General features: G+C 38.4%; 1 protein-coding gene across 1 annotated transcript; it reads right to left on the bottom strand.

Annotated features, from left to right (window-relative positions):
• Positions 1 to 29,165: 29,165 nt before the first annotated feature.
• Positions 29,166 to 50,155, bottom strand: TRA2B (transformer 2 beta homolog). Its single transcript, XM_069475230.1, is given in 10 exon segments — positions 29,166 to 30,141; positions 30,633 to 30,671; positions 30,673 to 30,706; positions 31,624 to 31,683; positions 32,883 to 32,966; positions 34,081 to 34,196; positions 36,289 to 36,477; positions 37,639 to 37,801; positions 38,827 to 38,960; positions 49,945 to 50,155. Coding segments are annotated over 10 exon segments (873 nt in total). The 5' UTR covers positions 49,981 to 50,155; the 3' UTR covers positions 29,166 to 30,123.
• Between the last annotated feature and the right edge of the window lie 21,934 nt (positions 50,156 to 72,089).

Genomic DNA, 72,089 nt, shown 5'->3' with positions numbered 1-72,089 from the left:
ATCCTAGCACTTTGGGAGGCCGAGGTGGGAGGATTGCTTGAGGCCAGGAGTTTGAGACTAGCCTGAGCAATATAAGGAAACCCCATCTCTACAAAAAACAGAAAAATTAGCCAGGCATGGTGGTACACACTCATAATCCCAGCTTTCTGGGAGACTGAGGCAGGAGGATTGCCGGGTCCAGGAGTTTGAGGTTGCAGCAAGTTGTGATGATGCCAATGCACTCTATCTCGGGCAACAGAGTGAAAACCTGTCTCAAAAAAAAAAGTAGTAATATCATTGTTTATTTTAGTCAGATATACCCTAAGGACAAGAATAACTATTAAAAGAATTTAAACTAGTTATGACAATCATATGGCTGGTGATAGTGTTGATATTGTTATTCTGAGACTGTTGAATGTGTATTGTAGGGTGCAGAAAGAATAATTACATGATATTCTACTAGTGTCACTGAGAGCCAGAATTCTCAGCACAAGAAAAAGAAGATACAGATGTAAGACAGAAGAGGTTAAGTATAAACCCTGAATTTGAATTGGAAGTATCATTATAAACTTATGATGAAGTTATCTTAGAAAAATAAGTATTTTATTTAAAATAAGTCCATTTCAAAGGCCTAAAACTGAAGACCAACCAGTAAAAATGAGCACACTGGTACCCAGATTGTGATCTTAAAATATCATTTCCCACGAAAAGGATCTAGGATTCCTTAGAGAAATGGCTGACCCACGTCTGGGGCAGCCTGGACCCAAATAGCAAGACAGTTATCAGAAACCTCTACGGTCTTGTCAAAAGGGCTTAGCAGCCAACTTTAAGAGCCTTCCACTGGCCAAAGATGGGACAATTTGTACATTATATACATTATTCATAATAATAGTAAAAATTAATTGATCATTGTTGGGAGGTGCTAATGAACAATTTGTTATTTTGAGAACTGCCAAAGGATAGAATTAAACATTTATTCTGTTTTCTCTTGATGAACTGTACCCTTGGGTAACCAAAGAGAAGATTAGAGAAAGTTTCTTTATAAAAGTTTTTCAGCTAATAAATGAAGAAAGTATGACAGAGTTTGAATATTACCATTTAGAAGTCCTAATGAATTAATGGATCTATTAATAGATATTGATGTTCATCATCACAAAAAGAGTCATCAGCTGCTAACATCACAAAAAGAAGCAACTGGATATCATGTGCATCCTGAATTTTGAAGAATAAAATACTGGCCGGGTGCAGTGGCTCACACCTATAATCCCAACACACTCTGGGAGGCCAAGGCAGGAAGATTGCTTGAGCTCAGGAGTTCGAGACCAGCCTGAGCAAGAGCAAGACCCCATCTTTACTAAAAATAGAAAAACTAGCTAGGTGTGGTGGTGTGGACCTGTAGTCCCAGCTACTTGGGAGGCTGAGGCGGGAGGATTGCTTGAGCCCAGGAGTCTAAGGTTGCAATGAGCTATGATGAGGCCACTCCACTCTACCCAGGGCAACAGAGCAAGACTCTGCCTCAGGGAAAAAAAAAAAAAAAAGAATAAAATACCATTTATGACACTCTGAAAAAAAAATTGAACCTGAACATCACCAAGCCTTTACATCTAATTACCAATTTATAGGGGAAACAAATCAGAGGGTAGAGAACCATGTTAAATAGCACCATGGGATTACAGTCAGCAAAATCCAGATTTGGGGAAATTTTGGAGGACAAATGAACCATTTTCTTCAAAAAATAAATTTCAAGGACTAAAAGAGAGATAGTGGTAGAATCTAAGGTAAAAGAGAAGATATATATCAACCAGTCACAATGTATAGACTTTTTTCCATCTTGATTCAAGTGAACTGTGAAACATACACACACACACACACACACACACACACACACACAAGCATTTATAACATTTGAGGGAATTACAAACTGAAGACTAAATATTTGATGTTATTAAGAAATTATTATTCATTTTTCTAGGTATTACATTTTTTACTTTTAAAAACATAGCATTGTGGGGGTTTTTTAAAAAAAAAAAAAACAGCAAGACCTCAACATTTAGTAATACATGCTAAATACTTATAAATAAAATATTTGAGATTTTTGTCAAAATAATATGGGAAGGAGGCAAGTAGCTATAAGAATAGATGTCATAGCTTGGCTATGAGTTGAGTATTATTAGAGATGATGATGAACACTTGGGAGTTAATCATACTATTGTGTCTACATTTATATAGCTTTTAAATTCCCCATAATAAAAAGTTAAAAAAAATTAAAATTTTACACAAAATTCCACAGAAAAGTTACTTAAGATATGAATTAAGAAGATTCTAGTCATTATGGTAATTGGTGTCATTGGTGGCTTTTTCAGCAGTGTAGAACCCATAAAAACCTTGCATATTTGCATAAGGAAACAAGTACGAGAATGTCTATTGTATATGTTCTGGTGACTGTGACCAAAAAAAAAAAAAAAAGAAAAAAAAAGAATGTCTATTGTAGGATTGTTTGCAACAGAAACAAAAATGAGAACAACCTAATGTCCAGCAATAGGAGGATAATTAAATCATGCTTTATTCATAAAATGGAATACAAAATACAAGCTAAACTATGTGTCGACCTCAAAAAACATGTTGAATGAAGAACACAAAATACAGGGAAAACATAAAGTATCATATTTTACTTAAAATTTGGACATTGTAAAATACTGGTATATGTTGTTTATAAACTATACACATAATAGTGCATAAACGTGTGTGGGAATGATTGATGCCAATCTCAGGGTACCAGTTACCTCCATGAAAAGAAGTGAACACAAGGGGCTTAAACTATGTCTGTAATATTTTTTTTTTTTAATTTAAGAGTAAGATCCAAAAAGGATCGAAAAGATTAAGAATTAACTGTCACATGGATGTTTGTATTTTTTCTCTATACATTTCTATATGCTGGAAATGTTGCTAAGAAGGAAAAAAAGTGAGTAGAGAGGTGGGGGAGTAGAAACAGCGAGGGGCTTGGCTCTGGAGTCCAAGGGAGAGGGCAGTAGCTAGAAAGGGGAGAAGAGCCAAAACTCCTAAATGGAGCCACAAGCTTTGAAATGCTGGCCGGTCAAAGGCTGGATCATGCCTTTTCATTTTTTATTATCTCCTTCCAGTTTGACAAGTAATACTTGGCAAATAAGTAAGCACTCTATGACTTTTGTTGAATGGATGAGTAGAGTTAGCAGCCAGAATTACTTCCAAAGAAACAGTTGGCATCAATGAGACGTATAGTTGAACATTCCTCTTTAACAGGGTTGCTCAGACTTTCCTGAATAGATTCCTCTGGGGACAATTGCTTCCCTGTCTAAAAAGCCATATCCTCTGACTAAATGGATATTTCTGCCAGACTTCCCAGCACTGATTACAATTCAGCATCCTTTCTTTTCTTTTCTTTTTTCTTTCTTTCTTTCTTTCTTTTTTTTTTTTTTTTTGAGACAGGGTCTTGTTCTGTCGCCTGGGCTAGAGTACAGTGGTGTCATCATAGCTCACAGCAACCTCAAATGCCTGGGCTTGAGTGATCCTCCTGCCTCAGCCTCCCAAGTAGCCGGGACTATAGGCTTACACCACCATGCTTGGCTAATTTTTCTATTTTGTTTTGTAGAGAAGGGGTTTCACTCTTGCTCAGGCTGGTCTTGAACTCCTGGCCTCAAGCGATCCTCCCGCCTCGGCCTGCCAGAGTGCTAGGATTACAGGTGTGAGCCACCTCACCCAGCCTCAGCATCCTTTCTTGATTTAAAACCCTAACAAAATTAGGTATCTGGGGTTTTTTTAAAGACAGCTTTATTGAGGTATAATGTACATACCATAAAATTCAGCTGGGGGTGGGAGGAGAGCATAACTGCATGAGGTTACTTTTTGGAGTAGGGGAAATGTTCTAAGACTGGATTGTGATGACCTTTAAGAAAAGTATAAAGTTATACAACTATCATCACAATTTGTCTTAGGACATTCCCAGTACCCTAAAAAGTAACCTCATGGAGTTACTCTCTCCTCTAACCTCCAGCCCCATGCTATGACTGATTTGCCTTCTGTTTCTATAAATTTGCCTCTTCTGGCCAATTCATATAAATGGAATCATATAAAATGTGTTTGTGTCTGGCTTCTTTCACTTAGCATAATGTTTCTGAGGGTCATCCATAGTGAAGCATGTATTAGAATTATGTTACTTTTAATGCCAAATAGTATTCCATTGTTTAGATATACCACATTTTGTTTATCCATTCATCAATTGATGGACATTTAGGTCGTTTCCAGTTTGGGGCCATTATGAACGATGCTGCCATGAACATTTGATTACATGTTTTTTGTGTGTGGATATGTGTTTTTATTTCTCTTAGGTAGATTCCTGGACGTAGAATGGCTGAGTTGTAGAACAAGTTTATCTTTTTAAAAAACTGCCCAACTGATTTCCAAAGTGGCTGTACCATTTTACATTCCCACCAGCAATGCATGATGGTTCTAGTTTCTCTACTTCTTCACCAATACTTGTTATTTTCTGTCTTTATAATTATAGCCATTCTAGTGGGTGTTAAGCAGTATCTTATTGTGGTTTTAATTTGCGTTTCCCTAATGACTACTGATATTGAGCATATTTCATGTGCTCAGTCATTTGTGTGTCTTTTCTGGTGGAATGTTTATGTATATATTTTGCCTATTTTTCAACTTGAGTATTGTTTCTCTTACTATTGTTGAAGGTTAAGAGCTCTATATATTCTGGATACAAATCCTTTATCAGATATATGATTTATAACTATTTTCTCCCAGTTGATAGCTTATTTTTTCTTTTCTTTTCTTTTTTTTTCTTAGAGATGGGGTCTTTCTGTGTTGCCTAGATAGGCCTCGAACTCCTGGGATCAAGTGATCCTCCCACCTCAACCTCCCAAGTATAGCTGGGATTACAGGTAGCCACCACCATGCCCAGCATGTTTTTTAATTTTTTTAGTGGCTTTGATACCACAGATGTCAACCTAAAACTGAAGTATTTAAAATTTAAATTGAAGCAAAATTTTACAGTATAAAAGTTCATTATATTTTTCTATTCTGTTTTTATACAGCAAAAATGCAATATAAACAGCTTCTTTTTACAATAGTAATAAAAATTTTATTGACTTAGAACCAAAGAGATTTATTAAAAGAAAACAATAAAACTCTAATAAGGTAAATAAAGGAGTTCATGAATATAGACTAGATAAACCTTGCTTGAGAAGGACCAATATAGTAAAGATGACACACTTTCACAGTGAATATATAGATTTTAACTCAACAAGCATTTTTTAGTACCTGTTATGTGTTAATCATTATATTAAATGCTGGACCAAGCTATGAATAAAACATAATATTCTGTCCTAAACAATTTACAGGTACTGAGACACTAGAGTCACTGTACAGAAAAGAATTAACTTGGATTTCTACCTTACATCATATAATGTAATAAGTCCCAGGTGAATCTTTCATTTGTTTACTCTATTCTGGTTATCTATTATTGCATAACACATCACCCCAAAACTTAGTGGTGTAGAACAATAATTTATTTTGCTTACTAATATATGATTTGGTGCTGGGCAAAGTGGCACACACCTGTAGTCCCTGCTACTTGGGAGGCTGAGGCAGGAGGATCACTTGAATCCAGGAGTTCAGGGCTGTAGCATGCCGATAGGGTGTCCATACTGAGTTTGGCATCAATGTAGTGACCTCCCCAGAGCAAGGGACACCAGGTTGCCCAAGGAGAGTTGAACTGGCCCAGGTCGGAAATGGAGCAGGTTAAAACTCTCATGTTTATCAGTAGTGGGATGGTGCCCATTAAAAGCCACTGCACTCTGGCATGGGCAACCTAGTGAGACCCCATCTAAAACAAATAAATAAATAAAATAAAAGGATGTGCAATTTTCTTGAGGGGAGCTTGAGACAGGGATAACTCTACTGTGTTCTGCAGCTGGTGCCTGAGCTTGGGAAACTCAAATGGATGGTGGTGACTCAAATGGCTGGAGGCTGGAATCCCAAAAGGTATCTTTGCTCACATGACTAGTCCCTGGACTGGGCAAGGCCTTTAGAATAAATACCTCTGAAGGGATCAATGGATGCGAATAGGAGAATGGAAATATTCAGGAAGAGCTGTAGCTGAATCCCACAAATTTTGATACAGTGTGTCTTCACTATCATTCAGTTTGAGATATTGTCTAACTTCCCTTCTAACAATTTCTTTGATTCATTAATCAAGTATGTTGTTTAATTTCCAAATACTTGGGGATTCTATTATTGAATTCAATTTTAGTTAAATTGCAGTCAGAGAACATGATGAATGTTGCACATGCACTTGAAAAGAGTATGTGTTCTGCAGTTTCTCATGTATTGTTCTGTAAATGTCAAAAGATTGAGTTGATTGATAGTGTTCAAGTCTTCCGTAGCCTTACTGATATTCTATTTGTTCTATTAATTATAGGGAGAAAAGTGTTGAAATCTCCAACTATAATTGTGGATTCCTCTTTCTCTTCTCAGTTGTGTCACTTTTGTGTATGTTGAAGCTCTGTGATTAAGTACATACATACTTATGATTATGTGTCTTCTCGATGAACTGACCCTTTTATCATAATAAAACTATCATAATAAAACCCTCTTTAACTATAATAATCTCATTGTCCTGAAGTATGTTGTTTGATATTAAGATTGTATTGTTTGATATTAAGATTATGAAAGATTCCAGCTTTTACAAAAATTAATGTTTGCATAGTTTTCATTATGTGATATATTTTTTCCATCCTTATACTTTCAACCTCTTTGTATTTACTTAATGGGCATCTCTTAAACAGCATATAATTGGGTCTTGCTTTTTAAAAGATCTACAGGTTTTACAGCCTCTGTATTTTACAATCTCTGAATTTTAATTGGAATACTAATAAATTTACATTTATTATTTTTTTATGGCTAGTTTTAGAGTTTACTATCTTGCTATTTGTTTTCTATTTCTTTTATATGTTCTTTGTTCTTGTCTTCTTCCTTTCCTGCCTTCTTTTGGATTATTTGAGTATTTTCTAGTACTCAAGTTGGCTCATTAGCTATTCTTTGTTTTATATTGTTAGCAGTTGCTCTAGGATTTACAAGGCTCACCTTTAACTTATCATACTCTGCCTTTAAACAATACAAATTCAATATAATTTAAGAAACTGAAATGATAATATATTTTCATTCTGTCCATTTTTTGTGCTATTGTTTACATACATTTTCCTTCTACATTCATCATAAACCCTGTAATATAAATTGTTTTTTTTTTAAAGAATTATCTTGTAAAGAAATTTTAAATGAGGAAAATAGCTTTTACATTTATCTTCATATTTATCTTTTTTTTTTTTTTCTTTTTTTGAAACAGAGTCTCGCTCTTTTGCCCTGGCTAGAGTACCATGGCGTCAGCCTAGCTCACAGCAACCTCAAACTCCTGGGCTCAAGCAATCTTCCTGCCTCAGCCTCCCGAGTAGCTAGGACTACAGACATGCGCCACCATGCCCAGCTAATTTTTTTCTATATATATTTTTAGTTGTCCAGCTAATTTCTTTCTATTTTTAGTAGAGACGGGGTCTCGCTGTTGCTCAGGCTGGTCTTGAACTCCTGAGCTCAAACGATCCGCCCGCCTCAGCCTCCCAGAGTGCTAAGATTACAGGCATGAGCCACCGCGCCCAGCCCATATTTATCTTTTCTAGTATTTTATTCCTTATTCTTCCATGTATTCATTCATTTTCCCACCTGGCATACATAGTTTTCTTTCAGCCTGAAAAAAATAACATTTTCTACTTATAGAGCACATGTATTGGCAATGAATTCTCTGAGTCTTGATTGTTGGAAAAGTCTTTATTTCACCTTCATTATTGAAGGATATTTTTTCTTGATATAGATTCTCATTTGACAGGTTTTACTATTCTTTCATCACTTCAAATGGTTGTTACATTGTAGGTTTTTGTTTTGTTTTGTTTTGTTTTTTTGGTTTTTTTTTGAGACAGGGTCTTGCTCTGTCACCCAGGCTGGAGTGTAATGGCTTGATCATAGCTCACTGCAGCCTCAAACTCCTGGGTTCAAGTGACCCTCCCACCTCAGCCTCCCGAGTAGTTAGGACTACAGGCTTGAGCCACTACACCTGGCTAATTTTTTATTTTTATTTTTTTGTTCATGGGATCTTGCTATGTTGCCCAGGCTGGTCTCCAACTTCTGGCCTGAAGTGATCCTCCCACCTCAGCCTCCAAAATCACTGAGATTATAGGTGTGAGCCACCATGCCTGGCCAGTTGTTATGTTTTGTTCTGACTTGCATTATTTCTGATGAGAAGTCAGAGGTTATTCTTATTGTTTTCCTGTGTAATGCACAATTTTTCCTCTGGGTGCTTTTAATATTTTTCATTGGTTTTCAGAAATTTGATTATGATGTTTCTTGCATATTTCCTTTATTTTTATTTATTTTTCTCAGGGTTTTTAGGGCTTTTTGGATCTGTGCATTTATATTTTGGAAATTCTGAAAAAATATTCAAATACTATATGGTCAGCATTAGTCAGATATTTTTCTTTTTCCTTCCTTCCTTCCTTCCTTCCTCCCTCCCTTTCTTCCTTCCTTCCTCCCTTTCTTCCTTCATTCCTTCCTAGTACAAACAGCTGCTGACAGACAGGTATTTTTCTACTTTAATCTCTCTCACCTCTCCTCCTGATACTTGAATTTTTCATATAGTAGATGGCCTGATACTGTCCGACAGATTACTGAGACTTTGTTCACAATGTTTTAGGCTTTTATTTTCCTCCTCTATGTGCTTCAGTTTGGATAGTTTCTATTGCTGTGTGTTCAAGTTCATTCATCTTTCTTCTGTGTGTCTAGTCTGTTGTTAAACCTATCCAATGAAATTTTCAATTCCTTTATTTTATTTTTGGATTCCAGAATTTTCATTTGATTATTTCTTACATTTCTATTTTTCTATTGAGATGTCCCAGTTTTTCCCTCATTGTGTTCTTTTCCTTAAAATAGTTTATAATACTGTTTTAAAGTCCTTGTTGATATAACAACATTTCCATCCTTATGGGGTATATTTCTAATGACTAATTTTTCTCCTGGTTAAGCAGCTACTTACCTGCTTTTTCCCATATCTAATAATTTTTATTATATGCTAGACATTATGGATACTACGTTGTTGAGTGTCTAGATTTTTTTTAAACTTCCTTAATAGAGTTTATTATTCTGTTGGGGAATTAATTTACTTGGAATTTAGCTCAACCCTTTTGAAACTTATTTTTAAGCTTTATTTGGGTGGGTCTAGAGAAACCTTTAACTCTAGGGCTAGATTAGTCTTTCTTCTAAGATGGGATCTTTCTAGGTATTTACTGAGGTCTCATTTTTTGCAAAGTATTTCCATTCTGGCTGGTTGAAACTTGAACATCTCCCAGACCTGTATGAGATTCAGTAGTTATTTAGCCCACAGCTAACTCATAGTTGTTCTTTTGTGGGTAATCGTTCTTTGTCCAGCCTCTTGGAGTCTTATCCTGTGCATGAGCAGTTTAGCATTTAACCAAAGACTCAAGGGTCCCTATGCAGATTTCTGGAGTTCCTCCTTGACATTGCTCCTTTCTCTTTTGCACTCTGCCCTCAAAATTCTAGACAGCTAAGTAGCATTGACCTCTGATTTATGTCTTTTTAAGTCAGAGCCACTGCTCTGCTCTGGTTAGGCTACTCCTCCAAACACCACAGTCCAGAAATTGGCCCTGGATAGAGAGTCAGGGCAGATGGGCTCACCTCGTTTGTTCCCTTCTCTCAAGGATTACAGTCCTGTGTTGCCTGTTGTTCAACAGTTATTTCATGAATTTTGTTCAATTTTATAGTTGTATACAGTGAGAGAACTGGTGGAGTATCAGTTTCTGTCATGGTTAGAAGTATGAATATTTGCCTCTCAGCTGATTTTATATTTTGAATTTTAGAGTGTGATGGAAATGTGCTAAATCATGAATTTTAGGGGTGGTTACATGATTACGTATTTGTCACAATTCATTGAAATGTGTACTAAAAATGGGTACATTTTATTGAATGTAAGTTCTACTCCAGTAAATCTCATAAAGGAGTAAAAATAAAGACTTTTTGAGACAAAGCAATATTATTAAATATTTCAGGTACACAAAAGAGTGTAGAGACTAATACAGGAAATGCCCTTATCATTGTCACTCAGACTGCAAAATAAAACAATACAAATTCAACCAGAACCTCCCTGCGTATATCTTCCTCCCCTGAGGAGGTAGCCAATATCCTGAACTTGCGCTTTTTATCCTCATGGTTGTTTTTTATCATCTCACTTCATATATATGTATCATCTTACTTACTATGTATGTGTTTCAACAAATATGGTATTGTTTTCCTGTCTTTAAGCTTTATATTAATGTTTCATACATCAAGCTGTTTTAAATGATATTATAATAAATAATAGGCAAACCCACAAATATATTTATACAATTCCTAGCCTTGGGCCTGTACAGAAATTCAGTTTACCAGATTCTGTACATTCAAACTAACTATCTCCTTTTCCACAGGAGAGAATGCCAAGGAAGTCACTGTCATTTGTTCCTCTGCCCAGGGGAAAAAAATTAGTGAGCACTTACTCTTGGTAAATGGCATGAAAGGCCATTTGCAAACCTGGCCATACTCCAACAGCTGCAATGAAGAAGACTCATGCACTGAGGGTGACTAGGGTTTAGATGCTCGCCTTGGCCTGAATCAGTGGGCCCACTGGTACCTAGTGTCAGCAGTTTCCTGTCAGAGAATGACTTGCTGGATACACTCATACATTCTGCTGGATGGAAGTGAGTGTCTCAGGGACATTGCTTCCAGCCTTCAGATCCAGGCTGGGCCATTAACTCTGTAAATATTATTAATCACCTGGTTCTGTAACTCCTTTCCTACGGGACTCTTTTTTATGATGTCCAGCCCACATGCCCTGTCTGTCCTCCAAGGCACAGGCTCATAAGGCATGTCCTTCCTGATGCCAGCCCTGATTCTCCCAATCAAAATGATGGTGCTGCTTTGGGTTTTATCTGTGCCTCTTTTTGTCATTTTCTTCACTGTGATATCTTTATTGCAGTGCCTGTCTTGTTTCCTCTATTAGATAGAATAAGTGTCTTAAAAGTTAGGGACTTGCATGTGCCAATTTCTCTTCTTCTGGCCCAACCTCTTACCCTCACTCTCAGTGCCTCATAAAATGTCTAACACAATAACTGTTTATTGAATAAATGACTTTAAAAGATATTTTTTGTTTCACATGATCTTAACAAATTTAAAACAACAGAAACACTTTGTTCATAGGACTATTCTGTATACAGGATACAATTTGTATTCTCTACTTAAATCTACAATTTCACACTTTAGGTTTGCAACTTTTAGTCATGTAAATCCTCGAAAACAAGCCAACCACTGCAATCACTAGCAAGACCACAGCGCATAAACATAGGTGTATCCTTCAGAATGAGTTCTGTTTTCCCACATCCTTTGCTTATTCTAAGTAGAATGTCATTTTTTCTTCCATTGTTCTTTTGGAAGGCAGCTATGCTCACCACTATACCACCAATGCACTTTCTTCTGTTGTTCTTTTGAGTTATAACAAGCCCCTTCTCTGCATTTCTTGATTTCCCAACACATCAGTTTTGATCGGTAGAAGCCAGTTAAATTTTCTGAAATTTGGCAGCTGAGCCAAAAGGTATGTAAAGTTCTCAGCAGAAACAAGGGGGACATCAAACAGAAGAGACTGTTTTCAAAGTTCCCAGACCACATGAAATTCAGAAGCATTAACTAACCTTTTTGAAGGTTAGAAAAAAATTTAATGCAGAAAAAGTATGAAAAGCTTGCCTACATTAACACACATGCACACAAGACCACACACACCCTATTTTGCACGTTTATTTTTCGTTTTGCTTCAAGCAAGCATAATAAATTTCTGTATCTTTCAATGAAATAAATTCCTTCAGTTAAAACATGTGGCATTCCCATTAATAAGCAAAGAAGAAAGGAACTGGATTGTTTATTTTATAAAAGATGTTTTTATCAAAGTAATTTTAAATGCATATGAAACAAAAAAACTTTTTTTTTTTTTTTTTTTTTTTTTTTTTTTTTTTTTTGAGACAGAGTCTCACTTTGTTGCCCGGGCTAGAGTGAGTGCCATGGCGTCAGCCTAGCTCACAGCAACCTCAAACTCCTGGGCTCAAGCGATCCTGCTGCCTCAGCCTCCCGAGTAGCTGGGACTACAGGCATGCGCCACCATGCCCGGCTAATTTTTTCTATATATTTTAGTTGTCCATATAATTTCTTTCTATTTTTAGTAGAGACAGGGTCTCGCTCTTGCTCAGGCTGGGCAAAAAAACTTTTATAAATAAAAACACAGGAGAGTTCTCCTTCCCTCTTCCCCTCTAGTTCTTTTCCTCAGAGACAACCACCGACACCTACTCCAGTTTTTCATCTACTCTTTACCTCTTCTTCTAAATACTGTGTTTATACTGTCATATTTTACTTTCTTAGTTTTAGACATTATCCATTTCTTGTTATAGAAGTTGAGGACAGAACATCCTTTTCTTGTACAACCACCCTTTTCCTCCTCCTGTCCTCACGCTATAGGGATATGACAATTTTCAGAGTTAACAGAAAGTGTTTAGCTTATTATGGCCATCTAAGTATGGTTCACTTCTGAGTCAAGTATTATAACAAGAATGGCTTTCTTATCACATACAAATTTTGCTTTTTATCCTAGAGTTGAAAATTGTTTTATCTATTTTCTAAATTTTTTCATGTGCATATATCTAATTTTCCCCAACTACTTTAAACCTGTTAATGCCTCTCAATATTATTCCCACAAAACACAGTTCTTTTGCCTCATGGAGACTTCCTTCCAAAGTGGACTTGGGCATCTTTAGGTTGGGCTCACATCAGGCATCCCAGTCTTCCCTCTGCTGCTCTCCTGGCTGGATCCTCAATCTCTTAGATCCCATGCCTCTTTCCTGGGTTATGCCCTTATTTTGCCAAAGCACATCATCTAGGAGATTTCTTAAGGCTGAGTGTGGTGGCTCATGCCTGTAATCCCCACACTCTCGGAGACCTAGGCAGGAGGATCGCTTGAGCCGAGGAGTTTGAGACCAGCCTGGCAATAGTGAGACCCCATCTCTACAAAATAAAAAATAAATTAGCCAAGAGTGGTAGCGCATGCCTGTAGTCCCAGGTACTCAGGAGGCTGAAGCGGGAGGATCTCTTCAGCTCAGGAATTTGAGGTTGCAGTAGCTATGATGATGCCACTGCACTCTAGTCCAGGTGACAGAGTGAGACCCTGTCCAAAAAAAAAAAAAAAAAAAAAAAGGCATACAAGTAAATTTTTTTTTGAAAGAAAGAAGTCTTTGTATGTCTGAAAATATATTTATTCAACCCTTATACTTAAGTTAGGATAAGTATAGAATTTTAGGTTGAAAATAATTTTTCCTTTGAATTTTGTAGGCATTTCTCCACTATTTTTTAACATCTAGTGTTGCTCTTGAAAAGTTTCTATGCCATTTCGATTCTATTTCTTTGATTAAGACCTGTGTTCTCCCTCTCTCTGTCTCCTTTCTGAATGTCTCCTTCCCTGCCCTATCCCTGATCTTAGGATCTTTCCTCTCTAGTATTCTTAACTTTCATGACATGGCTTTGTGTGCTGGGTACACGGTAGGACTTTTCAATATGGTGACATTCCTTTCATCAATATGGCAACTCTCAGTAAAGTGACATTCCTTTAGTTCTGGGAAGTCTACTTATACTATATCTTAAATAATTTTCTTCCCTCCATATTCTCTGGTCTCTCTGCAATTTCTATTATACCCAATCTCCTGGAATACTCTTCTAATTTTTTCTTATCACCCATATTTTCCATCTCTTTGGTTTTTGTATTCTATTATACTTTCTGGGAGTTTTCCTCAACTTTACCTTTCAACCTTTTACTGTACTAAAATTCCATCTATCATCTTTTTAATTTTGAAGAGCTCTTCTATCTTGTCCTCTGGGTGTTCCTGGTTTTATACACAATATTTCTGGCTCATAGATGCAATATTTTATCTTATCATTCTGATGATATTAATAATTTTAAAAACTTTTCTTCTGTTCCCTATATTCTTTTATACGAATCCTACCATTTTAGTTTAATTCTTTAATTGCAGTATACTTTATAAACTGAAAAGTATACATATTTTGATTATAGAGCTTTATGAGTTTTACATATGATAACACCCATATAACCACACACAGATCAAGATACAAAGTATTTCTAGTACCAAAAAAGGCTCCCTTTTGCACATTCCTAGGCATTACAACCCGCTAAAAGTAATCACTCTTCGGATTTCTATCAACAGTTTGTTTTGCTTGTTCTTGAACTTCCTATCAATGGAATTATACAGTATGTACTGTTCTGTGTCTGGTTTATTTCAGTTAACATTATGTCTGTGAGATTCATCCATGCAATCAAGTGTGGCAGTTATTCATTCATTATTTTTATTTCTGCATAGCATTTCCTTATATGCCACTACATTTCCTGTTGAAGGACATTTGAGTTGTTTTCAGTTTGAATATATTGTGACTAAAGCCACTATGAACATCCTTGTACATGTTTATGGTAGAAGTAAACACTCGTTTCTGTGGAGTGACTTCTTTGACTTAAAGTGTACTGAACGTTCATCCATATTAACGTTTATCAGTACTTCATTCCTTTTTACTGCTGAATAATATTCCATTGTTTGGAGGGACACGGGCTCTTCCTGTGGCTGGGAAGTTGCCTGGAGTATTTGGTGCTCTGGAAAGCCCCTTCTACACCTTTTGGCCTTAGCTGAGATCCCCAAAGACTTCGGGCGGGGCAGTTTGCGTTCTCTGGGACACCCCTCGGTGAGGGGGCGAGTGTGGGGCTTGGTAAGTGAGCCGGGATCAGGTGCTCGGAGCTCTCTTCCCCGGAGAGGCCATGACAAGTTTGCGTCCCTGGTTTCTGTTCCCTCTGCTTAGCAGGCGCCGTGTTTCCGACCACAGTCGCATTTTTCTCAGGCAGTGGGACAGGGAAGCCCCGCAGCTGCAGACCGTGCGTTGACCCACTCCTGGCCAAGCAAGCCCCGCCTGGCCGCGGGACAGGAGTCCGGCAGTGCTGCTGACGGCCGCGCTCCGTTTCTACTAGAGACAAGGCCTCGCTCTCGCTCAGGGCTCAGGCCGGTCTCCTGAGCTCAAGCAGTTCTCCCGCCTGGGCCTCCCAGAGCGCTAGGATTTGCAGGCGTGAGCCCGATATTTTCTGGTTTTATGTTTGTTGTTTCATTACTGTCATCCTAGTGGGTGTGAAGATGTGATTAATTGTGGTTTTGATTTGAATTTCCTTAAAGCCTAGTGATGTTGAGCACCTTTTCATGTACCTGTTGACCATTTGTAAATCTTCTTTGGAGAAATGTCTATTCAGAGTTGTCCATTTTTTAAGTTATATTTTTGAGTTGTCAGAGTTCTTTATATATATATTTTTGGTTAAGTCCCTTATCAGATATATGATTTGAAATATTTTTTCCTACATTGTGGGTTGTCTGTTCATATTCTTGATGGTGTCATTTGCACCACAAAAATGTTTTAATTTTAATGACGTCCAATTTATCAGTATTATTTGTGAATAGTGTTTTTTGGTTCTTCTTTAACCTCCTAAGTCCCTTTTCCAATTGTTTGTTTAGGTTCCTTTCTTCTTAGAGGTTTTAAAGCCTGGTGATCCTTGATTATCTGTTTATACTTAAGAAAGAAACAGTAGGATTCTGGATGGAAGCCCCATGTGCCGGGGGGAAGCTCATCAGCTGATGGACCTCACTTCACTGGAGGGCAGAACTTCCCAATTGTTCCCACATCGAGGCACACACAGAAAACAACAATAGATGTGCTGGGAGCACGCTGGTGGAGATTTGGGGTATCTATAATGGGCTTGGTTAAAAAAATTACATTTTCTTTACATGAAATAATTAAGATAAATATAAACTGCTAGTTAGGGTATTAAACATTTAATTCAAATAAGTTCTTTGAATTCTTCCCAATGAAATCTTTTCAAAAATTTTCATGAGAAACTTGAGCTTGACTCCCCTAACTTAACAAGTTTAATGTTTAAACTAGTTCCATGCAATTCTTGATTATTTTTTAAAGATGATCTCAAAATTCTTTTAAGCTTTGTTTGCCTAAGCAGGAAGAAAAAAACAACAGAAGAGACTTACCACTTTTTCTCTGATTGACAGAAACTTCTCTTTTTATCAGAATTCAGATAATTTGATCTATTTAACTTGTATTTCAAGTATGAAATCACTTTTTTTTAAAAAAAAGAGATGGAAAAAATAAAAATAAAAAAATAAAAAAGAGATGGGGTTTTGCTCTGTCACGGAGGCTGGAGTGCAGTGGAGCGAGCGTAGCTCACTGCAACTCGAATTCCTGGACTCAACTGATCCTCCTGCCTCAGCCTTTCAAGTAGCTAGGACTACAGGTGTGTGCCACCATGCCCAGCTAATTTTTTTTTTTAATGTTTTGTAGAGATGAGGTCTTGCTATGTTGCCCAGGCTGCTCTTGAACTCTTGGCCTCAAGTGATCCTCCTGCCTTAGCCTCCCAAAGTGCTGGGATTTACAGATGTGAGCCACTGTGCTCAGCACTGGAATCACTCTTTGAATTTAACAGCTCTTCTTTTCATTTACTGACATATCTAATGACGACTTTTCTTGTGATAATACAAATGGATTTGAATCCAATTAAACATTTTCATGTCAAGTATTTCAAAATACTTATAAAGAGAGCTTTTCCTAACATATTCACAAACGTTGCTCAAAAAAATCTTCATTAGGATCCAAATTACAACACTGACTAAACATCCCATTAAAACATTATAACTTCACTTTGTCATAGTTTAATTTTAATTTGAATTCATAGCCAGTCAGTAAGCATTCATATATTTTCAGTGTGTCTTTACAGTTTTCAACTTAGTTCATTCTAGTGCTCAAAAATGTTAGTTAACCAAGCCATTTTTTTTTTTTTGAGGCCAAAAACTATCCTTCAACAAATCTGCAAAGTGAAGACTCTCTCTCTCTCTCTTTCACACATACAAACACACACACAAATTTCAGTTAATCTTTAAGCAAGCTCATCAACATTTGACAAAACTCATTTTTTATTCTGGAAAGAACTTCTATTTTTATAAATAGAACAGTATAAAACAGTAGAGAATGGTGTTCTTATCCCCTTTCTTTGCATAAAACTGAAACAGGACTATAGTGTCTTGGATTTTGATGACATAACATGGAATTTAAATTTATAGGCCAAATTTATAGGCAAGATACACAACAGTGGGTACAGGCAAACTTTTATGTACAGGAGTTTCTCCATGATTCAAACAATGTAATACTTGAATCTCAGGGTTTTCAGAATGAACTCTGATGTCATCAGAGCTTTTACTCCATTCTGTTGTAGTCCCAAAATCATCAATACATAAGTTTACAGAGTTTCCATAATATCTCATTTGTTTCACAATATTCATCTACCACTTCAAGTATTTCATTGTAAGTTACTTGTTATGATAATTTTTCAGAAGAAAGGTTCTTTCTAGTTTTCTCTTCAGGGATACTAAAAGTATTAAACTGAGCCAAGATTCCATCAGTCTGCAAAGAAAAATTTTTGAATTTAAAAATCCTCTGTGTTTATACTACCTCTCCATTATTTGGCAGTTCAAAGCATGACTTTACTACTTGTACCACAGCAGAATGTTTCCTATTGCTTTTGTTTCACTGGCCAAAACACTGAGTGGCCAGTTTCCATAAGGGCTTGTAAAATGAGCAATTCTGCAATTGTGTAAAGCATTTGAGCTTTAGTAATTATTAGCCCTTGACCAACATAGGTTTGAACTTTTTTTTTTTTTTTTTTTGAGACAGAGTCTCACTCTGTTGCCCAGGCTAGAGTGAGTGCCGTGGCGTCAGCCTAGCTCACAGCAACCTCAAACTCCTGAGCTCAAGCGATCCTCCTGTCTCAGCCTCCCGAGTAGCTGGGACTACAGGCATGCACCACCATGCCCGGCTAATTTTTTCTATATATATTTTTAGCTGTCCATATAATTTCTTTCTATTTTTAGTAGAGGTGGGGTCTCGCTCTTGCTCAGGCTGGTCTCGAACTCCTGAGCTCAAACGATCCGCCCACCTCGGCCTCCCAGAGTGCTAGGATTACAGGCGTGAGCCACCACGCCCGGCCAGGTTTGAACTTTTAACTGGGTCCGCTTACATTTGGATTTTTTTCAACCAAAGGTGGATGAAAATAGTATTTGCGGGATGTGAAACCCTCCTATATGCAGGGCCGACTTTTTGTATAAGAGGGTTCCACACAGCTGGCTGCAGGACTTCAGTATGCATGGATTTTGTACACATGGGGATCCCCTGAGTATACCAAGAGATGGCTGTAATTGCAAGACACTGTAACCATATTCTTGAGCTCAATCTGATATTATTCTAAACCATAAAATAACTCTGAAGGGGTGCTTGCAACAGCAACAGTGGTATGGGCAAACAAATAGACAAATAGATCAATCAAATATAATAGAAAGTCCAGAAATAAAACTATGCTTGCATGGTCAAATTATTTTTAACAAGGGGTCCAAAGCAATTCAGTGGATAAAGGAAGTCTCTTCAACAACCGATATTGGACCAATGAGATATCCATATGGATGACAAAAGAATCTTGATTTTTTTTCCTTTTTCTTTCTTTTAGACATGGGGGTCTCTCTATGTTGCTCAGGCTGGAGTGCAGTGGCTACTAAGAATCTTGACTTCTGGGCCGGGCGCGGTGGCTCACACTTGTAATCCTAGCACTCTGGGAGGCCGAGGAGGGAGGATCGCTCGAGGTCAGGAGTTCAAGACCAGCCTGAACAAGAGCGAGACCCCCCATCTCTACTAAAAACAGAAAGAAATTAACCGGACAACTAAAAATATATATAGAAAATTTAGCCAGGCATGGTGGCGCATGCCTGTAGTCCCAGCTGCTCGGGAGGCTGAGGCAGTAGGATTGCTTGAGCCCAAGAGTTTGAGGTTGCTGTGAGCTGGGCTCACACCACGGCACTCTAGCCTGGGCAATAGAGTGAGACTCTGTCTCAAAAAAAAAAAAAAAGAATCTTGATTTCTATCTTATGTTGTACATATAAATTCAACATGGATCATAGACCTAAACATAAAAGCTAAAATGATAAAGCTTCTAAATAAAAAAAAAAAAAGCATAGAATATTTTTGCAACCTTATGGTAGGTAAAGGTGTCTTAGAACCCAGAAAGCACTAACCATAAAATTGAAAGGTTGGCAAATTGAATTTTGTCAAAATTTTAAAAGTCTCCTGTTTGGAATGTGACAATAAGAAAATCAAAAGCCAACCTACAGACTGGGAGAAAATATTTGCAATACATACATCTGACAAAGAAGTTATGTGCAGAACTCCTGTAACTCAATAATGAAAAGAAAAACAACCAACTTGTGATGGTTAATTTTATGTGTCAACTTGATTGGGCCACAGGGTGCCCGGATATCTGGTTAAACACTATTTCTGTGTGTGCTTGTGGCAATGTTTGCAGAAGAGATTAGCATTTGAATTAGTGACCTGAGTAAAGCAGATGGCCCTTCCCAATGTGGGTGGGCATCGTCCAACCCATGGAGTTCTTGAGTAGAACAGAAAGGTAGAGGAAGGTTGAATTTGCTCTGTGCCTGACAGATTGAGCTAGGACATCAATCTGCACTCAGTGCTCCTGGTTCTCAGGCCTTCAGACTGAAAGTGGAATCTACACTATCAGCACTCTGGCTCTCAGGCCTTTAAACTATACCACCAGTTTTCCTGGGTCTCCAGCTTGCAGAAAGCAGATTATGGGAATCCTCAGCTTGCATAATTGAGTCAATATCTTTTCTATCTCTTTCTAGAAATATTAATATATACCCTATTGGTTCTGTTTCTATGGAAAATTCTGTCTAATATACTAATTTTTAAAATGAGCAAAAGACTTGGGCACTTCAATAAAGATATGTGAATGGCCAATAAGCACATGAAAAAAATATGCAACATCAATAGTCATCAGCAAAGTGCAAATTAAAAACATGAGATGCCACTAAAAAACCAGCAGATGGCTAAAATTTAAAAGACTGATACCTCTAATATTGGCAAAATGAGGAGCAACTGGAGTTCTTATACACTGGAGGTGAGAATATAAAATGGTCCAACAATGACTTTTGAAAACTGGAAGTTTCTTCAACAGTTAAACACACTTCTACTTTATGACTCAGCAATCCTACTCCTAGGTGTTTATTAAAAAGAAATGAAAACATGTCCACAGAAAGACCTGTAAAAGAATATTTATAGCAGCTTCATTCATAATAACTAAAAACTGTAAACAGCCAGGTGTTCATCAACAGAATGGATAAAAACGTCACAACATATTCATAAGATGGCATATCATTTGGCAATAAAAAGGAACCACTGATATATGCAACTCTGTAAGCAAATTACAAAAACATGCTGAGTAAGAGGCCAGACACGAGAGTACACAGAGAATGATTTTGTTTACATGAAGATCTAGAATAGGCAAAACTAATCTTTTTGTATAATTTATATAATAAACAACTTGTGGAGAAAAAAATTGCTTGCAATTAATTACTTAAGATCAAACCTTTTCTTTCTTTTTTATACAGACGGATGTTGGTTATAAGATGCCAGTGGTTTGATTGCTATCACTATTTCACTTGACAACTTTTTCATTCAAATAACAGACTGATGCAGAGAATTATAATATACAAATACAGTTATAAGATAATCATCTTTATATTGACTCATGAGAATCTTTTTGGGAGGAGAGAAGAAATATAGCAAGGTACCCAGTTCCAAGTTTTGTCTCCATCTTGTCTCCTCCTCTTTTTCCTCCTTCTCTTCCCCAAGTGGCTTCTTGCTGAAGCTCCTACTCTAGGTTACTAAAGCCCAGGAAGCTCCTGCTTCCAGTAGTCAAAGAAAAAGAAAATTGCAAGATGAGGTTGGAGAGAGAGGTGAGTGGTTGGGAGGCAGGCTAGACAATGAAGGTCCTTGCAGCCCACTAAAAAAAAGTTTAGGTTTATATCTAAATGGGAGAGGAAGCCATCGAAGGCTTTTAAAGCAAAGGATGTTATGTTCTGATTTACCTTTTTAAAATATTCATTTCCACTTTCTAGTGGAGAATGGATTGGAGGGAACATGTATGAAGACTAGAGAGATGGCTACCAATTAGGCATCATAACAGGGGAGGAGTGTTGTATCAGTTAGAATTCCTGGGTGTAAACAATAATTACAATAGCTGGTTTGAGCAGAAAAAGTTTTTTAGAATAACATTAGGTAGTTTAAAGACTTTCTAGAGGTGGGGCACGGTGGCTCACACCTATAAATCCTAGCACTCTGGCAGAGACAAGAGGACTGCTTGAGGTCAGACCAGGCTGAGCAAGTGCAGGACCCCCATATCTCTACTAAGAATAGAAGAAATTAGCCGGGCATGGTGGTGCACACCTGTAGTCCCAGCTACTCAGGAGGCTGAGGCAGGAGGATCACTGGAGCCTAGGAGTTTGAGGTTGCAGTGAGCTATGATGACACCACTGCACTCTCGCCTGAGTAACAAAGCGAGACTGTCTCAGTGAGGTCATTGACGCTGCCAGACCCTGGACAACACAGCTTACCTCACAGCCGCCACTGGTACCAGACAGGGAGGTTGGTCACTAGAGCTAGAAGCAGCCCCCATCTCCTCCCTGACCCATAGTTGCTGCCTTCTCTGAGGTACCCTTATCATTCACACTACCCAAACAGATTTTCCAGTCTCTACTTCTTGGGATCACTGGTCACTAATTTAAAGTTTGGATGCATATGACTGGCTGAGCCTAGGTCACACACATATGCTCTAGAAGCAAAGGAGGTTGGGTACACAAGTATATGACATTTTCAGCATTTGTGGTGTTAGGTAGGCTCTGCCTCCCAGCAAGACTCATTCAGTGGGGAATTTCCTAAACAAAGGCAGGTGGTTTTGATGCCAGGCAGCTGAGCAGCTGAAAAAAGGACACATGTCCAATACCAGCGTATAAAACTTGGTGTGGTAGATTGATATTGATCCCTCTACCTATGCTCTTTGCCATTAACTTTGCAATCTCCCCCACTGCAAGCAGATGCTTGAAATGCATGTGGGTGGTTGGACCAAATTGTTTCTGCCCTCACCACCAGGAACATGTGGTGGCCAGCCCACTTGTCCATGGAGGCCAAGAGACATGTGGAGCAGTCCCACCCACCTGCAGTATGAGGCAGACCTCTCTGCCACTGCAGCCTAACCAGCCAACCCTGCAAGTGTCCTGTCGATATGTGAGCAACTGGCTCATAGCAGGGTCACCCCAGCTGACCCCTCAGTCTCATGAGCAACATAAATGCTTACTGTTGTACACCTGAGATTTACGGATGGTTAATATGCACCAATACCTGACTAGATACACTTGGAGAATATTCTGAGGAGCTTCACAAGGGTGATGCTGCCCAGGCCCCCCCACCCTGTGGTCTCACAGCACCCACCCCATGGCTACTAGATCTTACCATTATGAGAATGAAAGCACCTCCGTATGTGGCCATTCTTCCCACTAGACTTAGAGGTCATTCTGGTATCCATTACACATTGGCATCACATTCAGTAGTAGTGCCTTCTATAAATCAGGTTCAGAACCTCCATCGGTTTCTCCCATCTCACCATGAAAGCCAAATTTTCCTTAACAATTGTCCATAAATGATGTGGTTCCCGATCTTACCTCCTACTCGCTGGCATCCCTTAAATTTGAATAGGGCAAGGAGCTCCCTATTCCTTCTGTCTAGAAAATCCTTCCCCTAAACATCCATGTCTTACTCCACATCTTACAGTCTCTGCTCAAGTGTCACATTAAATGCAGCCTTCCATGACTAACCTACTGAACAAACTAATATATTCTTATTTTCCTCCATTGCACTCGTCAATATCTGACATACTTCGTATTTTACTTATCTGACAAAAGGAGGAAAAAGGTTTGTCCATTGCTGTATCCCCAGGACCTAGAACAGTTTCTGTAAGGGCAGCTCATCATTGTTGAGAGCACAAATGAATGTTAAACTGCACATTAAGACATGATATCTTTATCAACTACTTAGAGGTTCAGATAAACTCTCATTCCAATCAAATAATTTGGTTTTCCTATGAAATGCCAAGTGTATGGATTCCATCATCCCATCTTGTAGTGGGTAGTTAAGCAGAAATGAATAGGATGGAGAATGGAACAGAGTTGTGTTCTTTTCCAGTGTGTTAGGTGTCTTCGCATGCACCGAAAGAATGAAAGTAAACTTTAAGGGCAGAGCCAGTCAAGAGCATATGACCTCTCTTACCAGATAATCCAGATTTCCTCAAACTTGAGCAAAGTGCTTTTATTTATTTACCAACTTTGAAAAGATTCTATACTTAATTGTGGTGAGACTAAGGATTTAGGTAGGCACTTTCATACATTTTCTGGTGGAGGGCAAATTAGTAGAGTCCTTCTGGAAAATAATTTAGTGGTATGTATTGGTGCATTCAAGAATCTTAATTCCATGTTAGGATTTAAAAATGGAGAACCTAAATTAACATGTAAAGGGTACATTTAATAATAAACTAGAACCAAAGGTTAAATAGTTAATTTCTATTTTAAAGCCATAAGAAATTCTCATTCTAAAACTTTAGAAGCATAGGAAAATGTTCATAATATAAACATGACTCTAAGTGTATGTAACATCAACTATATAAAAATGTTTTAGGCCAGGCGCGGTGGCTCACGCCTGTAATCCTAGCATTCTGGGAGGCTCAGGCAGGAGCATCACTTGAACTCAGGAGGTCGAGACCAGCCTGAGCAAGGACAAGACCCCATCTCTACTTAAAATAGAAAAAATTAGCCAGTCAACTAAAAATAGAAACAAAAAATTAGCCAGGTGTGGTAGCTCTCACCTGTAGTCCCAGCCACTTGGGAGGCTGAGGCAGGAGGATCGCTTCAGCCCAGGAGTTTGAGGTTGCTGTGAGCTAGGTTGACTCCACAGCACTCACTCTAGCCTGGGCAACAAAGCAAGACTGTCTCAAAAAATGAATAAAAATCAATGTCTTTAAAATTATGTATCCATACCCTATTGGTTCTGTTTCTCTGGAGAACCTTGACTGATAAGAGAAGCCAAGTTATGTAGTTCACGTATGTGCAGGTCATATACAGGTATGACAAAGAAAGCAGATCCAGAATGTTATTTCCAGTGAGAACAAATTACTGCCTCCTTCAGAAAGGAAACAACATATTAACTATTGTATTGTTATTCTCATCAGACTATATTTCACATTGGAGTTTGGGGTGGGCCATTATTACTGGCAAAACCAGCTCTCAGTTGTGATAGTAATATTTAAGCCCAGGTGAGTGGGTATCCATACTGAGGATGTACGTTCATTGCCTCTGGTTTCTTGTTACCGCTACTATCCTGCTACTCCTAGCGTTTAATCACATAATGAGATAAGACACTGTCCAGGAGATACCCAAGAACCCTTGGGCTACCTTTCAGATCAGGACAATGAGTTACATTGCTATTAGTTCTCACTGGGAAGATTTCTTTTCTGTTATTTGATTCTGGCTGATGCTGGCATATTGGGTAAAGAGCCAGCTATAAATATAAACCAGGCTCAGGTGGAATTGGTGGTTCAGGTACCTGTGGACTAGATTAAGCAAATTTTTCCATAAAATGTCAGATAATTAGTATTTCTAGTTTTGTGGGCTACATGGTCTATCACAACTACTCAATATTGCTGTTGTAGTGTGAAAGCAGACATACACAATACATACGTGAACAGGCATAGCTGTGTTCCAAAAAACAAACAGGAAACATGCCTGATTTTGTTGATAGGGTGTAGCTTGCAAACCTCTGCAACCTGAAAATTCTTGAGACAAGTGGTAAACTTATCCTTTCCAGAGAAATGCATATTGTCTCTGACATTATTCTGTTTATCAGAATAAGAACATATTTTTAGATTATCAAGCAAATACCAAGTGCCAGAGAACATATTTGTCATAATAATGTAACTTGATCTGAATTAGCATCCATGTTTAAAATCACCACTTAAGATATTCATCAGTTTTATGCACTGGCCAAACCGGAGAAGTAAATGGACAGTAAAATCATGCCTTCATCTTTCAAGTTTTGCTGGAATTCCTAATCTTTATAATCCACGATGTAATACTGACTTTTATGTACTATTTTAATAGGAGGGGGAGTCCTAATAACTTCCATTTTGGCCTTTATTCCAAGGTTATGAGGATTCTTCTAGTTGTTGAGTGGAATTAGTAAAGCCACAACAGGTTGTATCAGGTTCCAAGCCTGCCTGGTGTCAGAATCCCATTTATCACCTAGTTTCCTTGAACCCCGTTCTAACTCTTGATCTACAATGGTGTTCCTTGGCTCCCATAATTCATTTAATTGCAAGCCAATACCCAATAGCTGACCCTTGAATACAGGGGTTAGGGGCGCTCACCTTCTAGAGTCAAAAATCTGCATGTCACTTTTGACACCCCCAAAACTATAAATAGCCTGTTAACTGTAAATCTTACCGAAGATAGACTAATACATTTCATGTCATATGTAATATATGCTGTATTTTTACAATTAAGCTAGAAAAAAGAAAATCAAAATTTACTATTAAGTGGATCATTATAAAGGTCTTTATCCTTGCCCTCACATTGAGTAGGCTGAGGAAGAGGCTGGTCTTGCTGTCTCAGTGGTGGCAGAAATGAAAGAAAATCCTGTAAAAGGCCTCACTCAAGTAATCAAAACCAGTGACGTTTAGCTACTTCTGGGTTAAGTTTAGCTACCTGCCTTTATTCAAAACCTAAATAGGTAAATGGTTGCAGAATGCTTTGGTAAAGCTAGGAAGATTCGTATCACCTGGTCTTTACTTTGGGTTTCTGCCCTTTCAGTCAAAGGGTTCATGTGTATGATCCTGTGCGCCAGGCCTGTGTTCACAAGACCCAGAGGCCTTTTAGTTATACAATCAGACAGCAGTCTGTTGACTTTATTCCTGTGAATGAGTATTTACTTAAACCATGGCTTGAAATTCCTGTGGCAAATGATTTGACACACTAATTATAATTAACACACCTATCCTGCTGCTGCTGATTATCCCTGCTTACTTCAGCTTCTAGAGGTTAATGACTAGTCATCACTGGGTCTCTGCTAACCCAGTATCCCATTTCATCTCCTCTTACCAGGCCAAGTAAAGTGCTCTTGAATACAGTAACCTTGATTTCATCAATTGGTTTTACTCTTGTAGAAAGGGGTACATTTTGGATCCTATTAGAAAACATACTAAGAAAAGAGTGGGACAGAGATTGAACCAATTCAGCAGTCATCACTTCTTCGTCTTTGAATCTTTTTATCCCCAGAGCATTCTGGCCTTTTGATACCACCTAGTGTAAGCCAACATTAAGTACAAGCTTAAAATAGCCAAGCAAATCACAAGAAATAAAACTCTCGGGTGGCAAGATGAAGCAAAATGCTGTTGTACACTAATAAATCTATTATAACCCATCCTCAAAATTCATTCCTACCAAATCTGAATGGCCATGTTCCAACTGTTGGGACCATACTTATTTCCTCAATGTGTTTTCATGAGACTCTAGCATGATTATGAACTATTTTAACTCAGCAATCCTGCAAATATATGTTGCAGCTATAAGCAATATTGGCATATAAAAACCCAGAATTCCTGTGCCTTGAGGCAAGAATTTCAAGACTTAAACTTACCCTCTTCCCATGGTTCTGACACTTTGCCCAATTAAATTGGCCTATGGCAGCAGCTACACCCAGGGGTCCCCAACAAAGCTTTCCTTTCATGAAAGCTAGCAATGACCACCACAGCACACCAGACCACTCCTTACTTTATCCCAGATGTGAAAGGTGTGTTTCACTTCTCTTCAGCCTGTCTCAAGCTGGTAATATTCCAGATTTTCTCCACGGTCTGTTGCCTTTAACACACTCCTTGGTAGCAGTCTCTGAATTAGTCAAAATTCTTTAAAGGCCAGGCGTGGTGGCTCACGCCTGTAATCCTAACACTCTGGGAGGCTGAGGCGGGTGGATCACTCGAGGTCAGGAGTTCGAGACCAGCCTGACCAAGAGCGAGACCCCGTCTCTACTAAAAATAGAAAGAAATTATCTGGCCAACTAAAATATATATAGAAAAAAGTAGCCGGGCATGGTGGTGCATGCCTGTAGTCCCAGCTACTCTGGAGGCTGAGGCAGGAGGATTACTTAAGCCCAGGAGTTTGAGGTTGCTGTGAGCTAGGCTGACGCCACGGCACTCACTCTAGCCCAGGCAACAAAGCGAGACTCTGTCTCCAAAAAAAAAAAAAAAAAAAAAAAAAGTCTTTTAAGATCTAAAAGCCAGATCATTCAACTCAAACTAGCTTTAAAAAACAACTTATTGGCAGGATCAAGGGAGGCTACAGGATTAAAGAGCTAAAAATTAGATTTTAAGACAGGAACCCAAGGTTATGTCAGGGATTATCAATACCTAGAACTCACACACCATTACTGTTATTTTGCTTCCAACCTTTCTGTCCCAGTCTCTATTCAATATAAATTCCCAGGACAAACTTTGGGTTGGGTATTGGTCAGGGAGGGGAGGAAACAGGGTAGGAGTGCTGATTGTCAGATGCGGAAGGATGCTGTTCCAGAACTGTAAATTACAGGGCAGGTAGTTAAAAGGGCAAGTAGTCCCCTGTTTCTCTGTATGGGATATCTTTTAAGACCCCCAGTGGATGCCTAAAACTGAGGATAGTACTGAACTGTCCATATACCATTAAGAGACAGTTGATCTGATAACCTACATACCACCTACCCAAGCAACTAACGGGGCAGGCAGTGTACAACTTGGATATATTGAGCAAAGGGACACTCCGTGTACAGGGCTCAAGGATGGCCCAAGATTTCATTACACTACTCAGAATTATGTGCTTTCTGGAGTTTCCCATTTAATATTTTTTTTTTTACTTTATTAAATATCCACTTAAATAGTTGACCGTGGGTAAGTATTGTAGCCACAAATTATGGCACTATGGAGAACTAAATATTTAAGCATCCTCACCTAAACATGTCACTTCCCTAGTAAATTCACATTCATCGTATACCCATGTATTCTGGGTGTAAAGGTCACCATCTTTAATCCTTTGAGGAATATGAAAACTAATATAACTCTTAGTAAACAGCTACAAGCATACCATGTTCCTTCATGTACACCAGCACTAAGAACAGACTTCTCAGCCTTTAAGCTATCCCTCTGTAACCCAACTCCTTCTAGACCACATTCTAAAACTCAACTTATGCAAATATTTGAGTAGCCACTTATTACTGGTTGAGGACTTGAAATAATGCAGCAGACATATAGTATTTAAATTCCACATGCTTACTGGAAATACACATAGGGGTACAACAACATGTATACCAAGTTATCAGAAGTTGGCAGACATTTAAAACACCCTGCCCAGTGAGTTTTATAAATTAAGATCTGCAAATACTGCCTATACTCCATTACCAATATTTTCAATCATCTGGCTACTCAGATTAGAGGCAGAATGGCGTCATGATTAAGAGCAGATTGAGACTGCCTAGGTTCAGATACTGGCATTGCCACTTAAATGGCTACTTGTAAATCACTTTACATCGTAGGATTGCTGGTATATAAAGTGCTTTACAAAGTACCTGGGGCATACTAAATGACATGTAAAGGTCAGCAGGCTTAACAAAATTACCTGCCTATAGCAATGTCCTTAGAACTGATCATGAAAATTACCCAAATGAAAAAGAACTAATACTAAAAAACATGCATTTCAGGTACCATCATGGTATGTGTAGAGGTGAGTTATTTAATTTCATCCCCAAATGGAGATGATCACTAATACCTAGTTACCCACTCTCTGTATTTTCCAAGAATATGCAAATTTACCTCTTTAGCAACACATTGCATTAGGGACTACATTATAGAAAGACTGTAACTACAGGTAACAAAGTTAGAACAAAAATACTTCTTTGTAAACTGAGTTGCACCACCAATTTTTTTCATTTGCATTTATTTAAACACAGTTCTCAAAACATTTGAGTGAAATTGGGCTTCCTTTGGTAAGCAAAGGACCTGAAAATAATATTTAAAAAATGAACAGGCAAAGTCTTCAGTTCATCCATGACACAGGTGTAGTGTTCCCTTCTCTTATCCCGTATTTTGAAGCACCCAGTTTTTTCATATAGTCTAAAAGCTAGAAGAACAAGAGTACATTTGTGGTGGAATGTATTGTCACTTGCTGATAACTAGTTGAAATACCATTATCCCCTTGTAACAACTTTAAGGAATAGCCTTTTAAGGCATACATTGTGTAACTCTTCTTATTCCCTGCTATATATATTACAGATTACATAAAGGCTGACAAATCCACGTTTATATAAGCATTAAGCATTTGCTGTATTGAAAGATTTTTAGTTCTAATACTAGCAGTATAGAGTTACAGAGCATAATTTTTAACACTTAATTGTAGGTATTAAGTATGGTACGTTTCATGGACTGGAGGAAAACGGGCGTTTTGTCTTTAAATTTACTACTGACAATGTAATCTGAACAGTTCTGCTAAGCATTGATATGTTAGAAAGAAAAGTAAAAATCAAACTGTTTATTGTTGCTTTTTGCCATTTGGTAGCATTTTACACACAGGCTTCGATCTTCAGAATACCCTGGATTCAGTAGAAAACCCTTTAAATGAAGTTTTGTACAATAGAAACTTCTCAGCAGTCAAAATTTAGACTGTAAAAAAATACATGCAAAACATACTTTCCTGAAAACACTTAACTTTGAACAAAGCACCGAACTACACAAATGCAGAATGAAAACAGCATTTCAACTCCACCAAAAGTAGTCATCATAAAAGGTGTAAAAGTCACCTAACTTCACTAGGCACTGTTCACTTTTTAAACGAGACAATAAAAAATATTGTCCACAAACAATATCCCAGCTCTAGGGCAGGTTTCAGAAAGTCTTCAACTTCATGCTTTAATAGCGACCTAGGAAGAAAAGAAATCATCAGGCTTTAATACTAAGGGAACTGGTTATCAACTGTACTTTCATGCTGAAAATTTTAGACCACACTGCCAGTAAAAAATTCTTATGTACCAGATTCTTTCCTGGGAAACAGGGGAAGACCTCTACACAAGTGTTACACTAGAAATGAGATACCTAAAGTTAAGTAATACAAATAGCTGGGAAACATAACTCAATCTAACAGCTAAGGTTTTAAATCACTAATTTTTCAAAGTAGACTAAAATTTAATAGTCTGTACATTTACTATTTTAATTAAAAGCAAAAATAGGATTCTAACGGTTGTTTTTGTGAACTTTCTTGAATCCCCAGAACATTTAGAGTGTGTGTGAATATAACAGATAAAACTACATGAATTAACACATTATCTGCAAAAGGAATAGGTGCCTGTATTTTGGCAGGTCAGAGCAAGCGGTACTATTAAAAATAAAAAATCGGACCAAGACAAAAACTTACGAGGTGAATATGATCGAGATCTGGAACGTGATCTGTATCCTCCACGACTGTAGTAAGGAGAAGGTGATCGCCTTCTGTAAACAAATGTCAAGAGTGTCTAAGTCTCCATAGATCACAATTAGACTAAATAACTTGATTATACACTACCCTTTATTAGTTCCCCCCCCAAACCTTCGTGAACCTTCAAAAATCTTGCATTAGTCATGGGGTTTCTAGGTCCGAGTCTTGAGTGAGTGAAGCACATTGTAAGGCACAAATAACAAATAAGCACTCTCCTAAGCTATCAGAGGCTGAATACTCCTTGCTGTATTTTAACCTGCTTTCTTTTTTTTGGAGTCAGAGTCTCGCTCTGTTGCCCAGGATAGAGTGCCATGGCATCAGCCTAGCTCACAGCAACCTCAAACTCCTGGGCTCAAGCAATCCTCCTGCCTCAGCCTCCCGAGTAGCTGGGACTACAGGCATGCGCCACCATGACCGGCTAATTTTTCTATATATATTTTTAGCAGTCCATGTAATTTCTTTCTATTTTTAGTAGAGGTGGGGTCTTGCTCTTGCTCAGGCCGGTCTCAAACTCCTGAGCTCAAACAATCCGCCCGCCTCGGCCTCCTAGAGTGCTAGGATTACAGGCGTGAGCCACCAAGCCCGGCCTGCTTTCCTTTTAAATTTTGTGAAGTCTAATATGAAATAAAATTCCCTTACCATTAATTAACTTCAGCTACATTCTCATGGAATAACATCCAAATCAAATTTCACCAATACTTCAAGTAGGGTTAGTTTTATGTAAGGAAGATTAGCTTGAAAAATTATTTTTTGTAAACACACAAAGCTTTTTATAGTCATTTAGCTTCAATAAGAATATTTTTATGAACTCCAAGAATTCCAATTTTATGTGAATCCACTTATAACTTAACTACCAAAATATTAGTAGGTCAGTATCTTTTATGTGAGGCTTTCTATTGCTGTGCAAACGTTAAATCCTCCCCTGGCATACCTATAAATCTGATCCCTGTCTTGAGCAGCTCTCCATCCTCCTCCTCCACCTCCTCCTCCCCTGTGAAGACAGAAAGGCAACAAATTCAGTTTTTGAAAAAATTTTATCTTTTATTAAGTAAAATAAAAACTCCCCCAAAGCATGAGTAATACCTACTTTCCTGTGGGTAAAGAGATCAAGAGCCATTTTTTGCCACTCTTTTCACAAACTGGCATAGAGCTCTCTCTGGTGGCTAAAATGAGTATCATTAGAAAACAGTACGTTTTTAACTAAATGCTCTTGAATGAATTATTTCAAAAAAATCAGCATAAGACCTTAATTTTTCTCAGCCTCCACAAATCAATCCCTTAAGTTCCACTCAATAAAATAATGCTTAAAACAAAAAACAAACAAACAAAAAAAAAGATTTTTGTGAGAGTGATAAAATGCTAATGTTGAGAACACATTTAAGGACTCACTTCCAAATAGTGAGTAACAACTATCAAAATTCTTAAATATTATCAGATTATGTCGAAAAAACACCAACACCTCCACACCACACTAAGTTTTCAAGGATAATTGTGGCCAAGACTCAATAACTATATAAATTAATATTTTGACAAGGGAGACAGGGTCTAAATTACCCACCACTGCTAAAAGAGAGGCTTTTAGTTCATTTTTACCTTTGGAAGTACTCTCAAAGATATCTTTGTTTTTCAAGTATGATGGGCATCTCCCTACTAAAGCCCCTGAATACCAACTTTTGGCAATAAAAACCTACTTACCATCGCACTAAACTGATGTCTTTAAATCAATTAATTCTCTGGAATCTTTCAAAAACTATTAGTTTTTCCCTTGCCCTCCAGTGCATGACACCTTAGAAAAATTTGCTTTTATATAGGGCTGACTTTCCAATTCAATATGGCTTATGAAACCTCTTTTTAAAACAGACTGAGATTTAAGTTACAGCTTTTCCGCCCGCTGTCACTTTAGACCAGAGAGTTCAGTTGGTCTACAATGTTTGAAAAGAAAATGTATTAATCTCTTTATTAACATATCCCAAGATATCACTTAAGTCTCCCTATTTGTATTTTAGAATAATTTTTGAACAGAAACTTAGTACATATACCAAATTAATTAAAAAGACATATAACCTTCAAATTGGCTTTCTCCAGCTCTGGATTTCTTACAAAGGTTAAAATGCAAATATAGTGAGTGTAGCTTTAAATTATGTCACAACTGAGATTCAGAGGAGTTGACCCTTCTACATCACAACTTACCTATATGATCTGCTATAGTAGTCCCGATCATCATAGCCTCGATCGTATGCTCTGTCGTAATAATCCCGACGGCGTGAACTGCCACTATGAATAATAATAAATCTTTTTAAAATATCACATGGCCTTCTCTATCTTCCTCGACATGACTTTTGCTATTATAAATTGATTCACATATTGAGGCAGCAATTCAACACCATGTAGCACAGTTCATTTGGCTCTTGGGGGTAACATATAACCCACAGCCAAGCTCTATGGACATGACTGGGCAATTTCTTCAAGTGTAACTTCCTTAATGTTCTGAATAAAACTGATGGTATTTACCAGTAGGCTTCTTCTGATACATTAATTGGAAAGTGAGTGTTATTTCTGTTGCAATTCTCACTGATACTGCACAAATACTACCTTTTCTCTCCCCGTTCCAAAGTACATAACTATATATGTATTTAAAAAATCTTTGGATTAAGAAGCCACGCAGATGTTTTCTGCTGAAAGTCAATCAATCTGCTACTCTCGTATTTTCAATAGGAAGGGAAAACGAAGTCATACAGAGAATGCTCTTTTAGGAGTGGGAAAATGTTCTGCTTATTAAAAAGAACATAGCAATCATGGTACATAATTAAAAATCTCTACCACACATAAGTGCATTTTATTTAAACTTAAAAAATTAATTCAATTTAGGGTTTTCTGTCAATAACATACACCCTTGGTGTCGTGACAAAGGAGAAAGCAGTATTCTTTTACGGTCCAGGGCAATTATCTGAAACCCATGTTTTCCATTCAAAAACAAAACAAAACAAAACAAACAAAAAAACCCCACAAAAACAAGAAAAATCTAAAAAATGTACTGTAAGATTTATATAGACTTGTTATTATTCATAATGGCTAGGTTTCTATTATCGGGAAAATGCCCTAATTAGAACATTTAGTTACCCAGTAAAGCCAAAATTTATGGCACTTATGAGAAAACAGGACGTGATTTAAAGGTGTCAAGCAAAAATTTTGGTATAAGTGTTTCCATTTCATATATTTTTGCATATATTACAATGAAATAATTTTTAGCCAGTTTCAAAACCAGGAAAAATGATTTACACGGTGGCAGATTTAAATGAAATGCCAAAGGGCCCCCCCCCCCAGAAATGTTTCTTGGAGGAAGTGAACTGAATTGTCAATCACATTTTTACATTGAAAATAAACTTACTAGGTAGGTCTTCCCATGTAAATTCCTGGTGTTGGGGTATGTGGTCTTTTTGTTATAGAGAAATCAACTCTGATTCTACGACCATCAAGCTCCATTCCATTGGCACGTTCTTTAGCCTTTAAAAGATAAATGAACTGTTATATACATCCTGGACAAAGCCACTAATTACCCTATGGCTATGAATAAGGTCCAACTGGATCCTTCAGTTAGGTGTGACTTAAGTTATTTTAATGTTGGCAAGATCATAAGGTCTACAACTTATAAATGGGCTGTTCCCTCCACTAAATATCATTCATTTGTAAAAACCAGTCATAAAACCAATTATTGTTTCTAACCACAACTTTGCCAGTGTTCCCAGCACTAAAGCAGTGCATAGTTGACAAATTATAACCTGTGGGCCAAATCTGGGCAGTTGCCTATGCCTCATAAGCATATACATGGCAAGGGGGGGGAAACCCAGTATTTCAGGACAAGTGATAATTACGAAAAATTCAAATTTCAATGCCTATAAATGTTTCAATAGAACATTGCCCCACTCGTTCTTTTGCGTATGACTGCTTTTGCGATACAATGTTGGATTTGAATAGCTGTGACTGAGATCCTATGACTCAAAGAACCTAACATATTTATTATTTAATCCTTGAAAAGTTTGTCCAGCCTTGCTCTGGAAACCAAAAGCTAAGATGAAAAGATGAAGAAAAGCCTGAAGTACATATAGTTCTTTTATCCAGAATATATACTAACTGAAACAGCATGCACTTAAAATAATATCCAACTCTGAACACATTGGAGCTTGTTCATAATTCATTTGAAGAAACATCCTTTCACCTAGATAAAATTTAAATTTCTAATTCCAATGTTATCCTATCTCCCTCCTAATTCGAATGGTTCAAGCTACTGTTTATGGCTCAGTTTCTGACACTACAGGTTGACATGAAAATTATGGTATTTTTCAGAGTGTTAACTGTGGTTCTGCAGCAAAATTAAATTACACAATCTGGTGATCCTGGGAAAATCCTGCTTATACCTTTTGGCATCTCAATTTTTTCAAAAATAAAGCCAAATTACATCTTAAAAGGTCCCGTCAAACCTCTTAAAATTCCACAAAGTCATCCATTATAATACGTTGCATTCAGCCTTTAATATTTCCATTAGCAAATCAAGTTACTCCCTTTAAAATGAGCTCTTTACATTAAAAAAAAAAAATTTTTTTTAGAGACAGAGGTCTCACTATGTTGCTCAAGCTGGATTCAGACTCCCAGGCCCAAGTGATCCTTCCACCATAGCCTGTAGGTGGAACTACAGGCATGTGCCACCATGCATGGCTTAAAAATTAGTTTTTGACAACTATGTATATAAAATGGTTCTATTACATAGACAGTAGGAAAATAAAGATTTTGCCTAGAGCTCAATTCAATTTCTAATCTCAAAACTGACCATCAGAAGATGTGGCATTAAATGTTTATCAGAGCTTTTTCTTACACTTCCTTGGTGATGACTTCAGCTACCATCCTTATGCACCTGAAGCCTGAATTTCTTAAACGGGATCCACTTCATATACTTTTTACTCTTTCTATATCCTGCCTCAAGTCAAATTAAAAATATATATGAAATCATTCACTTCCCAACATACACTTAAAATCAGTTCCTTTTCTCTTCTGAGTGGTAACTTTGTTGCTTCTGGTTATTTTCTATTGTAGAAAATAGCTTAATGTGAACAAGGATTAGAAACCCTAAACTGGAGAATGCTGTTTTCATAAAACTTAGGTGTTTATAAACATTGAAACAATATATACACACTGAATATATTATATACAAACTATATGAAAACATAAACCGAAACAGCAAGTGATTATGTCAGAACTTTAAAATGTGGTGGAAAAGACTGAACTGGAATATAGCTGACCACAGTTGGTTCTAACTATTGAAGTGGGAGTGGTAGGACCAATTGCCTTAAGTCATACAAAATTTTGTTATTCTGTGTGTATTTGAAATTCTCCACAATAAATGGTTGAAAATAAGTTCAAAGTATTACTGATTTCAATATTTGTTCCTGGAAGAATTTATTCCTTCAACTCAAACTACAGGTGTATATCCTATTTACACCATAAAAGCTAACTTGTCCTTATCCAAGCACTTGGTCATTAGTACTTGGAGTTTAACAGTAAAACTGGTGTTTTACAAAGGTAAAGATAAACTTTTACTTACTTCCTTGGCATCATCCACGTTTTCAAAATATACAAAGGCAAATCCTCTTGAACGCCTAGACTGCTGGTCATATACAATAGACACATCCGCAATGGGACCATATTTAGAGAACACTTCTCTTAGATCTCTTTCTGTGGTGTACAAGCTCAACCCAAATACTCCAAGACAACAGTTGGGATCAGGATTTGCCTAGAAATAGAAAAATGGACTTCAGACTTTGAAAACTTAAAGGTTAAGTAAAAGGGAACCATACATTAGCCAAAAATGTCACTAACTTTGTAACTTTAATAAAAGAAATTACAAAACATTACAGCAAATACTTATAAGCATTTTGAGAATGAGCAGGAAAGACCACAAAACGAGTAATTTCAACCTTAGAATTAACGAGGGGAAACAGGGATTCACATTGGTGAAAAGCTAACCTGCCATCTATTTTTGAAGATTTAGAAGGCAATCTGGATGAGGAATTCACCTCCTTATGAATTTATTCTAAGAAAAGCCACATATTCACAAAAGACACACACAAGGATAATCAGAATCCCATCATCTCTATCAGCTGGAAAAAAAAATGTTTAAGGTTAAATTAAGACATACCATCCATACACAGAATCTCTGAGTTGCCAGAAAGATGTAAGAGCACGAGTAGTTTTATTTTCACACAAACCTCATATACTAAGGGTTCACATATGCACATAAATGAAGTGCAAGAGGATGTGCATCAAACCATTTTAACAGGTATTAAAAGCTGCTTGCATTCATTACAAGAAAAAGGAATGAATCACATGTGGCTGACATTCCCAACACCATAATGAACTGACCTCAAAGTTCCACTTATTGCTTACACTAACAATTTATTAGGGAAATTCCATTCCACCCTAAAAACAGAAACCTATGCCCCAACAAAAGCACTTAGATTATACAATGAAATCACATTACATAAATACAGTAAATACCGTCTTATTTGGAACCTCGTACACAAAAAGCCTTAATACCCCTCCAAATTAGCTTAAAATTAAACAAAAGAAAACATCCCGTAAGTTTATAAAACCCAGAAAACACTGAGTAATATTAGTGTGGAACTATATGTTATACTAATACCATGAAAGTAATGGAAAGTGGAATGTTTTTCTTGATGGACTTAGTTACAATGGTGTGTCATTATGCTTAAATGTCTGATACCCAAATGTAGACCATCATGGGAGAGTAAACTTAAGAACTTAAAAAAAGAGACAATTTAAAAACACTAAAAATCCTCTAAAAGTTTTAGTTATATATTCACTGATAAAGCTCCATTGTCATAATCAGTCCTAACTTAAAATCCTTTGCTTCAAAAACAGTTTCTCCTCTTACCCGATTCCCAACATGACGCCTGCGAGTAGACATGGGAGAATGACTGTGGCTGTGCCGTCTGCGATAATCCCGACTGTAAGACCTGCTCCGGGATCGTCTATGAGAGCGGGAACGAGACCGTGACCTGGTATAATGCCTTCGAGAGCTTCTTCTGGACCTAGACCTGCAAAACAAAGACTTTAAGGTTATGACTAAATAACTGACAAATATGGTCTTGAATTCTTTATTATTGTAGAATTAAATCCCAAAACAAGGAACACAATGCAAGCATACGCTATCATGCTTACCAATTTAGTGGGATCAGTACCTTTCCTCTCTAATTTTAACCCATAGTCACTTCAACTTTGCTATCAAGTGTTCTAAAACCACAAGCTCTTCAACATTTCTTCAAATTAAGATAAAGGAAAATTACAATTAACATATTTATCTTTTAAAAAGCAAAACATGCAGCATTTTACTAGCTGGGTTTGTGTCCATCTTTCCCCTCAGAAGACCACCCTCTATTTTTCTACATCTCCCATTATGCCCACCATTTGCTTAACACGGTAACAAAATCACAATCACAGGCAGTACCCCCAACAGTTAAAAAAATAAAATAAAATAAATAAATACCAGTGAGTGGCTCTCGACTAGAATGACCGTAAATCATCTAAAACCAAGGCATGTTTGAGAAAAGGGGTGCTGTTAATTATGCCTGACAACAGGCATAAACTGGGATTGTCCCAGGCAAACCAGGATGTATGGCCTACTCCTGACCAACATTAAAAAAGAAAAAGAAAAAAAGAAAAAAAAAAGGCACCATGTATATATGTATCTATTGATCAGTTACAATTACTGGAAGCCAATGTCCTGCAGTATACATGCCATACTAAGAAGGAGTTTACTTACACTCATAGTGAGTCCTCACAACAACTCTGAAGAACCGGTACCATTACTAACTTGACTTTTATAGATAAGGAAGCTAAAGTTCAAAAATTCAATCCACCCAAACCAACAAAAATAGAGGTAAGATTTGAACCCTGATTCAAGTGCCTAGGCTCTTAACCAATTATAGTCTTCTATCTCCCAATATTCTGTACCAATATTAAATAGGCCAACAAAAGATCTAACCCTCTCTACCTTCCTGGTTTACAAAGCACACACCAATTTCTAAGGGTAACAAGAAAATCTCAAGACAGTCTTTCTTACCTAGATTCAGATCTGGACCTGGACTTTGATCTGGAACGCCTGGAATCTTCCTTGGAGCGAGACCTTGCAGGGGTATGCCTTGCAGATTTCCCCGATCCGTGAGCACTTCCACTTCTGGAAGCAGAACGGGATTCCTACACGTAGATGCCAAAAGTTTAATTTGTATATTTTCTGGGCAACTTTAAAAACAAATAAGCTGCTGTAAGATAAATGGTGAGGGAGAGCAATCTCCTTCCAAGATAAGAAAACATAGGTAAGGGCAGGAACTGAGTATACCTGGTATAATAGTTTCACAGCTCCAACTGACATAAGTCAATTAACTTGTCCTTTCTTCCACCTTTTTGGAGCAGGGATAAGAGTTATCTGACCCCACTCCCTTCAGAAAGGGGTGCCAAAGTCAAGCAGTTAAGGGAACTGTCCAAGGATTGTTTCGGGAATATTACTCACTAGGGTGAAAAAGAACCTTATTTAACTATGACGCCTATACGTTATACCTATTTTCAATTAAGTTGCAGTCAATAAAAAACCCCTACAAAACTCATAAAACTTACTTTTAAAATACTTGATTTTTAAAAATAAGACCTCAACTTTTCACAAGTTATATTTGTTTGAGTGGGAAAACAGACAAGCACAATGATCTGTTTCAAGTCCTAGGGGAAAAGTAGAAACCTACTGGAAAGCCAGGACCAGCCTGAAGGACACTAAACCCTGTAAAACTCTATTCCATCTAACCATGGTAGGAAGCCCCCAATACACTCAAAGCAACCAGATGGAGGTACAGCAGAAAGGCAGTGAACTGTGCAGAAGTAAGAGTACAGAAGGTGCCACAGATCCACAGCATCCCCAGCTAAATGGAGATGAGCCAGGGTAAACTAGGAGTAGTCCAGGAACTGTATGCAAAACCCAAAGACTAGGTAAGTACTATGTACCCATATAGCTTTCCCAATCAAAACTGGGACTAGTCAGTAAGAAAGTGGCACAAAAAAGATCTCTAAAGAAAACAGCAAAGGAATGGCTACACAGAATTAACTAGTTCATGAACAAGCCAAAGACATGGTCAATTAATCAGCAGAAAAGGCATACATAAATACAGAACCAGGGAAAAGTTCTGTCAAGGTACCAAAACAGTGGATGAAGAGGAAAGAAGAACACAACTCACTCACTCTGATAGTTACCTAAGATACCAAGTAAGACTTTTATTTTAGGCTATCCAACTTAGGCAAAATAAAAGGCTTTAAAGTCTAGTGAGTCTTCCTACCCTAGAGGGCAGAAATGGCAAGACTCAAAAGGAAGCTTACAATAAGTCACTGGATGGTGTATGAATCAAAGTTAAAGCTTCCAGATAAGTTATCACAAGAGATCTCTTTGTGGTAGATCTTCAGAGTATTCTGGCCATTCTTGAAAGGACTAAAGATACAGGATTATTTTAAATCTCAGCCCAAAACATTTTAGAATGTAGTTCTGTGGTTTACAGCAAAAAGAAAATTTGGAAGATCCTTCCTGTGATGCTCAGGAGAAAAGTGTACAGGACAGAAGAGACAAATTAATGTTTGAAGTAACAGAAGGAAAGACTAACTCACTCAGTAAACTAAGTTCTGGTCTTCAGGCTTCAAACTACTCTGTAAAATGACCTCAAAGTCTTTATAAAACATGGTGAGGTTACATGAAATGTGACAGCCTTTTCCCTCTACCCAACCCCTGCCCATGAGTGATTGTGAAGAGATTAAAAGAAAAAGATCGTACCCCCTCTCTTTACTGCTAACAGCTGCCTTGGGGACTCCAATTAACAATCCACTGGATTTCTCTACCAAATATTCTTAACACTGACACATTTAGAAGCACAATTTACGCCCTCCTTCCCACCTTGGACAAAGGAGGTCTCAAAAATGACGGTGTGGTTTCTGCCATTTTTACCACGAGCAAAAACTAATCCGGCAGAGAAGATAAAAACAGAGAACCCAAAAGCTAGTAAATGCCTTTGTTTATCCCAATGCTAGCAAGATTACTTCATGGAATTATGTAACTTTTAATGGAAACCAAATAAAACAATTTGCTCAGTAAGTGAGAGCAAAATATGGGTACCTCATAGTAGCAATTAAAAGATAACCAATAAAGTAATCATAATTAAGAGACATCAGCCTAGGAATCTGAATATAAAGAAAGAATGGGTAGAAAGAAAAGATCCTCTTTAAGCCTGTTGCTTTAACAGAAAAGCCTTATTCCAAGCTGAGATGCTTCAGCAGCCTGTCCACTAAGAAGGAAGAAACAGTATTCTCAGCTTAGGAAATAAGCCTTAATGAGGCTTCCTCATGATATTCTAACAGATCGAGGGTCAAAGATACACACAAAAGATATTTGTGAAATCACAAGAGTTTTCACTTAGCCTCCAAAACTAGCAGGCTATGTAGATGTATTTGTGAACAATCATTTTAGACCAGGAATATGGGAGATACCAGAATGTAAAGACTTCCCCTTCTATACTGTCACTTCTTGGGCTAACAGCTAAACGCCTCCACTATCTTTCCTGTCAGGGATATTTTTTTAAGGAAGTTAAACTCTTCTAGTTATATTGGCCATTTAACTTGGGTAAATATATGCAAAGGAACTTAGCTTGTCTAGAAGAAAGGAGACCTAAAACGATTAGCCAAATCTAAAGCATAACATTAACTTTAAACCTCAATACATGGGCAAAGTTGGGAAAGCCCCTATACTTAAGGATACTTCGAATTCCACCTTCAGGACTGACAAAACTACAGGTGTCAATACAGATTTAAAACTTTACCAAAAGAAATACTCTGGACACCAACACTTCAAGGAAAGGGATCATGAACTTAAAGTCAGCACAAATAAAATAAAGCCAAAAATTCCCTGGAAAATGCTCAGTGATTTAAGTTCTCATAGATTGGATCTCAGTCATATACTCATACACAACCTGCAGGGAACATGTCAGGCAATAAAACACAGCCAGCCTTCCAACAAAATACTTTAACCTACATCTCTCTATTCTGAGAACAGCAAGTCTTAGAAAAATTTATTTTGAAAGAGATGATAGGAGTAGCCATCCAATCCTTGTATTACTTTTAAAAAATGGATGCAGTATATTAGATTTAGAACACTGGCTCATAAACAGAGGTATACACTAAACCTCTATGACATTTCAAATATAAGGTCTGAAACTGGAGTCTTTAAAATAGATTACAATAAGGCCTGGAGTTGGGCATCTACACCCCTCAAAAACACTGTATGCAGTTATGACGCTAGTTAAGTCTCACTGAGGCAGTCAACTTCAGAAGTAATATGCTTCTTACCTACCTATCTGATCTTTTCCCTTCACAAAGGCCATCTCCTTCCCTGCTCTGCCTGCCCCTAGCATCAATCACCCCTACTGATTAATGCCATCTTCCCTACAGCTGCCAGTTCCAGGAATACAAAGAGGCCGGTTTACCCCCATCTTCCCAACAGCCTGGGGGAAGAGACACCCTAAACCCAAAGATGCTTTGGCTAAGGGAGGAAACAAAAACGAATGGATGAGATGGTCTACCAACATCAATATTTTAATCTTACATCTATCCAGCCTGAGCCATATAACCAGATTCCAAATTGCTTTCTTTCCCATAGGGGGCTAACAGATCTTTCTCTCTTTTGTATCCCAAGGATCTTTCAGGTTCGTTGATAAAAGAATCCATGGGCTTGAATAAAAATATTCCTTCACATAATTTTTACCTCAGCCAGCTGCCTGTTCTTTAATTCAGCATGCAAAATTAAGGTTAATGTTATCATTAGTTTATCTGTGACAAGAAATTTTACAAGCAACAAATGGAGAAAATTAAATGCAAAAACTGCATCCTGTAAATGTGAATAGTTTTCTTGTGTTTGCAAGACATAGCAATAATTAAATATAAAAAGCACAAATTTCACACTGTGACAATGGGCCCTAAAGCACCAGAAAATAGATCCTTCAAGAAATGTCATGTAAGTCACTTTCTCTAAGAGCTTAAAGAGCTGACAACTCTCAGAGAAAGTTTCAAGTCGCCTTTATCTCAGGAAGAAATGTGTGAGATGATACCCTTGGCATTCTCAATTGGGTAGAAAACTGTTAGTTGGCTACCTCTGGTTATTATTTTGATTTGTGTACTTGTCCCATCCAACTGAGGGTAACAATATTAAACCGATCATCTGACTCTTCTTGGTCAGCTAAAACAAAACACACAGAAAAGGAAAAGATAGAACATTTGATGTGATTTTGTAAGTAGTATGAGTGGGGAACCAGAGTAAAGATACTTTATAATCCATATCTCTAACATATAATCCATATCTCTAACATCATTATATTAACTAAATGCTGATTGCAGGAAAGGAGAAAAGGAAATAAAAGCACCCTGCTATTACTGAACTTTGAATTAGCTATCCTGTTCATGTGTGTGACCCACTTCTAGGGGGAAGCTACTGTATTTTTAGCACTAATCCTACTCATTCAGCCAGAATAGGCAGTAAACAAACAGAATTTGAAGAACCATCCCTGTGTATTTAGCAAATATGCACTTTCAAAGGGTCTAAATGGTCACAGATTTCCACTCCTGCCATTTGGAAAAACCTAATGCTTTAATGCCAAAAGAACTGTCCTGTTCAAAGCTTTGCTTAGATTCTGAGGGGTTGGTTCTATAACCATCCTAGCGACATTCTTTTGGAAAACTTCAACAAACAAAACATTCTACAATATACTGAAGGATAGTACTGAAGGAGAGGGGTCAGTGGATTCTAAGAGTCCAGGAAGCTGGCACAGACCATCACTTCCAACTCTGGAGGTACTCAAGCCCCAGGACCAGAATTAGATAGACGATAAATCTGTCTAGAGGGGACAACATGAAGCCAACTATTACCCATGCTGGAGAGCTCACTGCTGCCTGGTATTTGACTACAAAGGGTTATTTTTTTTTTTAAATTGCATTCAATCATTTGACTAAGCAGTTAAAATTAGAATTACCTAATTTAAACGTTTCCCCTGGAAGGCACTTCTTTACCCTGTATATATTTTCTTCTATTAAACAAATAATGCATGCATGTTTAGCAAAATATACAGGGACACATAAACAGACTAGTAATTACTTAGCGTAGTGCTTTCTGATTCCAGATTACTTCTTATCTTAACTTCATTTTTATTTCTTTTCTTCATTCTTCCGTTTCAAATTCTGACTTCTTTCATCTTCCCCACTTCACACAAATTGCTCAATATTCTACAAGTGGGACTTCTGGTCTGATAATTAGCATGCATTCTTTCTTTTATTTTTTCAAATTTCAGCTTCACTTATTCCTGAGCTTCAAATACTCATTTATAAAACTTGTCAAATGACGACTTCCGCATTTTCCTTCTTCAACATTAACCTTAATAGAAAAAGAACAGGATGAAGAATATTTTAAAACTCCAGGATAAAATCCAGTGCCAAAACTGAAACTAGAAAAAAAAAATCCCTTTGTTGATTTGGATTAAAAAAAAGAAACTAGAATATGCAGCTCAAAAAACTGAAACTACATAGTTTTCTGTTGGTTCTAGAATATATATGGTAATCAATCTCATTTGTCTACTCCAAATAGATTTATCATGCTTAAGATGAATGTGAAGTGCGCCTCTGAACATTTACTGTTCATTTAACATTTTAAGAACTATAATTACATTTCACACTTCTTACTTATTGTATTCATCAATAGAAAATATGTTAAGTGTCAAAAGCACATCTCTATCAAAAAGTGACACATTAATACATAAGTGCAAGAAAGGAAAGCACGGACAACTCATTTGTACGATGATGACAAAGGCTCAGGGTTTAAGGTTTACAATATTGTGACTTGTCTAAATAGGATAAAGAAACTTATTTAATGTCACACATTTTTGTACTGTATTAGAGCTTTGTATAAAGGCAATGTCAGAGAATCTGACAATTTGGAACTGTAGTGTTCAACCCACCCCTGGGAATGCTGCTCTAGTGAGATTTTATAGTATGAATGGTCCAATTACTAAATTTAGAATTAAAATTATAAAAAGACAAAATCAAGTCAACCACCTACTATATGCCAGTAGCTATGAAGGAAAGCAGAACAAACTTGAATCCAACAGTGGTCTTTTCAAAGAATTTTGCTGTACGTTTTCCCCTCAATGAACAAAATATTAATGTCTTCTGGACGTCCAAAGGAGAAATCTTACTTTAAAGGTGGCAATATTAGATTATAGCTCACCTCTTCAAATAATTATTAAAAAGACTCAATTTAGGAGATCAGCAAAGTATAATAGCGTCTGTTGAATACGCTAAACAAAATACTGCCTTTATAAAGCATTCTAGTTTTCCTTGTTATCCTGCATTTCACCTTTGAATCTTATTTTGCTGTCAAATCATTTCCTCTCCTAGTTTTATTTTCATTCTGAAAAAAAATTACAACTTGCTTTCTTAAGTCATGGGAGACGTCTTTATACCTATCTGGGCATTAAAAACCATGGCAAGTGTTGTGATGTCTTTTCTAAGTAAAAGCATAATTTCCAGTCTAGTTTTAAAGTCAATTATTGTTTAATTTATTTAATCCAAGAAAAAATATTTTAAACAGCTATTTAAGGGAGCTACAGTAATTGGTTTTCTTCTAATATCCATCACTAAAATGTAATGGGAAATGTTTGCTGGCAGCACAAATGTAATCGTGGAATCAGAATGCCCAAGCAGGTTTCCTTAAGGCCTCCTAAAGATCATGTACAGATACAGGGCTTAGATGCAGAAGATATTGGAACAGAGGCCAAAGCTCTATCACTACCATCTTCAATACGGACACTTATCTGCTGTTATTTCACTACCCCTCCCCAACTTCTTCTCTTGTATTCTAAGAACAAAACCACTACTAGATAATATAAATATTAGGTTTATTCCAACTCAGCAGCTAATTTCAAGTGGCCACTTTATAAAACCAGAAGACCAAGTATTGGGCTACCATTATTATGTACATTTGGTTAAGAGACCCTAGTTAGAAATAAACAGAAACTTGTCCCATCATCAACACAATTTTTGTTAAATGTTCTAGGGGATACAACAGGAATCCATTTAACATGAAACATGCATGAACTCATTAAGTTGACAGGCAATATTCTAAAAAACCGGGAGACAAAGGGGCAAAGAAAAACTCCTTGATCCTGTTACAGGAAGGTCAATGAATGCTCTTATCAACACATTAAGGTCTACTTTATTTTTCCTGCAGTCAAATTGTCTATCAGAAGAAGGGTGGGGGATAGAAAAATCCTCAGACTAAGAATAGTCTCTGGAAAAACAAAAACAAAAAACCATCTGACATGTCTGTGCTTTTAAGAAATCTCTTGCAAAAACAGCACAGACCCTTACAATTACGTTCATAAAACAGTACTTTTCCGCAAAAAGAAACATAAGTATGCTTTGACATTTCAAGAATCTATCTTTTAATATAACAGCCAAGCACAAAAATTAATGTAAAAAAGCCTCATCCAAACTGTCATATGACAATCCATGTTGATAATCTGAAAATAACCCTCAAAACTCAATTCAAAACGAAGATTTTTGGGGAATTTGAAGACTTATAATTTGCTGTGGTGAAGAACTTTTGGCTTGCAGCTTAAAAATAGTAAATGATGACAATACCTATTTCTATGTGACCCACACCCCCAAAGTACTAACCTGGGTAAAAACACTTAAAATTCCTAATCAATTGTATCTTTTTAAGAAAACAATACAATTAAGTATGTATAAACACTGATTAACATAACAAAACATAATGCTAAGGGGCTCAAGAGATGTGTCTGTCAGGGGGGGGCCTTGTCTTGGGTAAAACATTAACTCAACTATGACAGCATTATCATTTACCACTTAGGTTTGGGGTTTTAGTGAAGAGAAAGAAGAGTAAAAAGGCTTACAAGGCAAATTCCATTAACACTTCTCTCACCAGCTGATTCCTCTTCAATCCTTTGACAAAACCTGTAGTACTTACCTTGTAAAATCACTTGTAATTTCAGTCTGAAAATGCCACCTTCTAGCTCCAGACAACATCCACAATATTAAAGCACTCTTAAGACCAAGAAAAAAAAATATTTCAACCTGGTTTCAAGAGACTAATAAACCTAACCAGAATCACAATGAAACAAAACAAACTGTTTCCTCCCACTTGACATTAATTCAATCCTTTGTTAAAGGAATTTTGTGTGATGGCTACAATTCTGTAGAAAGAAATAGATTCAGAGATGTTTGTTCTGAAAATTAGAATTTAGAGTTAGGGGCTAAAAACAAGGAATACAAAAAGACATTTCAAGATTAAGCAGAAGAAGAGAAAAACCGCAGATTTTGAAAGGCATTCTGATTGGATGGTGTCCAGGTGCTATTCACCTCTATAGAGAACAAGACTAAAGATAATGTGTCTATGTTGCAAACACATTGCTTCTATAAAAATAACAGCTACTAACTATTCTATCAGATTATCCACTGGGTCAAAGCATATTTAAACTGCTTGCTATTGTAATCTTGATAGTGACAGAAATTAAAAACATCTGGTCCATACAATAGTGTTTTCCTTAGTTTCTGGATTCTTTAGGTAAAGACTCATTTGTACGAACTAATTACAACAGTAAGGAGGATAGAATATTAAACGGAGTGCAAGACCAGACAACATACAAACCTCACACACCCAACATACTGTGACCATTATAGGGTTTAAAGATTAATTACCCCCAATATTACCCAGCACCTCTTAAAATTACCAACTCTCTTGAAGTTCTTATAAATACTGTACTCTTATTAGTAACTGAGGATAATTTATTCCGCACACCCAACCTTGCTGTTTAAGAAAAAAACTACTTCTAGAGTCTAAAGGAGTAGGCAGAAAAAAATCCACCTAGAGTTACTACGGAGGTGGAGCTGCCAGGGTGTGTAAGTGTCTGGATTAGAGACAGGATAAACAAAAGGCGGAAGGTTCCAGCTGATTTGTAGAGACTTGTAATATCTTTTTTCCTTGAATAATTTTTAGACTTCCATTCAGCCTTATGCTTTTGCCAAGCTTTCTTAGGGAGTCTTGATACATGTTTGTTTTAGGTGTATTTCAATCATTTAAAGGTTCCAATAGGAATGTAAACACACACAAAACAACGTGGAAGTATTTCACAACTTCAAAGTTTAGAAATTTCTTCCAGAAAGCCAAGACTCTTATGTAAGAAAAACAGCGATTTTTAACACACAATTTTAAGTGAACTTTCTCTCCTTTCACAATTGAGCAAATATCAAGGATTGTGAAAAACACTTAAGTGTATTTTTTACTAGTATAAATAAAACAGAACCAATCCAAAAATTTCAAATTTCCCCTGAGCTGTGTGTCTCAAACTGAGACCTACTTCCTTCGTTCCCTCCTTCATGCAAATATACTACAGTTAATTCTTCTTTGGGCAATTCTCCACTTTCCGAAGGATGCCATGTGTAACTTCTTTACGTGTATTCAACTGAGCTCCTCTGGTCAAAAACCATTTTGTGTTCCCTAAAGGGTGCAAAGGTACCCAATAATTGGTCTGTTTAATAACGCAAAGACTTTAATTTTCTTCCCAGTCCCAACACCAACGAGTAGTTTTCAACAGTCTATTCAACTGGCAGCAACCGAAAGTCACAACTTCAACTTGTGAGCTCAAGCAAAATTTTCTTATCCTTAAAAAGCAAGACCTTATTAAAAAAATAATCGCGCACACTGGCGATATTGGAGTCTATCGTCCTATGGAAAAGCGTCAAAATCAAAACTCCAATATTCATCTGAGTATGTAAACATAAGGCTTGATTAGTTCAAATCAGTTTAGGTTCCAGAATTACACAGTAAGCTCACTAAGGTGCCAGGAGCCGAGAGGAGGTTTCTTTCTAATACCCTTTCTAATAAATCACCTAAAATCTTTTTTATTCAAATTTGACAGCCTAATTTACTTGACAGAGTATTCAGATCTTAAGATGGCTCTACCAGCACAGGGGAAACTTAAGTAACAAACTGCAAAAACTAAACCTTATTTCTGTAACAGCCTCAAAAACTGATTTTATTACACTTCTAACAAATTCCCCTTCGCCGCCAATACATAACGTTCTAGCAAGGCTTCTACTTCTGCGTCTTCATCCGATCCTTTCCAAACCTAATACCCAGAGCCTCAGAGGCAAGCTATGCCGTTTTTTATGCCTAGAACTATCTTACTCTATAAACTTAATCAACTCACCGCACTGCACCTTTAAGAGATGAAAACTTACAAAAAAGTACCAACACACTTTGTGGTTCTCAAAACAAAGGAAATAACGGCGCCATAAATTGTTGCCCGCCAATTTCTTCCCTCACGTTCCCATGGAAAAAACATCTCCATGATAATCTTAGCAGCCTTTGTGGTCTATTCTGATAGGATACTCCGATAACGATTTTTGGCTGGAAAACTTCCAGTATTAGACAAAAACACTCCAATTAGGCCAAACACAAAGCCCTCACGCAATCCCCTCCAACTAAAGGGCCCAAAACTTTAGTTTACCTCAGATAAGTTTCCATGTCAAGAGGCCCCAAGACACCCGAGATTCCGGCCTTTCCAGGGCCGATGAGACGGTCCTTCGTTAACCTAAACACCAGGCGAAAAACCCCCCAAAACGTCGTCTTTTTTCTTCCACCCCACCACGCGGCCTCGTGAGGCGCGGCCCCCGGCGGCTCGAGCCCGCGCTAAAACGCGGCTCCTCCGCCATTTTGTGCCTTTGGCAGCGCGCCCAGACCGCCAGCCCAAGATGGCTGCGGCGGACCTTCGCAGGAGAGCAACGGCGAAATAAGATACCGCTCCCCTCCCCCAACACCGAGGGGACGCAGCGGCCATTTTTAATCTTCTTCCCCCTACTTATAACGGAAAAAACGGCCATCTCGGGTACGAAGCCACATAAACCTGCCGATGGCCTCCTTCACGACTAACGACACTACCCACAAGGGCTTTCAAAATCCTGTCTCCCCTCCCTCCTGGCTTCAGACTTCTGGGCCTGAGACGTCCCTGCCTCCCGACCCAAGGCCCATGGGCCTAAAAGAGACACAAGAAGCTGGGACCACACAGCCGCCCCCTACCCCACTTCTACGTACCCGCTCGCCGTAGTTCTGTTCGCCGCTGTCGCTCATGACTCCTGGCTGCTGTCGCCGCTCGATGTGCTTCAATTGAAGCTGCCAACCTCTTGCGCCTTCTTTCAAGAGGCTCCGCCGCAGCCTCACACGACGCACAGGTTTCCGAGCCGCTCAGAACCGAAGCGCTCCGCGCCGCCTCCGCACGGGCTCTAACTCTACCGGACGTGACGCGGCGCTCTTCAGCCCGGCTCCTCCCCCGCCCAGAACGCGCGCAGTCTCGGCCCCGCCCCTCCTCGCTCTGCCTTCCCTATCGAGCAGTGGCGCGGCCCGAACCGGACGTGACGTAAGCCCCGCCTCTCGCGCGGCCCCATCATGGTCTTCCGGCTTCTGCGAGGCGGGAAAGCTAGGGTGTCGGGTGGCCTCTGTGCGGGGCGCCACGGGGCACAGTGATGTCACCAGCCACGCCTAACTCCCTTCTGGAACTTTCCGGAGAAACCGTGGAGAGGAGGGAAGGGATGGGAGGAGATGCCCGGTTTCTCCCATCCTTTATTCCTTTCTCTGCTTTGTGTCTCATTTTGTGCCTTTCTTTGGAGATGTAAATATCAGTAGGCTGGGTTACCATGTATTTATTTAGCGTCAGTTGTTGATCTTTTTTCCTGAGTAAATCTTCATTTTTAAAAATCAGATCCTGATACACAGACACAATCTCTATTCTGAAGAAATGAGTGGTCTAATATGGGAGAATTGGTTAAACACATAATTACAAATTATGATTTTAAGTGTTAGTGGCATGTACAACTACAGTGGTGTTACAAGGAGGGGAGGTTAATTCCGCCATTAGCCAAGCTTATATAGTGGGTATAGAAGAGCACAAACTTGGAAGCTGGTTACCTGATCGCTCTGCACTTCAGTCTCCCCATCCATTAAAATAGAAAGGATGGGCTGGGCCCAGTGGCTCACGCCTGTAATCCTAGCACTCTGGAAGGCCTACACCTGTAATCCGAGCATCTGGGAGGCCGTGGCAGGAGGATCGCTCAAGGTCAGGAGTTTGATACCAGCCTGAGCGAGAGCGAGACCCCATCTCTACTAAAAATAGAAAGAAATGATCTGGACAGCTAAAAATATATATAGAAAAAATTAGCCAGGCATGGTGGCACATGCCTGTAGTCCCAGCTACTCGGGAGGCTGAGGCAGAAGGATTGCTTGAGCCCAGGAATTTGAGGTTGCTGTGAGCTAGGCTGAGGCCACGGCACTCTAGCCTGGGCAACAGAGTGAGACTCTTGTCTCAAAAAATAAATAAATAAAATAAAATAAAATAAAAAGGATGGTAACCTGGCTGACGAGACACTTTGATACTTGTAGAGGGCTCTTTGATTTAAAAAAAAAAAAAAGCTTTATAGAGATATAACTTACATACCGTGCAATTCCCTCATTTAAAGTGTATAATTCAAATGGTTTTTTTATTCACAGAATTGTGCGACCATCACCACAATTTTAGAACAGTCTCATCACACCAACAAAACACCTTACTCCATCCATCTTCCCTCCTCCCCCCTTCCCAAAAGCCTCCCAGTCTTAGGCAATCACAAATCTACTTTCTGTCTCTGTAGATTTGCCTATTCTGGACATTTCATATAAATGGAATCGTACATCATGTAGTCTTTTGTAACTGGCTTCCTTAGTATGTTTCAAGATTCATCCATGTTGTAGAATGTACTAGTATCTCCTTCCTTTTTATTGTCAAATTATATTCCATTTTATGGATATATCACTTTTTTTTTGGAATTTTTTTTTAATTTATTTTTTTGTTTGTTTTTCAGCTCATTATGGGGGTACAAAAGATCAGGCTATATGTATTGCCCATGCCTCCCCATCCCCCCGAGTCTGAGCTTCAGTTGTGTCCGTTCCCTAGACAGTGCACATCGCACTCATCATGTAGGTATGCACCCATCCCCTCCCCCCATACCATCCCCCCCAGTCAGAACTTCAAGCGTGTCCATTCCTCAGGCAGTGCGCATCGCACTCATCAAGTAGGTATACACCCATCCCTTCCACCCAGCCCCCACCTCTGTCCGATACCCAATTGGTGTTATTCCCAAATGTGCACTCAGGGAAACCAGTTTGCTGGTGAGTAGATGTGGTGCTTATTTTTCCATTCTTGGGATACTTCACTTAATAGAATGGGTTCCAGCTCTCTCCAGGAGAACCAGAGATGCCATATCGCCATTATTGGATATATCACATTTTATTTATCCATTCATCATTTGATAGACATTTGGATAGTTTCCATTTTTTAGCTATTATGAATAATGCTGCTATAAACATTCATGTATAAGTTTTTGTATGAACATATGTTTTACATTCTCTTGGGCATATACCTAGGAATGGAATTGCTGAGATGTATGGTTACTCTATAGTTAACTTTTTTTTTTTTTCAAATGAATTGGCTTAATTCCAGGCGATACAGAATTTAGGGTAGAACAAAGACCAAAGAGCAGACTCTGGCAGGAATCTGGGCTGCTTTTACTTTAATTCACAGCTAAAGTAGGAATGGCTGAGTGAAAACAGCTAAAGAGATAATGAGCTACTGGATGGCTTGTTTTGTTTTTTTTTTCTTTTTACAAAAGATTATTCTTAAATGTGCAATAGGCTCCACGACAACACTTCATTTTAGCTATAGGTGGCAGAAGAGGTTGTGGCAGGGAATACAGATGTTTAAATAGGAATCAAGGGTCACCATCTCCCCAGGCACAAGGAACAGCTTACTTTTTGCCAGATTTCTTAATTCCACCTGTGGCTGTGGAGCGGGGCAGGAGCCCTTCCCTGATGCCTCGCTTTTAGCTCCTCAAGTTTCTTCTGCTCCTCTTTTTGTTTCTGCTTGAACTCTTTATCTTCCTTGTCCATCTCCTTGGCCTGCTTCTTGGGCTGTTTCAGGGGGCTTTTTCTTGCCCCTTTTGCGGCTGGACATGGTGCTGCTACCCCTTCCCCAGACCCTTATAGTTAACTGTTTGAGGAACTGCCAAACTGTTTTCCACAGTGGCTGCATTCATTTTACATTTTACACTGCCACCACTAGTGTACGAGGCTTCCAATTTCTCTACATCCCACCAATACTTGTTATGTCAAGTTTTGTTTTTAATTATAGTTACTCTAGTAGTGGGTGTAAGGTGGTATCTCATTGTGGTTTTGATTTGCATTTGTCTACCAATAATGATAATCTTTTCATGTGTTTATTGGTGATTTGTAGATCTTCTTTGGAAAAATGTCTATTCTGATGCTTAGCCATTTTTAATTGGGTTATTTTTCTTTTTATTACTGAATTATAAGAGCTGGCAATTTGATTCTTGCTCGGTATAAAAATGGCCATCTGGAATAACATCGGTATGTAAGGTGGCTGAGACCCAGAGATTTGGTGGCGACTCAAGATGACGACTCTCCTCTGTTTTTAGACATTCTTTAGAGCAGACCTACTCTCATGGTTTCAATAAGGGACCTATATGCTTATGCCTTTTATTTATATCTATATTTACAGTTTTGAACACCCTCCTCAGTTCCAGGCTTAAATTCCAATTGTCTACTGGAATATTTACCTGGATATTTCAGAGACTTCTAAAAATTAACTTGTCCAAAATTAAAATAATCATTGTAAATCTACCCATAATGTGCCCTCCAAATGTCTCTTCTGGAAACATTCTTCTACATTCCTCTCCTTATCTAATTAGTTAAAACATGTCATCAATTTTACTTCCTGTATATTTTTAAAATCTATCTTTTCTTCTTCATCTCCACTGCCACCATTTGTCAAGGCCTCTTAGATTCATTTATCTGTAGAATTGCAAAGTAACTAAAAAACTAAATTAGAGTTTTTGGAGTTTTTACAATTTTAAGTACATTATTTTAAGTTCTAATAGGAGGACATAGGGTTATAAAAAGATTCAAACCATTGGAGGTGGAGTCATAGTTCACACAGGTGGGTGAACCTGAGAAAACAACTCTACTACCCTTTCTTCTGGTAATTGTGTTTGAAATTTTGCAACGATCCCTTGTACTTCTATGCATTTGCTCATTTTTAATCATTACATTGGCTAGGCTGTACCATTTCTAAACTTTCTTGTATTTTCCCTGAGAAGAACAGATTAAATTTATTTCCTCCTTTTTAACACCTAGATAATTATCATTGTGATCAAATTTAAAAATTAAATCAGGAGCATAATGTTAATTGTCAAATCTAAGTGCTTCTCCAACATGAATGTTCATTGTATATTTCTTTCCATGGTGTTTGAAATGTTTATAAAAACTGTTGGGAAAGAAAAACGTAAGTCAGGTTATGGTGCCACATACTCTGAAACTATTAATGGCTTCCCATAACTTTTAAGACAAAGTCTAAAAAACTTAATATGATCTGCACTTCTCTGCATGATGTGTTTCTTACCTGCTACTCTTCTCCTTGTTCACTATTCTATAGGCAAACAGTTTCTTATACTTGATGTACCTTCAACCCTGGGCCTTTGAATGAGCTCTTCCTTCTTCCTGGGAATACCCTTCTTCCCAATACATACCTAAACCTGGTCTCCTACTTAGATTTCAGGCCTTATTGTTTTTCTTGATTAGATCTCTTGTTTACACCCTCTTATAGCACCCCTTGGTATTCATATCTTTTGCAAGTATAATTATACAATAGTAATTATATAATTATTTTTATTTTTATTATTTCTGTGATCATAGCTTTTATGTCTGTCTTCCACAGTAGACTGTAAGTTTGAGAACAGAGTCCATGCCTGTTTTGTCCACCGATTTATACCTAGTACCAGTGCCTGGCACATAAGAAGCCTTCAGCAGTACTTGAATGAAACAAAGGAAAATATGAATTTAGAATTGATTGGGTAGGCAATAAGGTGCCTTTATAGGTCCCTGAGCCGGAGACTATCTTCCTGAAAGTAGCCAAGATTGTGCTGGCAAAGACATGGACTGGAGGGCTTATGTGTCATTCATGTCTGTATTTCCAGCACCTAGCACAGGGCCAGGCTGTTGAATGAGTGGCCATGTGGGATGTGGTTCCACTACTGTACATATGAGATGATGAGGACTGGACTCCCATGGCAGCAAGAATGAGGAGTAAGCAGTGAGTGGGGAGACTATGAGAGGGTGGGCCTGCCTGGCCATCTTGATGGGAATATGGAGATAAAAGGTAAAACGATAGTCAGAAATGACCATAAAAACTTTGAATCCAGGCCAGGTGCAGGCTCGTGCCTGTAATCTCAGCACTTTGGAAGGCTAAGGTGGGAGGATCACTTGAACCTAGGAGTTCAAGACCAGCATGGGCAACATAGCGAGACCCTATCTCTAAAAAAATTTTTTTTAAATTAACCAGGCCTGGTGGTGTTCACCTACAATCCCAGCTTCTTGGGAGGCTGAGGAGGGAGGATCGCTTAGCCCAGGAGTTAGAGGCTACAGTGAGCTATAGATCATGCCACTGCACTCCAGTTCTGGGCAACAGAGTGAGACCCTGCCTCTTAAAAAAATAAAACAAAAATGAAAAACACTTTGAGTCCTGGTGGGGGGGTATATATAGGAGGAAATAATGCACCCACTTGGGAGTGCCCTTTAACAGACTTACTCCCATAGCTTAGAGCGAAGACAGAGGCTGCCCCCATACTTATATTGCGGGCCCTTACAGAGTCGTAGACTCTCTCCCCTAATATTTCTTCTTTGGTTTTCAACTTCTGCCCTGCAATTCACTAACGTATTCTTTCCTTAGTTCCCCACCCCCTCATTTGGTCATCATACTGGAGAAAAGGCAAGGGACAGATCACAGAGGACCATGTGTGCCTTGATAAGGAGTTTATATTTTATTTAATGAAAATAGGGAGGTATTGAGGGGTGTTTAAAAGGTAAATTATGCTTTTATTTTTAGGTTTTAAAAAACTGGTGGCACTGTGGACTTGAGGAGTGACATGGGCAGGGAAGATTGGAGACTGGGAACAAGTAAGAGTAAGGCTTCTGCTCTGAGCTGTGCAGGTGGAACTTAGCAAGGGTCGGTGCGAGCTGAGAGCCAGGCAATGTGCTCTGTACTCCCAGAGGAAGGACCTCCTTCTTCAAATTCACACAGCGTCATCATCTGGACCAGTGGCAGCCAGGCCAGGAGACCAGTTCCTAGACTCTTTACAGTCCAAACAAGGAATAAAAAGGGACAGCAAGCAAGTGAGTCAATCTGAACTGAAGCAATGGCAGTGGGGCTAGAGAGGATGGAATGGACATGAATTGCTGTGCAGTTGCTTCAAATTCATACTTTTTGCCTGCTCTGTGAAAACACATCTGGGCCCTTTCAAAACTTTTCTTTGCCAGACAACATGTAAGCTTTGTCAGTACAGGGTATTGGACAGGTATTCCAGGAGGAAAGGGCTTTACTTCCTGGTTCTAGTGTGTGTGTTCCACAGGCTCCTGCAGCACACGAGGCTTCCCCAGCGACCATCTCCTGCAGTGGGCATAGCTCTCTCCAGCGCTGAACTTCTGCAGCACGCTGACAGCCTCTCCAGTTTCCTGGCCCCAGCGGTGCCTGGCAGCCAGCAGCACCTAGTAGCCAGCAGCTTCCTGCAGCGCAAGCACCCATCCCCACTCCCTGCCAGGTTTTGCAGTAGAGCATTTACAGCTTCTCCAGTGTCTGTCTCCTGCAATGTGTAGCTGCTCTGTCCAATAAGTTCTGAATCTCAGCTCTTGAGGGGAAAGGAGGTTCTTCTTGGACACTTCCTCTCAGACTTAGAGGAAGGCCTCTTCCTTATATCTGCTATTCCTGTATTCTTTAGAGTTCTCTTTACTTTTCACTAGTTAATCCCTCATTACCCCATTCCCCGTTATAGTTAGTAATTATATATATTAAGCGTCCCCCGTTCAAATTATTGTGGGATTGATCTCTCCTGCTTGGAGAGATCAGAACTCAGAATTGACTGACTAACTAATTCAGAATTGCTGCCGGGAGTGGTCCCTCAAAATACTACTGGGATGTGGAGGTGAAGGAGAGAGAGACGCTAGAGCAACTTCCAGGTTCTGGATTGGAGGGACAGTGGTGCCATTATCTAGGAATAAAAATGAGAGCATGTGGGGCAGAATGATAATTTGCATTTGGGGCATGTAGAATTTGAGGTGTTGCTGAGACATCCAAATGGAGATTGGATTACTCTAGTGAGTACTGGTTATGACAATCCAGGGCTCGAGAGAGAGCTGGTGGGATATATAGATTTGGAATTACCAATATAGAGTTGATCAAGGAAACCTTTGAATAAGTAGTGTGGGGGTGTCCTCAGAGAACTAATAGGACTACCTCTCTGTACATAAAGTGACTGACTTTCCACTATCTGCTTGGAAATATGAATGTGGAAGTCAAAACTTGGAGATTTAGTTAAAACAGATTTTTATGAACCAGTCTAGGACTGAAAGGAAATTAAGAAAACATGTAGTTAGTATGCTGACTGTGGCTGTGTATTGTAGATAATTGAGTTGAAATAGCCAATCACTTTGGAATGTCCTGAGCACTAAGGAAAAACTCAGCTTAAAATAAATAGAAGAGGCGGGGCGCAGTGGCTCACGCCTGTAATTCTAGCATACTGGGAGGCTGAGGCGGGAGGATCTGTCGAGGTCAGGAGTTCGAGACCAGTCTGAGCAAGAGCAAGACCCCCGTCTCTACTAAAAATAGAAAGAAATTAGCCGGACAATGAAAAATATATAGAAAAAATTAGCCTGGCATGGTGGCGAGTGCCTGTAGCCCCAGCTACTTGGGATGCTGAGGCAGAAGGATTGCTTAAGCCCAGGAGTTTGAGGTTGCTGTGAGTGGGGCTGACGCCATGACACTCTAGCCGGGGCAACAGAGTGAGACTCTGTCTCCACAAAAATAAAAATAAAAAATAAGTAAATAAACAGAAGAATTAAATAAAAGACTTTCTCCAGATACTTAAAGAAATCTGGGAAAGAGAAGACAATAGCAAAAATTAGAATACCAAAACAACATAATTTAGGGCTCAGACATTTAACATATAAAGAAAATGTTTTATCTTAGAATTACTATTATATTACTCATATAGGTTAGGGATAAAAAAATTCAAACAGTAAGAAATGTGCAAAGTAAAAAGCGAAAACCCTCTTTCTCATCTTCCTTTCTTTCCCAATCTCACTCCTCACAAATCACCCTAGTTAGAAAATGCAGCGTGTAACCTTCTAGACCTTTGGATAGATAGATATATTTTAAAAATTTATTTTCACAAGCACATGGAATCATGCTAGACATATTTCTAAATTTTAATGTGTTATTCTGTAACTTGCTTTTTTCACTTGGCAATCTAAAATATGCTAAATATCTTTCCATATCAGTACTCATAGATTTATCTCATATTTTTAAACAGTTGCATGGTATTCCATTGTAAATATGTGCCATGACCTATTTTACCATTCCTTACTTGTGAAGACCTGGAGAAGAAGCCAGAAGAAAAGAAGATAGGCCAGGTACATTGGCTCATACCTGTAATCCCAGCACTTTGGGAGGCTGAGGCGGGAGGATCGTTTGAGCCCAGGAGTTTGAGACCAGCCTGAGCAACATAGAAACACCCTTTCTCTACGAAAAATAATGAAAAAAAGAAAAATTAGCTGGGCATTGTGGCACGTGCCTGTAGTCCTAGCTACTTGGGAGGCTGACCCAGGAGGATCACTTGAGCCCAGAAGTTCAAGGCTGCAGTGAGCTGTGATCATGCCACTGCACTCCAGCATGGGTGACAGAGCAGGACCCTGTCTCTAAAAAAATAAAAATACAAATACAAAAAGAGCAGATAAAACAGTGGGCCGGTGTGGTGGCTCATGCCTGTAATCCTAGCACTCTGGGAGGCCAAGACGGGAGGATCCCTTGAGCTCAGGAATGAGACCAGCCTGAGAAAGGGTGAGACCCGGTCTCTACTAAAAATAGAAAAATTTAGCTGAGTGTGGTGGCACACTCCTGTAGTCCCAGCTACTCGGGAGGCTGAGTCAGGAGGATTGCTTGCGCCCAGGAGTTTGAAGTTACAGTGAGCTATGATGATGCCACTGGATTCCAGCAAGAGTGACAGAGGGAGACTCTTGTCTCAAAAACAAAGCAAAGCAAAACAAAACAAAAAAAAGACACTGAATTGAGACCATTTAATAGGTTTCAGGAACAGAGAGACGGGACCATGGGATCCCAGTGGGCACATCTGAATACTAGAGGAGGTTTGTATTGCAGAGAGCAGAGTCTGGACTTCCTAGGTTGTTCCCTGCTTCCCCAGTGGCTAACTGAGAGATCCTGTGCAAGTTTAACCTCTGTGCCTCTGTTGCCTCATCTGTAAAATTAGAATGATAATAATACCTACTTCCTAGGCTTGTTGTCAAAAGAATCCTTTTGATCAAAAGGATTCAAAGAGTTAGTAAACAATAAAGTACTTAGAACAATGTCTAACTCATAAAAGGATGTTAAAGAACGTTATTTAAATGCTGTGGGAAGCTACTGAAATGTTTTAATCAGAGGAATGAGTTGACTCGATTTTTATAAAATTAAACTCCCCATTGGATGAAGAACGGGTTGGAAGGAGGCAAAAGCTAGGAGACCGGTTAGGAAGCTATTGCATTAGGGCGGGAGAGAAACCGTTGCGATGTAGTACTAATGGCAAAGGAGATGGAGAGAAATGGGCAGATTTAGATCTATTTTGGAGACAGAATTGAGTGGAATTGTAGCAGGGTAAGGGGACAGAAATGTCAAGAAGGACTCAAGAGGGGCTATGGTGCAGTAGTTTAGGGAGGGGAAAAGAGATAAGAGTTTGATTTGAATTAAGTTTGAGATGCTTTGAAACATCAAAGTGGAAGTTGTCAAGTAGGAAGTTGGATATACATATTCAAAATTGGATATTTATTAAAATCTTATTATACATCTGGAAGTTATAAATCGTGTTTGCTTTCATCCATGAATTTTATTTAACAAGTAGGAGTCAAGCAACAAATTATGCACTAAGTACTGAAATTTTTTTGGCAGTGGAACATTTTAATTGGCTTTTTTCCTTATTATGAAAGTGATGTTATATCTTAGATGCATAATATTGGCTGTATAATATTCTACCATACGGCTGTACATAGTTTATTTAATCTTTTTCTTTGTTTTTTCTAATTTTTCAACATTTTAAATAATAAAATTCAATGGATTTTTTATACATAAATTTATATCTGAGTTTTTAAATTTTTTGCTTAAGATAGATTCCTAGGAGGAGAAATACTTTGTCAACAAGTATGATCTTTTTTAGGCCTTTTAAAATATATTGTCAACTTATTTTCCAGGAAAGTTGTATTAATTTACACTTATAGTAGCAATCCATGAATGTTCACTACACTATTACCATCATAATTATTAATAAAAACTTTGTTAATAGTGAAAAATAACATCTTATAGTTGTGGGGGTTTTTTTTGTTTCTGTTTTTGTTTTAGAGACAGGAGTCTCATTCTGTCAGTGGTGTGATCATAGCTCACTGCAGCCTTGACCTCCTGTGCTCAAGGGATCCTCCCGCCTCAGCCTCCCAAAATGGTAGGATTAGAGGCATGAGCCACTGAATTGCCTTGTGGTTGTATTAATTTGCATTTCTTTTCAACCAGTAACACGGATTATCTCTGCTAATCTCCTATTGCTTTTACCACTGACTGATGTCTGTTGTTCTCCCTGCCTACAGAGCTCTCTACACCATACTATCTCCTTCATGTGGTTAATTCCTATCCATTCTTATGTGGTTAATTCCTACCCATTCCTCCTTTTTCCTCTCCAGTGACACCCTTCAGTACTGACTGCCCTTCTCCTGCCTCCAATGTATGTCTGAATTTTTTGATAGATGTTCTCATAGACCCATGCTCCTCTTGTTCAGAGTACTTACTTCTGCTTGTAATACATTTATTAATAGTAATACTAGGCCAGGCGCGGTGGCTCACGCCTGTAATCCTAGCACTCCAGGAGGCTGAGGCGGGAGGATTGCTCGATGTCAGGAGTTCGAGTCCAGCCTGAGCAAGAGCGAGACCTTGTCTCTACTAAAAATAGAAAGAATTAGCTGGACAATTAAAAATATATAGAAAATATTAGCCGGGCATGGTGGCGCATGCCTGTAGTCCCAGCTACTCGGGAGGCTGAGGCAGAAGGCTCACTTGAGCCCAGGAGTTTGAGGTTGCTGTGAGCTAGGCTGATGCCACGGCACTCTAGCCTGGGCAACAAAGAGAGACTCTGTCTCAAAAAATATATATATTAATACTAATGGGAATGTTCAGTTAATGCTTATTTCCTTCCTGCAAACTAAGCTTCAGGAGGGTAGGAACCTTTTGGTCATCATTGAATCCCCATTCAATACACAGTTATAGAATGAATGAATAGATGAAAAATGAATAGGATGTAGGAAGGAAGAGGTACTATGATTGGCCAGCCTGGGTCTGTGCCCGCCCCTAGGCCTGGGAGGCAAGTCGATTACTGGAAGAAGGAGTGGTGAAAATATGGTCAGTGGGAAATCATTGTGAGCAGCGTAGCTATCCCAATTTGTGTCAACCTTGAGAAGTTTTAAATTTTTATGTACTCAGATCTACAGATTTTCTTTGTTAGGGGTTTATCACATTTAAGCTTAGAACATCTTTTCTCATCCCAAGTTGAGATAAATGTACCCTTACATTTTTCTCTAGGTTTTTAAAACATGATCTCCTTTAAACGTTTGATGACAGTTGAACAATTTTCATTATGAAAACCTAGGGGAAAACATGGAAAACAGGGTTTGGTACAGCAACAAATTTTCTGAACTGGACAGAAGAGAAAGAAAGGATGACAAATCTGATAAAGATTTTCTTTTGCTGATTTGCTATGGGCAAATGGAATGTCTTAATGTTAATATTGTTCTCACCAGAATATTTATAGGGCCAACACCATTAAAAAAGACTCCAAGAATGGACTGAGTTTTAAGCAAATGTAACACAAGTATTCTCAGACCAAGGTGAGAATTCACATGACTAGTTACAAAACAGTTTTTTATGCTCAACTAGCCAAAACCCTCCCTCCCATTCCCTGTCACCCCCATCGCTCCTGATCAGCCAGGCAGTCCCTAGGGAGTTGTCTCTCCCTTGCTTTCTCCTTGTGGCACATCTCTACTGCTCCCTGCCAGGACCTTGGGGATTGGGGCCTCTGATTCAGACCATGTGACTTGCCTCTCAGTGTCTTATGAAGACTTTGCTGGTATAGTTCTTTTATTTGATACCCTCTCTGGCTTTTTATAAAGATATTCTATGCTTTCTTCTATTTACTGTTTTGTCTATCACATTTAGGTTAAATTTCATCTAGAGTCCACTTTTGTGTGTGGTATGAGATATGGATCATTTTATTTTTCTCCGTATATATATCATCAGTTTTCCCAACAGTGGGTATTAAATAACTTGTCCTTGGCTCCTTTGTGGTGCTACTTTTATTGCATATTAAGTTTCCGTATGTACTCACGTTTATCTCTAAGCTATCTGTTCTGTTCCATGGGTCTCACTGTACTTGCAACAATATCACTTTTTTTAAAAACCAATTTTATTACTAAGGCTTTATGTTATGTCTTTAAAACTGGTAGCACAAGTCCTCCTTTGTGGTGATCTTTTTGATGTGTCAACTTGGCTAGTTATATTCAATCAAAACTAATCTAGGTGTTGCTGTGAGGGTATTTTATAGATGTGATTAAAGTCCATTGATCTGTTGACTTTAAGTAAGGGAAATTATCCCTAGATAAACTGGGTGTGTCTGATTTAATCGGTTTAAAGGCTGAGAAAGCGTAGCTGGGGCTTCTCTGAAGAAGAAATTAGCCCTTTCTCCTGAGGTCTTTATTGGGAAAAAAAAAAAAGAAAGAAATTAGCCCTGTGGACCACAGCTTCAGCCTGTGCCTGAGAGCTTCAGCCTGCCCTTCCTGAGAGCCTCACTATGGATTTCAGACTCGCTGGGGCAACCCCCACAATTGGGTGAGTCAATTTCTTGCAATAACTCTTTCATATATATCTCCCGCTGGTTCTGTTTCTCAGTTTTAACCCCAGCTGATACTTCCTCTTTATGCTTTTTTTTTTTTTAAGACTGACTTAGTTATTAGTGAAATTTTATTCCTCTAAATAAGTTGTAGAGATGTCTATTGAGGTCCTCAAAAAAATCCATGTAAAATTTTGTTTCTTTCTTTTTTTATTAATATATCATAGTTCATATTTTGGGGGTATCTGTGGTATTTTGATAAATGTATACAACGTGTAATGATCAAATCAGGGTAATTAGGCTTTCCATCACCTTAAATATTTGTCTTTTCTTCGTGTTGGAAACATTACAAATCTTCTCTTCTAGCTATTTTGAAATATACAATAAATTATTGCTAACTATACTTTGCCTACTGTACTATTGAATACTAGAACTTATTCCTTTTATCTAGCTGTATTTTTGTGCCCCTTAACCAACTTGTCTTTATCTCACCCCTTTCCCTTCACCACCTCTGGTAACTACCATTCTACTCTCTGCCTCTATGAGATCCACTGTTTTTAGCTCCCACATACAAGTGGAAACATATTATACAATTTTTGTCTTTATGTGCCTGGCTTATTTCACTTAACATAATGCCCTCTAATTGCATCCATATTGCTGCAAATGACAGGATCTTATTCTTTTTTTATGGCTGAATAATATTTCATTGCACATATATATACCAAATTTTCTTTATCCATTTTGTATCCACTGATGTATACTAAGGTTGATTCTTTATCTTGGCTATTGTGAATAATGCTGCAATAAAATGGGAGTGCAAATGTCTCTTCGATATACTGATTCCCTTTCCTTTGGGTATATACCCAGCAGTGGTATATACCCAGCAGATTGCTGGATCATGTAGTAGTTCTATTTTCAGTTTTTTGAGAAACCTTCATACTGTTTTCCATAATGGCTGTACTATTTTACATTCCCACCAACAGTGTACTAGTGTTTCCCAACACAGTGTACCAGTGTTTTCCTTACTTTACATCCTTGCCAACATTTGTTAGTTTTTGTCTTTTGACAATAGCCATATTATTGGGGTGAGAGATTTTGATTTTTGATTGCATCAAATTTATCGGATAACTTGGGGAAATTTGACATCTTTATAATAAGTTATCCATTCCAAGAGCATGGCTGTCTATGCATTTATTCAGATCAACTTCTATGCCCTTCATAAAAGTTTTAAAGAGTTTTTTACAAGACATCTTGTATAGTCTTCATTAATTTCTAAATGCTTTACATTTTTATTATTACCATGAATAGTATTTTATTTTTAATTATATTTTCTAATTGGTTATTGATTATGTAAGAAATACTATTGTTTTTTATAGGTTGATTTTGTATGCAGCAAACTTGCTGAACTTTCTTGTTAGTTCTAATAGGTTGTCTCTAGATTCTATTGCTTTTTCTACATATGTGAGAATATCATTTACAAATAATAATAGTTTTATCTCTTCCTTTCCAATTTCGATATCTCTTATTTCTTGTCATTAGTTGATATAAAGTAGAAGGAAAAATGTAAAGATTTAAAGAAATGGAAATGTTGTAATGGATTTCTCTTCTGCAATCTGTCACTTACCCTCTAGCTATGGCCTGAAAGAACCCAGAAGATACTTCTTTCATTAAAGCACCGAGAAATACTTTCATAAAATGAATATCAACTCTTAAAAATAGAGCAATAGTGACTGTTCTTTGCCAGTAGAAAGCTTCTGCAGATATTCTGAGGTAGAGGATGACCCAATATTCCTAGTTTGGACCAATAAAGCAAATGCCAACCAATCAAGATATTGCTGGAATTATTGTGTCTGTTCTGAAGTCCTGGTCATTCACAGGGCTCAGAATTATCCCTATCAGCATTTAACCAGAATATTAATAGATCATCTCCACCAGGTGGTGCCAAACCTCAACCAGAACAAGTAGGCTTGGAAAGCACTGGATCTGGATCTCTGGGACAAGAGTTCAGTTTACCTCAATCATTTTATTAGTCTCCAATTACATGTTCTTGCATTTTTGGTGTTTGATATTTTAGATTCCACTTATTGCGGAAGTTTTACCATTGGAATTTTACCGTATTTAGTGAGCGGCATAATCCCTGTACTGGCTTTCTGACCTATAATGTAAGAGTTATAATGGTAGGAAGAACCAAGTAGAAGCCCCTAAAACTCTCCCTTCATATTAAAATAGTGAAATTTTGGAGAATCACAGACATTAGTGCCAGTATCAAAGCCTTCTGAGACACAAAGATGGTGATTCCTATCTTAAACCCATTAAACTCACCACTTTGACAGTGCAGATTAGTCTTAGAGAATGACAGTGTGTTATCTAATCGGGTGACAACCCCATTTGCATTTGCTATTACAGACGGGGTTTCCTATTTTGGAGAAATCAATATAAGTCTTGAATACTGGCATGTAGCTATTGATCTAGCAAGTTATATTTATTCCTGATTCCAATAAACTGAGAACACCTTTATTGTAGAAGGGACAAAAACACATCATTGTATTCCATCAGGGTTAGGTCAACTGTCTGGTTCTGTGCTATAGGAACTTTTATTATTTCATCAATCCACAAACTGTCAATTTCATCAATCACACACTAGTCTGCAACATTGATGACATTATGCTGCAAGGACCTACCAAACTGGAAGCAGGTACCTTGATAAAAAACAAATATGCCAGGAGGTGGGAGAAGAATCCCATGAAATTATAAGGAAGTGATAGCTCAGTGAAGTTTCTGAAGAGCTGTTGGTTTCTCTCCAAGTAGAAGGTCTAATAGTTGCACCACTAAGAAAGAGGAATACTTCTTGGTGGGTTATTGACCAGTAATGCCATGTCTAGTGGTAAAAGTTCATGGAAGACTAAAGTAACCTTATATAGGCAGATGTGATTGAATTCCACTAAAAATCCAAATCCCTCAGGAATAAATGTGCTGCTAGCTGTAGACAAAGATAACAATGGGTAGTTGAGAAGATAAATTATAAATATCAACTATGGCCTTGGATTCGGTTGCACAAATGAGGACACCATGTATTGACATTTCATGTATATGTTTTAGACTAATTTTTCTCCCTTTCCCCTCAATATTATATATAGAAAAAAAGATTGTTAATTTTATAATTTAATGAATAGGGGACAGATTTTCAAGATGAAATTTTAGAAAACTAGACAGGGATTAGCATCATCTCAAGATCCTGGATCTTAGGTGCAATAGTGGATGAAATTTTGGTTTAACCACTTTTGTGAGGGGTTAAGGATGTAAGAGGCAGTTGCACTATGTTACAAATTATTGTTTTAAAAGAAATGTTAGGTGTGGGAAGAAAACTATATGTTAATTTTGGGAAGCCAAAGAGGTAGATTGTGGTGGACATTTGCCTCTCTTTATAGTTGTTTAGCATCCAATTTCCTTCCTTATGTTTGGGAGAATCTTCACTGGCTGCAGGGCCTGCCTCCCATTATAGAACCCGTGGATCCCAGATATTTGTTGTCTTAGTCTGTTTTGTGCTCCTGTAACAGAATACCTCAGACTGGGTAATTTATAAACAATAGAATTTTATTTGGCTCACAGTTCTGGAGACTGGGAAGTCCAAGAGCATGGTGCTGCCATCTGGTGAGGGCCTTTGTGCTGCATGGCAGAAGGCAGAAGGGCAAGAGAGTGAGCTCGAGAGCAAGAGAAGAGGGGGCCAAACTCACCCTTTTTTCAGGAAACTACTCCCTTGAAAATGGCATTAATTGATTCATGAGGGCTGCCCTCATGACCTAATCACCTCTTAAAGATCCCACCTCTCAACACTGTTGCAATGGAAATTAAGTTTCCAACACATGAACTTTGGGGGACACTTTCAAACCACAGCACTTGTTTTTTCAGCTTTGCTTGCAGCTCGGTACCACCTCTGTCTTGGAATGAGAAGTTAGTGATGCGCGGAAACTGAGATTGCACACAATACATTCTGGAAATGGGTAGCAGCCACAGCAGCAGCTATATGCAGTCACCAGAGGCAGCAGGGTAGCAGTTCTAGCTATGGGGTCCAGTATCTAGGGCCACTAGTGTGGGAGGTTATAGGCTGTGATGGCTGTGATGGCTGTGCCCGGTGGCAGCAGCCATGGTATCTTTACCAGACAAGTTCTATGGTGTCATTTTGAGCTTTGTTCTCAGCATTTCTGAGGATTCTAAAAATGACACACTATCTTTTCCATAGTCAGTGTCTATTGTTTGCAAATAAGAATCTTGACTAAAAAAAGCTTGAACATACTAATATGTTTTTATTATCAGTTTTAGTCACCTTTATTTTAGACTTTTTTTCTTCCTTTTTTTTTGTACAGAGGCTTTTTCTGTTGCTGGGGCTAAGTGCAGTGGCATCATCATAGCTCACTGCAACCTCAAACCCTTGGGCTCAAGTGATCCTCCTGCCTTGGCCTCCCAGAGTGCTAGGATTACAAGCATGAGCCACTGCCTCCAGCTCTTTTGTTCATTTTCATTTTACTCCTCAATTGATATCAAATTGTACATAAAGAATTATCTTAAGGATATAAAGAAAAAATGCATAAAAAAGATAGGACCAACTACCCAAGTGTTTTTGTTACATAGATACACTGTATAATGCTGAAGTCGGGGCTTTTAGTGGACCCACCAGAGGATAGTGTTCATTGCCTGTCTTTATTTAGAATTGTGATATATTTTTTATCATGGATTTGTTGGCATTGATTTTGATTTTTTAAAATATTCTATTAAAATATCTATCTTGATTACCAAGTTTTTGGCAATGTTTTAAATTCTGCACCAAGGTGAGTGCCTCACTTGCCTTGCTCTAGTCCCAGCCCTGCCAGGACAGCCTCTCCAGATCCCTGAGCTTCTCCTTGTTTCCTTAAATGTTGTTATTAAGACTTGAGGAAAAGGGTGGAGTCAAGGGAAACTGCGGTGGAGCGAGCGTATGTGAACCTTCAAATGGGGCTAACCATGAAATCTTTTCCATTATGATTGGGATGTGCTTTATGTCTCCTCCCCACCCCCAGATGGATGTATTTTCATATTTCTCCTTTTTATTAATATAAGCTAATTGCTATTCTTTCAGTACATACCAGTTTAGTGAGGTGGAAGAAGATAGTGTGAGAGACCAGTTAGGGCAGGAAACTAGGCTGATTATGAAAAAATGTGTTGAGAAAATACAAGAGTTAATTTCTTTTGAATGTGCCACATAGATTAACTGGTTTGATTTTATTTGATCCTCACCTACCTATATGAGGTGAGGTGAGGATAACCCCCATTTTATAGATGAGGAAATTGAAACTGGGAGAAGTTTTAAAACTTGCCTAAGGTCACAAAGCTAGTAAGTGGCAGCCAATTGGGTGTTCAATCCAGGACTGTCAGGCTTTACAGCTTTAATCATTAAGTTAAACAGCCTTCTCGTTGGGAGTTGGCTGGGTTGCGCTAATTACACTTGGAAGTAAGACATAAAGATAGGCAAATTATTACACAGCTGAATATTAGGAGCTGAGACTCCTGCCCACTCTCTTCATTAAATAGACTCAAAAAGCAAACTCTTTTCATCAAAGGGACCCCGAAATAAATGCTTTGACATCAGCTCAAAATGCCTTCAAACTAAAAAAAAAAAAAAAAAAAAAAAAATAGGCATCATTGACTATTTTCCGTGAGTGCATAGTGTTCTTTATGGGTTGCTACTTGTCCTGGTAGAGATTGGCCTAGTTAAAAAGCCACAGCTTTTTGCTCCCACACCCCATGCAGGGTAAATATTAATATTTGCAGGCTGGTACCTGCCCATTTTAGCTTTTCCTGTTCAGTCACATATATTTCTTATATTTCCTTAAAGATTATTTTAAAAGTAGACTTTTAAATTAAAGTTTAATACACATATAGAAAATTTCACACATCTTAAATGTACAACTTGATACATTTTCACAAAATGAACTCACATATGCAGTCCACACCCAGATCAGGAAACAGAACATTACTAGCCCTTCAGAAGCTCCTCTTTCAATCACTATCCACCAACATTACTACTATTCTGATATGTATCACAATAGACTAGTTTTTCCTGCTTTTGAATTTTATATACATTGAATCAAATGCTAGACACTCCTTTTCTCTTTTGCTCAACATTTGTGAGAGTCTTCCAGGTTGTTGCACATTGCAAATGTTCATTGCACATTGCACATTTGCACATTGCACATTGCACATTGCACGTTTGCACATTGCAAATGTTCTTGTTGCTGTATGGAATGCCAATATATGAATGAATATACCCCACCTTATCCATTCTACTTTTTTTTTTTTTTTTTTGAGACAGTCATGCCCAGGCTAGAGTGCAGTGACATGATCATAGCTCACTGCAACCTCCAACTCCTGGGCTCAAGCGATCCTCCTGCCTCAGCCTCCTGAGTAGCTGGGACTATAGGCATGCGCCACCATGCCCAGCTGATTTTTTCTATTTTTAGTAAAGATGGGGTCTCAGGCTGGTCTCCAACTACTGAGCTCAAGTGACCCTCCTGCCTCCACATCCCGGAGTGCTAGAATTATGGCCTTGATCCACCGAGCCCAGCCCTACTTTTATAGTTGGACATTTGGGGTGTTTCTAACTTTTGGCTACCATGAATAGTGCTATTATGTCCTTAAGGACTATTCATTTTTTTTCAGTCAACTCACAGAATGTGCATTTCATAGTATCATGCTGTAATCAAACTGTGATAGCAAAAATGCCATGTCATGCCCAGTCCTCTGGCTCTATGTTTTAATGTACTGCATAAAATCACTCAGCTACTCTTAGGCAGTATATGTGGGTATGTGTGTATGTATAGTTTTATTTTTCTTTACAACCTGGGATCACATTATATATACAATTCCCTATTCTGATGATTTCATATAACTTTATATTGTGTGCATTTTCTCAAATTATGAAAATTCCTGGAAAATATAATTTTAATGGAGATGTACTATTCTGTTTTATGGCAATGTTGTAATTGATTTAAATAATCCTCTAATCTTGGACATTTAAATTATTGCCAGTGCTTTTCAATACAAATAATGCTGTGAATAAACTACCTTGGATATAAATTTTTGTCTCTTTTGCACCTCTGCTTCAAATTGTACTGAAAATTCTCAGTAAAGTTAGTGTAGAATTGTGTGTAGTTTAGGGCAGCAGAGCACTGTATACCTTTCTTGGGACATAATCTGGCTTTATTCCATTAGTGTCTTTATCTTGGAAATGAGAGCTTACTGTTTCCTACTTACCTGGGTCTTCTGGATGTAGCTTGCCCAGCTCAGCCACTGCACCTTTGCCCTCAAGAAATGAACAGATCAGAGTGACCAACTCTTCTAATCTTTAGAACTCCAGAATTTACCTCTCAGTTTTATTGTTTACATTGTGGAGCAGGGCAGTGAGGAGGATTGCTTCCTTCTTCAAGGACAATCAGGCAGGAGCAGGGGCTATGCATGAATGGGAGAGTGGAGGGGCAGGCAGGGGATGGAGGGGCTGCAGATCCATGATCTGCCCCCTGTTTTGGGCCTGTATTTCTGCTTGGCAGTGAGGCCCAGGTATCACTTGGTAACTGCTCATTCCAGCACCGCTCCGTCTGTGCTGCAGAGTCCATGCTCTCCAGCTTTCTCAGGAATCTAACTCCAGCAATTATGCATTCATTCATTCATTCAACAAATATTTACTGTGCACCCAGTGTGAGCCAGATACAGCTGTGGACACTGGGGATATACATAAGTGAAGAAAACAAAGTCACTGTCCTCATGGAGCACACAGTGGGAAGGGCAGAAAATAAATATATGAGCAAACATACATGTAACACATTAGGTCCTAAGTGTTATGAAGAAAAATAAGGCACGGCATAAGGGATAGAGAGGGCCCCCTTTAACCCACAAACATGTCCACATCTCTCCTGTTAAACTAAAATTCCATTTCTTCTTGTAACCACAGGTCACTTGTCCTTCCTTCGCAGCAGGGCTCCTTATAGAAGACACCTGCACTTGGCATTCTTCACTTCCTCACCTCCCAATCACTGAACAAGCTGTAGCCTCAAACCCAATGGGTCCAACTCTGAACTCATTTCCTCCTGGGTCCTGCTCTAGCTCCACTGATCCCTACCCAGTAGTCAGAGTCATGTTTTAGTCCTTTCTCTCCCTCATTTTCTTTCCCCACATCCAATCAATCACAAAGACCTTCTCAGTCAATATACCTCCTAAATATCTTTATATATCTGCCTTTAATAGTTTGTTAAGGCTGCCATAACAAAGTGGATTAAACCACAGAAATTTATTGCCTCACAGTTCTGGAGGCTAGCGGTCAAGGTGTTGGCAGGGTCGGTTCCCTCTGGGAGCTGGGAAGGAAGAATCGGTTCCAGGCCTCTCTCCTTACATTGTAGATGGCCATTTTCATGCTCACATGGTGTTTTCTGGTCTTCTCCCTGTATCTTCACGTTGTCTTCCTTCTGTATGTATCTCTGTGTCCAAATTTCCCCTTTTACAAAGGACACCAGTCATATTGGCTTGGGACCCACCCTAGTGACCTCACTTTAATTTGATTACCTCTGTAAAGACCCTATCTCCAAATGAGGTGACATTCTGAGGTTCTGAGGTTAGGACTTCAACATGAATTTTGGAAATCAGGAAACATTCAACCCATAACACTGCCTCTGTTCAAACCTTCAGTTTTCTTACCTATGTCATTTCTTCAGTCTCCTTAGGAGCGTCCCTACTTCCAGCATTGTCTTGTTTCAACCGAGCCACCACCCTGCTGCCAGAAGATCCCATAAAACCCGCTGTGGCTGTTGGGATAAACCAAGTCCCTTGCTATGCCTACCAGGTCCTTTATGTTCTGGCCTCTGGCATCCTTCCCAGGCTTGTTTTCTGCTGCTCACGTAGCATTGCTGCAGCCATCATGACCCTGTGCCATGCCTGCCCTGCCTTTGAGCTTGGCTATATGGGGTTCCTCCTGCCTGTGATGGCTTCTCTCCCTACTCTCCCTGGTTAAATAACTCATATGGGGTCTCCAGGTCAGCTCCAGCATTATCTCCTCTAAAAAACCTTCCCTAAGCCTGGGTTTTGTGCCTCTCCTCCATGACCTGGGGCCCCTGCCATTCTCCTGTACTGTAATTTTATTTATTTACA

This window comes from Eulemur rufifrons, chromosome 7 (assembly GCF_041146395.1).
Source record: "Eulemur rufifrons isolate Redbay chromosome 7, OSU_ERuf_1, whole genome shotgun sequence".
Classification (NCBI taxonomy): Eukaryota; Metazoa; Chordata; class Mammalia; order Primates; family Lemuridae; genus Eulemur; species Eulemur rufifrons.
The sequence above is the reverse complement of the archived record's forward strand: the minus strand, read 5'-3'. Positions and strand labels throughout refer to the sequence as shown.